Source organism: Battus philenor, unplaced genomic scaffold (genome assembly GCF_028537555.1).
Source record: "Battus philenor isolate CCGP_79_NKW_IND1 unplaced genomic scaffold, ilBatPhil1.0.hap1 SCAF_8, whole genome shotgun sequence".
Taxonomy (NCBI): Eukaryota; Metazoa; Arthropoda; class Insecta; order Lepidoptera; family Papilionidae; genus Battus; species Battus philenor.
The window spans coordinates 98221-169087 of NW_027181748.1; the positions used below are offsets into that span (position 1 = coordinate 98221).

At 45.5% G+C, this 70867-nt stretch overlaps 5 protein-coding genes across 5 annotated transcripts; 3 read left to right on the plus strand and 2 right to left on the minus strand.

Moving 5' to 3' along the window:
* Positions 1-1022: 1022 nt before the first annotated feature.
* Positions 1023-15564, minus strand: LOC137931793 (uncharacterized). Its single transcript, XM_068775303.1, has 6 exons — positions 15561-15564; positions 14421-14700; positions 13121-13291; positions 12565-12813; positions 11356-11456; positions 1023-7898 (listed from the first exon to the last, which is right to left on the minus strand). Exons 1-6 carry the CDS (start codon positions 15562-15564, stop codon positions 1219-1221), a joined length of 7485 nt encoding a protein of 2494 aa, XP_068631404.1. The 3' UTR covers positions 1023-1218.
* Positions 15565-20661: 5097 nt separating this feature from the next.
* Positions 20662-24706, plus strand: Nurf-38 (Inorganic pyrophosphatase Nurf-38). Its single transcript, XM_068774962.1, has 3 exons — positions 20662-20854; positions 23361-24134; positions 24394-24706. Exons 1-3 carry the CDS (start codon positions 20695-20697, stop codon positions 24423-24425), a joined length of 966 nt encoding a protein of 321 aa, XP_068631063.1. The 5' UTR covers positions 20662-20694; the 3' UTR covers positions 24426-24706.
* A 1397-nt stretch (positions 24707-26103) lies between these two features.
* On the plus strand, positions 26104-35701 carry Cow (Proteoglycan Cow). The gene is made up of 12 exons (XM_068775304.1): positions 26104-26112; positions 27018-27136; positions 27924-28149; positions 29893-29959; positions 30026-30128; positions 30221-30442; positions 30811-31208; positions 31446-31574; positions 33002-33100; positions 33202-33300; positions 33636-33956; positions 34372-35701. Exons 1-12 carry the CDS (start codon positions 26104-26106, stop codon positions 34494-34496), a joined length of 1917 nt encoding a protein of 638 aa, XP_068631405.1. The 3' UTR covers positions 34497-35701.
* A 2441-nt stretch (positions 35702-38142) lies between these two features.
* Positions 38143-38483, minus strand: LOC137931722 (cytochrome b-c1 complex subunit 10-like). The gene has a single exon (XM_068775215.1). It carries the CDS (start codon positions 38374-38376, stop codon positions 38203-38205), a length of 174 nt encoding a protein of 57 aa, XP_068631316.1. The 5' UTR covers positions 38377-38483; the 3' UTR covers positions 38143-38202.
* Positions 38484-38841: 358 nt separating this feature from the next.
* On the plus strand, positions 38842-44300 carry LOC137931795 (protein ST7 homolog). Its single transcript, XM_068775306.1, has 3 exons — positions 38842-39107; positions 43021-43279; positions 43363-44300. The coding sequence occupies exons 1-3, from the start codon at positions 38964-38966 to the stop codon at positions 44298-44300; spliced, it is 1341 nt and encodes a 446-aa protein (XP_068631407.1). The 5' UTR covers positions 38842-38963.
* Positions 44301-70867: the final 26567 nt, after the last annotated feature.

Below are 70867 nucleotides of genomic sequence, written 5' to 3' on the forward strand. Positions count from 1 at the left end.
TACGTAGGATCTTTGAAGATGTGTAGTATCTGCCAGGCTTGGGCTCAAGTTTTGTTGGCTAAACGAGTTCTACGGCCGTAACGAATTTTCTAACAAATTGCGTGTAGTTCCCACCATTTATATGTTTGGGAGGTTCCGGTGAAAAATTCAAACTAAAAACATTTTTAATAATTGTGTCCTGCGTTTCTACCCTAACTTCTTCAACGTAATGTGTCAGTTCTTGAATAATCACTGTGATTATTTCAATACATAATATAACATATAACTTTTATTGCCGCATCAGCCCTGACAATATAATCTTGGAATGTTCAAGGTCAATACTTAAACTTTAATGAAATAAGCTGTTTTCAAAATCACGAGAGCTCGGTGTTATCTTATCAAAACAAGCCACAGTTTATTACATCCGACGTAATACGTATACTTGCTCCTGCCCACCAGCAGCTGGCGCTGGCCTCGCGCCCAGCCGCGGCAGTGCCGGTCGAAAACCGTTGCATAAAATTAATTTGTCTCAGTCAGTTACGAACATATTTTTGAAAAAATTGATTTTTTACATTAAAAATACATTTTTTTTCTAATAACGATTAAATCGTGAACGTTTCGTGTATTAGGGCTTAGGACTGGAAATACCGCTTCTTGTTTCTGCTTGCCGTCGCGCAGATCCGAGGGATATTCAGAAAATGTTATAGTTTGTTCACTGGTTTGTAACCAGCGACAGACCCACGTTCCAAATGCTGTACAAGCAAGTTCTGAAGCGAAGCTCGATGCGTAGTTACTTACCGCAGCACTTCGAGATGTGCTCGCGCACAAGAGCGGTAAGCACGGGTCCTCATTGAGCAGGCATTAGATGTATACTTACAATGGTAAACAGATCTCAATGTTAAGTGGGATTGCAGCCAAATATTCGAATACCGCAATGAAAAAAATATATAATGGTAAGACTGGCGACGAAAAGCACCAAGTAAATGCTTTCATTAAATTCAAAATTTTTATTTAAATATTAAAAAATACAAATTAGACTCAACTGTAATTGTCATTGCAACACCCTGAGGCTTGTCCAATTGTCCAGTCGACTGTAACGACAGGACGACGAGGCCGCGACGGCTAAACCAACCAACTCCATTGCGTGCCCGTGCCGAAAGTGACAATGATATACATACATATTTCACATTACCTAAAAAAATGGAAGAAATGACCACAGGTTAAAACGTGAGCCCTTGCCTAAGGCAAAGGAGGGTAAATGGTCTGAATTTGTACTTGAGCTTTGGGGTTAGTTTGTTGTCCGTCATAGTGCTGCAAAAGAACGAAGACGCTGTCCAGCGGACAAGCGCAAATGAGTTTGCCGTTCATCCACTGCCCCACTTGCACCGGGCGCGGCAGGTTCAGTTGCTGCGCGGATAAAGTCAGCGGGACTTTTATGGAGTCGGTTCCTTTCTGACCGGTGCGGTAACTGTTCAACTTATCTAACTTGTCTTGGACGGGTTTGCTAATCAGTGCGTAATGCAGCACCAGAGCTTCATCTTCTTTACAAAAGAAACCGCTCGGCAATTTGCTGGTGGCCGGTTTGTTCTCGACACAGGTGGCGCTCCGCGGCACTGGGAGGCTGTCGAGTCTAGATCTGGTTTCAGTTTTCAAGCCCTGCGCCGATTTGTTGGTCACTTTGCCGACGTACGAATATAGTTTCATATCGTCGTCGTGGTAGAAGGTGAGTTTTTCGTTCCCGTCCGGCGCAGAGAAGTAACTTCTGGCCGGGTCCTTTTTGTCGACATTGAACTGCAATATGATTGGATCTCCGTCGTATTCGTTTCCAGTGGAATACATTTTGTTTCCTTTCTTATTGTTGACTATAATTTTTCTCTTTATTACATCTGATAACATGGCAAATTTGACCTTCGGATCACCCTTGTAAGATATGTGGACTTCTGGGTGACCCGCACTCTTATTTCGGAACCCGAAGCTCCCCTCTGAACTCTCGATATACTGCTTGGCGTCGACGTAACTCTTTCCATAGTAAGTCGCTCCGCCTCTTAAATCAAACACCGAGCCCCTACACGTTTCTATCATCTTAATGTCGTTGAGCCGCGATGCCAGGACGTGAGGGTTCCTACGCAAAATATTCACGGTTTCGCGCTTGAGTTGGTCAGGAGCCTTGCCGCTCAGCTGCGCCATGCAGTTGAAAGCGCACATGTTGTCGCCCGTGCCCGCCACGTTGGGCTCGGCTTTTCCGAGCAACGTAAAATGGCCGACGTCGTCGTCGCCGTGGTACTGAAACTTGGCCGGCTCTCCGCCAGCCTTGCTACGCACCGAAAACATTAGCTCACCGTTATGGTCGTATACCTCAATAGATTTATCAGCGGCTTTACTCAGAGCACCTAAATGGAAAAGCTTTAGTGGGCCTCCTTCTTCGAAATTGTCTATCAACCTATTCACTTCTTCGAAATCCTCTATGCTCAATGACTGAAGTTCATTGATTCCCGAAGCGTTGTCGTACTTTCGATTGTTGTCATCACAAATGCGCTTACCGGCTTTGAACTTTTCCGTTTCGGACTCTAAACACTTATTAACCCTAGAAGACAATCCATCGATAGAGTAACTGACTGCCATTTGCGTTACGGGAGAAACTATGTTACCTTTCATTATTTGTATCATATTTGTAGATACCTTAGCAGCAAAATCATTTGACAAATCACTAGCTGTGCACCGCTTTCTTGTTAGCTGTACTTGTTCGTGCTGCTGTCCCACCTTAGATAAATCGATGTGTTCATCTTTATAAGCCGCTTGGTGCATCCTCTGCGTTTCTTCTTTACTCTGTTCACCTTGCATATTTTCTGTTTGTTTGTTATCGATATTTTCCTGTTCCTTCGAGTGAATTTTGTCGACCGCTTTATTAAATTCGTTGATAAAGTCAGATGTAAAACTAACAAAATCGACGGAACCCTTAAGAATTGTTATAATTTTATGGATTGTTCCCAGTCCCAAATTTCCTGTGAAGCAATTTGCAGTATGCATAGCGAGGATTTTATATCGACTGTTTGTTTTCGGGGCTAGAAGTTTTTGGCCTATGGCTCTGATTTGATTTTCAAATACGTGATTTTTATTCTCTTCGTCTAATTTGAGCAGATATTGTACTTTTGTGTTGTTTCGGAGATTCTTTTCTATCGGCCCTCTCACAATTTCAATAATAGCCTCTTCGATTTTTGGTATCAAACTTTTATCGATGCCGTAATTCACCAACTGAGTTGCTATTTCTTTGCCGACTCCTTTCGCTAATTCAAAACCAAGTTTTTTAGCGGCTATCTTAAACCCTTCTTTGGTTACTTTGTTAAAAGCTTTAAAGCCCGAAGTAGCGAGGTTCTTGACGCCGGAGTATGTGGTCCGTGCAACATCTTTGATTGCTTTTAACCCGGCGCATACGATGCTCACGGTTACACTAATAATTTTCATCAAGGCCCAGGTCGCCCAATCAAAATCTCGATTTATGATTCCGTCCTTCACAGCTGTAATTATGTCACTGATTCCTTCTGATATGAAGGCCATGCCAAAGTTCGCACCGGCCCCGAGCGAGAACACAGTTATGGCTGCACCAATAATTAATTGCCCGAGACCGATACCCAAAAGACTAATCACCGACACCCAATCTATAGGCTTAACTTCAGTAACTTTAAAACCAGGAAGCCATCCGTTTCTTTCGAATTCTTCTAATTCATCTTCATATTTCTTCTTATCTTCTTTAGGTATGAAATCTTCCGCCAAAGGCTCTATTTTAATATCTCTATCATTTTCTAAAGCTCTTCCGATCACACCGATGTTTTCTTTATCCTCTATTAGTTTTTTTCTTGTTTCAGTTAATTTGTTTTTTAACTCAGGTGTAATATCTTTGGTTTTATTTTGGTAATGTTCAATTTCCTTCAATTGGCTATTTATAGCCTTTATATCCGGACCTATCGCCATTTCAATAACATTTTTTTGTATGTTATAAAGATTTAATTTATTTGTTACTTGTTCTGAAAATACTTCACTCTTTGAAGCTGTTTGCAATAAGTGCAAATCGAGTTCCCTTAAATGTATTAATTTTCGAGCATTTTTTAAATCCTCGATTGCCTTATCGATATAATATCGATTCTCTTTTACATTGTGACCATACCGTTGTAAGTAGGCCCACGCACGATTGTAGAAAGCGTTTTCAGCAAAGTCCCGGTCTAAATCAATGGCCTCTGTATATTCGGTAACGGCTTTCTCGAATTCCTTTTTCGACAAATATTTGTTACCGAGCTCTACGTGCATGTACGGATTTTTAATTAATCGTCCTCCACTGTCGTCCTTTAAAATGGATTGCTTGAACAAATTAAATTTGTGGAGTTGGCTCTCCAAGTCGTCGTCAAACGAGTCCTCGTGCAGCTGCAGCCACACGGCGAACTGCTCTTCCACAGATTTCAGTTCAGACATTTTTACAAACGAATTACGCCCGTTAATAATATTTAAAAGGCCACAAAACTCTCTGAATATTTTGTCCTTTATTTTTACCTTTCTCACGATACTTCTGGCTTGTTCTATGGAAGACTTTTCTTTTTGTGAGCGGATTCTCTTTAAATCAGCAATATCATTGGGTATCGTTGGTCCCGAAACGTGTAAAATAAGTTGACTTGTTCCACGATTTCCTTTGCGAGATGTTCTGCCAATATTTTGTTTTTCAACTCTTGAGTTTTTTGGAAGAAATGTTAAGCACACGTGTAAGCCGCCATTGTCCTCGACAGATTTCTTCAACTTGATGTCCGTTCCTCTTCCTGCAATGTTCGTGGTTATGATAACGTCTCCCGGGCTCAGCGTAGAGTTGACCACGTCGGCGTCGTCATCCGTTTTGTACATCTTTATTTTAGACTTTTGATATTGAAAGTGTTCTCTGAACACTTTCGCCAGCTCCTCCGTTTCTCTGATGAAGTTCATTATGATCAGCACAGCACGGCCGTTGCGCAGCTTTTGAATACAATTTCTTGCGATTTCGTAATACCAGCTCTCTAAGTCGTTTACAATGATAGGTTTCAACTTTTTGTGCTGCATAACTTTAAATGCGGGTATCAATGCGAAGTCGACATTGTAAGTTTCGCTTAAAAACGTTCTAGTCTCGTTGCTTCCCAGGGTGCCGGTCAGTCCATAGATAGAAGAATATCTCGTAAACAATGCGACGTTCGATATGAAGTTAGACGTGAAGCTCTCCGGCTCTATTTTAGCTCCGTGTTTGATTTGCAGGAACTGGTGTAAGCCGTTAGACCAATGCGAGTTTTTCTTCAACACGCCGGTGTTCGTCACGTCTACTATGACGACTTTTCCGCCCTCGAGGATATAATCTTCATTCTGTACGTAATCGAAAATTGAGTTTACTGCACTTTCGATCCAGTTACGGATCTGCAATTCGGTAACAACTTTACGCAAATGCTTAGGAATCTTGATTTCGGGATAGCCGTCCTCTACCTCTGCATCTCCCGTGTCGCGGATCAACTTTCGTATGTGACATTCGGCACACCTCACAATGAAGTCTCTCTTGCTTCCTTCGATTTTAAAATCTCTATATCTAATCTCTTGCTTAACACTGCCATCTTCCTCGAATACATCTTCTTCCTCGCGGAAGTATACGTCTCCATTTTTCTCCACTAACGCTGACACCACAGCATTGACTTGAATGTAAATCGCTGCTAATAAGGACTCCAAGTGGTCCATGGCTGGCATGTCACATGACAACTTAAGGATCCAGTTGTTTCCGTCGATGAGCATGTTGTCCACCTCATCGACAATCGCAACGTCAAACCCTCGTAACTTCCGTACACCAGATTTACGAAATTCGTCTTGAAGTACATCTCTTTGGAACGAATTATTAGTCCCGTAAATAACATCATAATTATAATCGGAGTTCGGAGCTACGTTATTGTTCACCGATACGCCGCACAGCTTAAAGAAGTCGGCGAACTCCCGCGACTGGGGAACGGCCAGCAGCGGTGAGCTCGTGTAAATGTCCACTTTGTGCCCCGACAGTGCCTTGAAGGCCGCTGCTAGCGCTATCACTAATGTTTTGCCTTCTCCCGTGTGCACTTGGCACAGTCTTCCTTTTCCAACATTCGATTTCACTATGGTAACAACGGCGAGCATCTGGACGTCTCTGACCTCAAGTCCCGAGGTGACTTTGGCCGCACGTCGGAGCACGGCCAACTTTTCAGCATCATCCACGGCCCTTGTCGCCAGCAGAGAAATCCACGATTTTATTTGCTCCCTACTCAACTCTCTGACAAGACCGCCGTTTGGTAGAATGCGGGAGTTGCCGTTGAATACGTTTTGCACATCGATGAACAACCCACTGACGTGCGTCGTAAGACCCGGGCTGGAGTCTTCGAGTTCGTCAAACAGCCGCTCGGCTGACTTCTCGTACGTGCCCGAAAACGAGTGCTCGACCACCAGCTTGTGCAGCCGTGGCTCGCAGTCAGCCCGGGTGAACTCTGAAAACATCTTGCTGAATTCCGTTTTCGTAAAGTTTACTTTGTATTCGTCGAGTATTTCCAACGCGTGTACCAAGTCGAGAATTTTTTGTGGCTCCTCGACGCTCCATATAACGGTGCGTATTGTTTCCAACGATGTTGCTAAGGCATCTGTGCACGACAGCGCCGCTCGCGCCAGCGCACACGCGAGCGCGTGGAGCAGGTCGCGGCGTTGGGGCAAGCCATCAGGCGCGCCCCGCAGCGCCGCTCGCAGAGCGCCGCCCGTCTCGGCGGGGACAGCGCACGCACCGCCCGCGTCGTCCGAGAACCGGTCGCCCATAATGCTTTTAATTATTTGGAAGAGAACTTTGTATTTCAGTGTGTCGACGTCATCTCCGAAGTTCATATTGACCAAATAATCCACCAGAACTGATCGATCGATGGAGCTGTACTTTAACATCTCCACGAAAATAATCATCTGTTCGAAATCGTCACTCGTCGCCATCTTAAACACCAAGGCCAGGACTATTTGAAGCGGAAGTGTCAAGATGTATTCCAAGATTTCAAAATAACTCTCCGATAACAACTCGACAAAGCCCTTCACCGCCTGCGACAGTACACTATATTTGAACTCGTGCATTTTGCCACAGAGCGCGCCGGCGTCTCGCTGCAGCAAATAAAATATTTCAGGGTGAAAAGGCAGGGCTATCAATACGTCGACCGCGAAGTGCGGGTCTGTGCCCGCTCCCCGGAAAGTTATCAAGCTCTCCAAAACGTCGTCCGCGTCCCACTCCGTCACACCCATCGTGAAGAGAAACTCGTGGAGGCGATCGACGTGCGACGTGAGCGCACCCACGGCAGGCAGGCCACGCGCACCCACCGCACTAAAAAGCGCGCCCAGGAGCAGCCGTCGCCGCCACACGCTTGCCGCGAACCGCGCGCACACTCCCAGCTCCAGCGTCCCGGTGCACGCGCACGCCGTTAGCACTTGCAGCAACGCGAGCTTCTCGTTCAACGGGGCGGTGGACTCTATGAACTCGCTCAACTCCTGCAGCCCCGTGCTTCTTTCAAAGTCCGAGTTTAGCAGGCGTAAAAAGACAATAAGGCTATCATAAAATATGAGACAAAATTCATCGGTGAACTCGAAAGAGATGAGCCGCAAGCACAGGAAAGCGTAACGTTTCCGCTGCAGCAAGTCCTGCGGCGCGCGCAGGTCCGCCGCGTCCAGCGCCAACGCGGCGCGCTGCAGCGCCCGCACGAGCTGCGCGTCGGGCTGCGCGTGTTGCGTGCCGTGCGCCACGAGTTCGGCGTGCAGCAGGGCGAGCGTGTCGCCGCACAGCGCCGCTTCCTCGTATTGCTCCATGACACAGACCTCGCGCCTGCTCGACGCGATCCAAATACTTTTGTGCAGAAGCCCCGGCGCCAAAGAATGCGCGCCTGTAAACGAGCAATTCAATAATTAGCGCCGCGTAGTACATATATATGTCTTCGGTCGGGAGCCGTTGCAAATTTTATTTTGTTTTATTTTTATTTTAAGTTCCCGAACATTTTCAGTGAGCAACCTGTTAACAACACGACTCGCGTTAAAATAATTAGGCAAATTTTAGGCTATAAGTTTATTTTTGGCTGTACTATTAGTATCTAATAGATTAAGGCGTTACTTTGCGGAAGTCCATCCTAAGTAAGAAAAGGACTAATATATAGCTACTTCCGCTATGTAGCAGTAGTCGGTCGGTACTCGGTGTTTGGCACTAATCGGTGTAACATTACTCCTGAAGCTGCCCCGTGGAGGGGTGAAACACGTGTTGAGTGAATTAACGGTGGTAGTTATTAATTCGCACTGTTTGCCGCACGCGCATTTATCAGCGGGCTGGCGGGCGGTGCACTTCATTGCACGACTACTACTACATAGCGGAAGTTGCTATATATTAGTCCTTTTCTTACCTGTACTATTGGTGCCTGAGCTGACATTAAAAAGGTAACATTGAAAAAACCATTTAGTTAATATTTGATTTCGATCTACTTTTCAATTGTTCTTCTTTTTATAAAAATGAGTTAATGGTATTATTAAAAAAAGCAATGCAAGACAAGAAAAGGAAAATTTTTAACTACTAAGTAGTTTCAAGAATTTCTATCAGGGAATTTGATGTCAAAGATACACTTCGCGCTTATAGCTATTGCCGATAAAATGGACGCCATTTTTAAAAAAGTGGACCTAGACCGGCATATAAGTAGTTAACACGTTACTGAAAATTTAAAAATGTCGTCAAAACACTTTTGTATAAAGCTGAATATTTAAGGAAGCTCGATATTTGCATTCCGCGCGCGCTTTGTGATAGAAACCTTGCAACACGCGTACTTTTTTCCACTCAGCAATAATTTAAATAATTCGCTTAGCTAGTATATTAACACTAGTTAAGCAAAATTATCCAAATTTTGTTTCTGGTTCATTAGAACCCGAAAATATATCAAAAGCGAAGTCATCATCCCTGCAACTGTCGCTTCATATGTGAAAAATCACGCGATAACGAAAAATTCAAAATAAAAGATAACCACAACGCGGCTCATACGCCCGGCGCTGCCATCTGCTCCGCGGAGAACAGTTCTCAGTCGCAGCTTATTAAATGAAAATCTAATCTCCTTCAACATACCGGCCAACAGAAACCATCGTTCTTTCACAAAAAAACAGTTTAACAAAGAAATTAAAATAACACTACTAATATCACATTGCATATTACATAACAATACTTATACTCGTGAATGACTTTGGTGATTATAAGAATTCTGATCGTGATTATAAGAATCATAATAATTTTTCCCATGAAAAAACTTTTTTGATAATTACCAAAATAATTCGTATTCTACTAGGAAAACAAGAAGCACAGCTCTCGGATCAAATAGAACTTAACAATAAATCTCACGATAGCGAGATAGAAGTTTCAACTTAAAGTTAGGCTTCAAGATGCTAATCGGTTTAAAACTTAAGACAACCTTACAATAAGTACTAAGAACATCGGCGTTAAATTTAACTTATTACATATTAGATATATTATTATACATTATATATTAGATTTATTTAAAATTTTGATTTTAATAAATGAAGCATTAACTGAGGCTCTCCTCGTTATGTCTCGATATGATCTTTCTGAATCGTTAACATTGTGAGATGACTGTCACTGTCATTAGGTAAAATAACAGAAGGTCGCTTATTAAATTCCACATCAACTTCACGTGTACGTCGAACGACTCCTAAATTCTCATTTTCGTCAATAACTGGACTAAGAATATGAAGTTTAATATTTAATGGTGCATTTCCATGAGACTTAAGCTCTTTTGTCACTTTTTTTAAAATGTAACCTTTGTTTTTCTATCACAATCCTTCAAAATTTGCTCTTTCTCTTTTGGAGCTACAATTTCAGTTAGTGACGGTCTTTTTTCCCTTTTTAATTTCAAATTTAATAATCTCTTGCAGAGCAATAACACTCTCAACAATCTTTCTAGACTTGAAAATTTAAGGTAAATAAAAGTTTTCCGAGTACAGTGATTGTCAAGGTCTTATAGGTCTCGTTTGTTCATTTGTCGCTGTAAGTTCTTTAGGTTTTCTGTTTGAATTCACGTTGTCGCTATCAGTCTGGCCCCTGCCGCCATAACTTGTTTGCAATTAAATATTCTCCTCTCGAATCTCGCGATGCAATCTCCAAGATTATGATGAATACTCACGCGGTCCCACGGTCGCACTGCTCTTTGTCTAATACTTAGCGTATGACACGAGCAGGAATAGGACCGTATTCCAGAAACTCAATTATTCGCAAAGGTCTTACAACGGCTTTGTTATCCAGCTATCCATGCAGACTCTCCTTACGCACTTCCATTTCTTGAGATACTATGAATAGTTATTTTGCAGCAAGAAGAGTAGCATATAACTCCATTCACGGAATAGTAATCTCCTTTTCGCTTTTTCTAAACACTTCCTAGTCTAAATGCAGACTACCCACTAACCTGATGGAAAGCGGTGATACGGTCAAAGACGAAGCACGCAAACTCTGTACCTACATATTCACTCTGACCTTAAAGAAACCTAGGTTATTATGTTATATATTCTCGGGAAATAAGGAAGTCGGCAGATCGTTCCACACTCGGGCTGTGCAGATTAGAAACGTTGATTTTTGTTGTTGATCCGACATCCAGCAAACTTTCACGAATGTTCGTCGTATTCCCAAATGTCCTCCAGATACACTATCATGTAGTTCACTGAGAATGTCCTTGACTAGTTTCCGTGACACCACTAACTGCAAATGTTATTCTTTACCTGACAGCTTCTCCTACCTACGTTATAAGAGATCATCTTCCAACAAAAATTTCTCCTATTGTGCCCAATGACTTTTTATGACAGCACTTAAGGGAGCCACGTCTTGCCATTTTAGTTTGCCTGGTCCTGCGCATCTCTTCATTTTTCCACTTGTAAAAAGTCGGGCCAATCCGCACCATCAGAAGTTCCAGTTCCATTCTGCCCCAAGGTATGCATTCTTCCGGACATGGGCGTCGTGACAGCGTATCTGCAATTTGAATGTGTTTTTCCACTACGGTGTTCGATGGTGAAGCCGTATTTTTGTAACAGTTCAATCCACCTGGCAACATGGCCTCCGGATCTTTAAACTGTAATAACCACTTCAATGCAGCATGGCCAGTACGAAGCTTGAACAGTTGCTCCAGCAAGTGCTTAGTGCACGGTAATTCCCCTCGGACCGTGATAAGGACTTGCTGAAGTGGGCGATCACAACCTCGTGATCTCCTTGTATTTGAGAAAGAACTCCACCAATAGCAGTATTGCTTGCATCTGTATCCACGATGAATTGACCTTCACGTGCAGGATACCCCAATATTGATGACTCACAGAGTTTCTTCTTAAGTTCTTTGAAAGCCTGTTGGTATGACTCATCCCAATTAAAACTTTTCTTCTCTTCTGTCAAGCAGTGCAATAGTTTTATAAATCTTCTGCAGTATGAATACAATAAAAATGCACGAACTTCTATATATCGGCCACTGCTTAACAGCAACAATCTTCTCCGGATCTGTTTGCACACCTTGTTGTAAAATAATGTGTCCAAGATAGTTGAATTCCTTCTTAAATAGATGGCACTTCTTAGGGTTAGACTTGGATCCTGCTGCTTGAATCTTCACGAAGATTTTCTCCGGTTGGCGCAGATGGTGCTGAAAGTCTGTTCCTAGGACATTTACTTCATTTAAATACACCAATCGAGCATCCCCGATAAGACCAGGTAAAATGCAATCCATTAATCTATCAAAAGTGGCAGGAACATTGTATAATCCAAAAGGCATTACGTTAAATTGCCATAACCCTTGTCCTGTAGAGAATGCAGTCTTCTCTTTATCGTTTAAAAGAAGCTCCACCTGCCAATACCCAGATTATAAATCCTGCGTAGAGAACCAGGATATCCCTGCAAGCGTATCTGGGGTGACATCTGTACGAGGTAATGGATAGCTGTCTTTCTTGGTAACTCCGTTGAGCTTTCGGTCGTCGATGCAGAAACGCGTAGATCCATCTTTAACAAGCGTTCAAGGACACAATCGTCTTCATGTCGTTAATCATGTCTTGGGCTTCTTTCTCCTTAGCGATGGGTTCACGCTTTGCCTCCTGTCTTATAGGCTGTATGTTTCCGGAATTTATTCTATGCTGTACAAGGGACGTTCTTCCCATATCCTCATCAGTCTGAGAATATACCGGTGAAGCGCGAGAGCAACTTCACAGCTTGACATTTCTGGTGCTGAAAAATAACGGCACTTCTTGATCATAGGGTTCCGTGTTTATTGTTTAGAGGGTTCTGTAACTCGTCCTTTGTAACATTATGTTTTGTGGCGGAACACGCGGACATCGTGTTAAAGATTTCCCTAGCCAAACTTCAACCAACGTGGATTATAACCCACGAATGGATTGTGTGAACATGAACGTGAAAAATAATTTTGGCATGAACTATCAACAATTGCTCAGTTGCTGAAAGGGACATCAATTCATAATTTTCACTCTGCCGCTCTACCCACAAATTTATTGACAATAAGTGCCTCCACCTGCAATACATCATACCCGGCACAATGAGGTCGCGTGGTTTGGGACCGTGACACGGACTCGAGTTTCCAGACGACGCGACGACTGTAAGACAAGCTGTGTACACCGCACACCGGCACTGTTGCCATTCGTTTACCAACTCTTGTCGCCGGAGACGCGGGCAGCCGGGAAAGCCGAGGTTCGTATCTCTCGGACGCTCTTGTCTCGAATCCTAAGCGAGTACTATCGACGAGCGGCCACCCAAGCCGCCGTCCTCTTACGAAGGCCCTTCAGCAAAGTCACTCCATGGAGCTCTCAAAGTAGTGATCCAAGACCGCGGCGGCCAGCCAATCCGGTAAAATAGCAGCATTTAGTAGCCAGAGCTCAGACTTCGTCGATAGCCCTTGGGCCGCGATACTAACGTTTTGGTAAGTTCACATGCTTGATGCTCTGCGACCTGTTTTGCTCATCTGTCACATCAAGTACAAATTTTAAACATCACCTCGTAAGTCGCGGGCTGCCGAAGGCTTAAATCGCTTCGGCATACGATCCCCTCGAGAGGACCTCGGCGTGAGCTGTCATTCGTCGATGATACCCGTTTGCGTTCCGACACCCGGGCACCCGAGCGGGCTGCACCTCGTCTCGGATGGCTGCAATGGCATATCTAATATCACCACTACCAGTTCGGGAAGCGTTGGCGCTGGGAGAAGGGGCGGAAGAAACTCCGGCATCGCTTCTATCTACTATGATCATAGGTTGGCGTGCCCTATGATTTACGAACGGACATAATTTTCGACGGGCCCAGTTGATTATCGAATGGTGACGATAATGGTGTCTAATGCACGTACGGCTTGTCTTGTTTACGTCGAGTCGTTCGGAATCTCGATCTTAGGATGGGCTGTGTTCGAGAAGCTCTAAAGCTTTTTCTCGTACAAAATAGCGCAATGCCTGAAGAGGAGGGACTTTGACCAATTCTTGTTGCCGATGGCGACATATGAATCCGAGACGCGGTCGTTTATCAAGGTCACCTACGTAGCTCGAAGAGTAGGCCGTCTGATGAGGCAGCGACGGGGACCGTAAGGTTTCCGAGTGGCGACCGAGATCCGGCAGCCGGCAGCGTGAGTTAGCCCCACGCTGGGTTGATCAACCAAATATTTAACGTCGCGAGAAGTCATTGAATGCGGGCAGCGCAAGACTGATCACGGCACAATGTCTAATGTGACGATTACGTTGGAAGACCGACAACTGTTAGTAATTTTGTAAAACCATAGTGTAGGTAACGGATGATTCAACTTTTAGCATCTGCACGAGTTCGCTCGCAAGCGCGACACTCGCGGCGCGCGTGCGCCTCGCGTGGGCGCTGTTGTTTACACAGCGGCGAGATCCCGAATTGAAATGTTTGTTTATGAAGCCGGGTAAAGTATAGTGGCCTTAAACAATGCAGTTTCAATTTGCGGAAAACTGCTTCGCGTGCACGTACATATTCATCAAAATTGAAACAAAGCGTAGAATACTCGTTGATAAGAAAAAATAAATAATTAGTATTGTGATATAAACAAAAACATAAACGTTTCGCCCAAAAGTAAATTAAAATGAAACGACGCGCTCAAGTTGAATGAGATGTAACAATGAGCGCATTACTACCTGTTCGGTACGTACCGGCGGATGCTGCCGTCGTACCAGTAGCTGCATCTTGAGAATAATACTCGATATTATATTTTCTGTGAGTTGGCTTTGCAGGTTTTAAATAGTGCAACGTTTCTGGGAGCTTATTAAAGGTCTTGATGACGGTGCAGAGAAAAATTTTTTGTATTTTAATTTTTTCTCTTTTTACTTAACGTTCTTAAAAGTACAACACTTGAATGATTATCCGCTTAACTCACGGACACATCTACCGGCTCAGCAGGTACTTGCGCCGCTTTAACTTAAAGGCTGATGGTGAAGATGCAGCCCTCCCAGCATCCGCAGTCTTATCGAGGAAACGTTTGGTTTGCGTCGGAGCTTTCGTATGCAGATGGGCCGGTCGGCGACAGGATATTGGGTGGTAGCCCGTAAGCAAATAAGTGCACGCGTGGTTCGTATATACCCAGTGCGCGCACTCGAGGAGGCGGGTTACTTTGGTTTTCTTCGACGAACGGCCGCATGTACCGCATGTTGGGCGTGCGAGTGCTCCTCCTGTTCGGTAACCAAACGGTTTAGTTTAAGCTGTTCAATGGTGCGGTCGGCTGAACAGGCCCCCGCCAGCTGCTTCGACGGCGACCCTGCTACAGTGGACCGCCGTACCGATGACCAGAATACGCAAGCGCTGCGCATCGCTCTGCGCAGGAATCGTTTACAAATTTGGTTTTCACGATGTGCATGTAACGGAGTATTTTGTTTGGATTAAAGAAGGAATGTTTTTGAATATAACTACTGTGGAACACTCCGAACTGCTTTGAAATCTGGTCTGTCTTTAGTATCTTTGTGGTACGGAAAGATTCTGCAATTCTAAGCCAGTCGATCATTTCCCCGCGGCAGCTACTTCTTCAGGCAGTAGCGTTCTCGCGCGGTGCGGAATAAGCGTAAGCCGGTGCGAACACGGTGTACTTATACCGATCATGGGGTTTCCGTTGGGCACGGTGTCTATACATCAAGCATGGTGTTTCCGACGGATATGGTACGTACATCTTAAGCATGGCGTTTCTATCAGATAGAAGTTTTGATGAATTTTCTTACGCGCGGTCCGCCCGTTATTAAAGTCGTGTCTGTGGTTTCCTTTGGAGACAGTTCAAAGAATTGCAGAAGCCGCTGTCTTCGCTTATTTGAACATTTCGAATCGTAATTGAAATTCATGGACTCAAAGCAATCTATTGAATTTCTGCGTATCCTGGAGAAGTAGTCACGTTTTCTTTTTCTGAAGGAGGAAAGTGAGACGTCATTTTGCTAAACGTGCCGTTTCCACAATTCGAGCTTGCGCTCGGAGTCCTATTGTTTATCATACAAATTATAAAGGAACTATCCTTTGGCTTGAAGTTTCACATTAAGATGATGCTTACCCATGTCGACAACAAACCTAAAATTGCAAATCTATCCTTTGTTACCAAAACGAGGATAGGCATATTCCTTCATATGCGAGAACAACTTCATTCACTATTTTCATCATTGTCACTTCTCCCAAGCGGACGTACTTAGGTGTAACTCTTCAAATTCACGGTGACTTGAGGCGCGAGACATTATAAAACTGATAAGTTTAATTTTGATGCTGTGACCTATGGAAAACTCAATCTATTCGCAACAAATTTTCATGTTGAGTTATGCAGTGGTTAACATATATTTTTTCCCGTGATCGTGTCTTTTCATAATTAATTTTATGACGATAATTGATGAGAAAATTTCGATGAAATAGATTCAATTTTAAAAATGGCCGCCAAGCGTAAACACGGTCGAGGAGCCGCGAGCCGCGGGCGGTGACTCTGCATTTTGAATGTAAGGAAGGCGATATAAAAATCTTTTTCATATTTATTCTATCTTTCGGATTGCACCGCATAGTTCGGGCGCCAAGCACAGCTATTGCATTCTAGAATAAAGGATTTTATATAGATATCAAAAATAAATACTGACTGGATATTTTTTATATTCCTTTTAGTAAACTTTATTAAACAACGTTTTATTACGTTTAATATAATTACTTCTAGAACGCCATCCATCAGCATTGTGCAATTCCTTTGTCAGCGACTACAAGTGAGCGTTGACAACTGTTCAACGACACCAGCAGGGTGCGTAATTATTTTATTATTTACGTATCAGTTGAACACGCGATAGAAATTGCAGAAACATTGTCCACGACTCACATTTTACAGCTACTTCAATTTGCTAAATGATAGCTATGAATTTTTCTATGATGTGCTCGAAGCGCACCAGCGGCACACGGATCCGGCGACGGTACGTCGTGGCGCACATTGTGTTCATCAGCAAGGGCTACGGGCGCGCGGAACGCAAATGCAATTCTAGTTTTAAAGTAAGGCTGCTCATGACACATCGGTAACAAGTGGCTTCACAATTGCTAGCAATATAACCGTTGATAACGAGTTCTCGAAATGACGGCAGCGGCCTTATCGAGGCATCGCGCGCTCTAGCTCGGCTATCGAATAGAGCCGGCAGCGTTATCTTGTTGCAATGATCTACTGCGCACACCAGCGCGTCTAGAATATTGAAAATGCAATCTATTTTATCTTGAACTTCAAAACTATTTAACTTTGAAGTGGTTACATTACTAATAAAAAGAGAGAATCAAAAGAAGATATTGGAAACAGTTTAAAATTTTACTTTAAAAACAAAAACTAACAACGCAAACCGGGAAAAAAGAAATTATGACATTTATTGATTTAATGCATTACCATAGAGTTTTTTTTTTATTAATTTAAGCGTATTTAATTCGTGCATTGTGACTTTTGACTGAATGCGAATAAAATAAACGTCACATTAGAACTTTTTCTAGGATCGAGATCGGTGTGTCTGTACAGCATAGCTGATGAAGTGAATATCGAGCACATTACAATTTTGATCTATTTGAAATGACTGGGTCAACAAAAAGACTCGGTATTTCAGGCACCACCAGAGCGCGCGGACAGAAACTTAATGAGCGGCGTACGCAATTGTCATTCGTTATTGCGGCCAAATGAAACCGAGCCGTTTGTGAAGAAAGGGCTGAAACGTGCACGCGCGACGCGGGAATTCGAGAAGAGTCGCGATCGAAGACCGGCCAGGCTCCGCAAACCGCGCCTCTCATCACAAACAACCCTAACTCGCAATAAGGTAATGTTTTGTGTAAGCGTTTCTTACTGTGGGCTTTCACAACCGGATAGAATAAGCGATGCTAACTTTACTGCTAATTATAGAACAGATTAAAGGAAGAAGTTGGGAGAAAACATCAAAAATTAATCAAGAAACTGGGCGCGGTGTTTCATCGTGACAAACTGGACCACACACATCTTCAGCCGCCAAGAAAAAATCAAAAAAGTTTGGCTAGGTGGCGATGTGGGAGATGTACCTCCGCCGAGCTGCGACGTTGCGCCTGCAGATTTGCGCAAGTTTCAATCTCTTGAGCAATATTTAGGCAGGCAAACATCAAGAGATATCCCTATAGCATAATGCCATCGAACGAAATGGGACCCGTATGTTCGAATTATGCTTAAATGTAAATAACTTTGAATAAAGTCTTAATTTTTTATAGAAAATGCGTAAGATTATATTTTATTATTATAGAATATTTAACCCAATCTACTACACTAAAACAAAATTAAATAAGTTTTTATTAAGTTTAATTTAAGATTTTTGTGCAGCCGTTAATGCGCGTACGCACTGAAGCTATGTTCGCGGTAAACTGGAGTAAGTGACTAAGGGTGGGTGCAAGCACCACCTATACTTTGTCAGGTTCACGAGCATGACAGTCCGCGACTCGCAGCATTACGTTTGCAGATGTCAATCGGGGCGTGTTCGTCAACGCTACCGGTGTCTCTTCTTCTTTGTTCCTGAGCGAGGATCGTGACTCACGTTTGCTTCGTGTCGAGCACTGGATTTCACGTTTCTTTAAATATTTCCTGCATGGCTTCTTCTTCACAGCAATAAGTAGCGGCTCAAGGAAGGCTGCATATGCAGCCAACAGCTTTTTAAAACGCAGACGATACGTTAGACAAGATTGGTATTAACTGCTTGAATAGCAAATGCACCCTGACTCATTTATGAAGTCACATCTCGAAGCGAACTCGTCTCAAACAAAGGATCGTTACACGTGGATCAGTTACACGTGAACTGTTTGCATTATGTCTACTTATCGGCATCGCTGTTGCCGGGGACGTATCGGCGTTACATAGTACTGCGGTGCGGTGCGGTGCGGTGCGGTGCGGTGCGGTGCGGTGCGGTGCGGTGCGGTGCGGTGCGGTGCGGTGCGGTGCGGTGCGGTGCGGTGCGGTGCGGTGCGGTGCGGTGCGGTGCGGTGCGGTGCGGTGCGGTGCGGTGCGGTGCGGTGCGGTGCGGTGCGGTGCGGTGCGGTGCGGTGCGGTGCGGTGCGGTGCGGTGCGGTGCGGTGCGGTGCGGTGCGGTGCGGTGCGGTGCGGTGCGGTGCGGTGCGGTGCGGTGCGGTGCGGTGCGGTGCGGTGCGGTGCGGTGCGGTGCGGTGCGGTGCGGTGCGGTGCGGTGCGGTGCGGTGCGGTGCGGTGCGGTGCGGTGCGGTGCGGTGCGGTGCGGTGCGGTGCGGTGCGGTGCGGTGCGGTGCGGTGCGGTGCGGTGCGGTGCGGTGCGGTGCGGTGCGGTGCGGTGCGGTGCGGTGCGGTGCGGTGCGGTGCGGTGCGGTGCGGTGCGGTGCGGTGCGGTGCGGTGCGGTGCGGTGCGGTGCGGTGCGGTGCGGTGCGGTGCGGTGCGGTGCGGTGCGGTGCGGTGCGGTGCGGTGCGGTGCGGTGCGGTGCGGTGCGGTGCGGTGCGGTGCAGTGCGGTGGCGCTAGAGACTTTCGTTCTCGCAGCGTAGCGTGGTTCAGCGCAGAACATGGACTGCTTGCTGAACAAGAGTCAAACTAAACAAGAGAAATTTGGTTGAGTGGCGCTACGCCACCGAGTTGCGTCTGCGACGAATCATAAAATGTACCGCATCGTTAAAAATCAAAACACTTTATTTAATAATAAGCTGGCTCGGTGGAAAATAGGTCGAAATAAAGTTTTAATACATTCAAAACAGTGACTTATTTAACCAGATGCCATCGTATGGACTCTGATAAGCAAAATTCATGGCGATGTCTCGCTGTCCGGTCTCTTTTTCTTCCAATAAGCACTACCCCACATTCCTTTTCATTGCCTTAACTTTAGCGTGTTAAATGCGATGTGTTTTGATTTTCAATAAAGTGTTTTATCCTATGATTTGTCACAAACGCAACTCTTGCTGGATGGCGCCAGCGTAACTTCTGCTCCGGCAAAGTTAATCAACTTATTAATTACTTATGTTTTTCAGGCAGTCAATTGTTTGTGTTACTTCAATTACATAAAAAGGTTCTCGCTTGTTTCTATTACGTGACCACATCCGAAGATTCATTATACTTCACTAAAGATTGCTACCACAACAATTTTTCAAAAAATAACTTTCAAGTTGTATGTTAACCAGAAGTGCCATCTATGCTCACATATAGATACCATTTGGTGTACTAACACAAGTTAAAAACTATTTTACACTATTCATTTATGTTGATAACTTTATTTTATTATTGTGAGTATTTTACTTACTTTCAAAATAATTATTGACTGGGATATCTGATGTCGTTGACTTCTATTTATAACTTTATAGTACTTATAAATCACACTGAAAATTGATATTTTAACAACGAAACCTCTAGGGAATTGAGTAAAAAGTTTGTAAACAAGATTATTCTTTATTGGCCCAACTTCTGCTACGATAGCCTTAATACTTAAGTGCCGTATGTTTATACTTAGAAGTTCAGTGGAATAAACAGTTGAGTATTGAAAAAAAATCTACTAGATTTAAAAAATAATCACAATTTTATATATGCGGTTCTAGTACTAATACTGCATATTGTCAACAGGTGGCGTTAAAACAAACCTGGAACCTATCCGCCATTTTTCATAAGTGGCTTTCAAATATACTCTGTGGTTATAGTTTTGTATTTTTTACTTTAAAAATTGTAATTTTGGAAATGAAACAGTGGTACATGTTTTAGCTGTCCATCGACTTGCGCACAATTCGATCGGAATCTTTTACCAGATAAACCACAAAAAGTATGATTTTCCAGTTATCGTAAAATATCACACAACTGTTTCAATACGGCGCAGTAGAAACAACGAGCTGGTAACAGATTAATAAGAATGAAGTAGATATGCCATTGTGGTCATTTTATAAAAGCTTATTCGACCCGATTACAAACGACACTAAATGGCATTTACACTGCAGCTTGCGCCTTGCGGTACGTCTAAGAAACATAAAGAAAAAAACTTTATTTTAAATACAAATATTCTAGTATACCAGATGTCATCAAGAAATTTTGCTATGATCTTTTACATATTACTGGTAATAATGTTATTTCCTAAACGGAGACTGAATTTTCGGTTTTTATTTAAATGTTCACGATAATTTAGAGTTAAAGCGGTAACAATTTAGGACACGTCAAAGTTTGCGTGAACATTTTCAAAATGTCACTGGCACGCGCCGCTATCAGATCGTGTGTGTCGGCGGCGCGCCGCGTCAGTACGTCGAGTGCGCCCGTTGCTCCCGCTTCCGGACCTGGCTTCAAAATGTTTATCGCCGAAGAGAGAGGATCTCCGTACTCGCCCGACTACAGGGTCTACTTCCGTAAGTTCATATTCGCCACCACGTTAACTAATTCGTATCAAACCGCCGGCTCATTTCCTACTGTAGCTGTCGTATGTTAATCAATATTATTAATGAGTGACCTTGAGCCTTCTGTCTCCACGCAGGAGGCAATCGCCAGTAAATAGATACAGAGTAACCTCGCTTTTGTCCAACTCATTTACATTTACTGCTAAACGTACGTGACAGAGCTTTCAATGTCACAAATGTGGTGTGGCACTCTGCGTTGTCTGGAAGTATCGGCCTCGACATCTGCATGGCCTGCAGTGCTGGGCTCACGGCAAGTAAACCGAATTTATTGACGGTTACTTCTGCACATAAATTCATATAATTGTTATTTCATAACATATTATTGTTTTTGAAGGTAAACTTATTATTCATGAAATTGACGTCGGGCTGTAATTCCCAGACGGGCCAATTGCACAATAGAACTAAGAGTTGACTTGTTTTATTTAAATCTTTTAAGGTTCTTGGGCAGGCATTAGGTGGTTGTATAACAAATGGTTTTATTTTTGTACAATTAAATTCACTGAACACAACATTCACTGAAGTGCTGTGACTCCATTGATTGGATGTCATTGTTTTAAAAATGAAAACAAAAGCGAGGACTAAAATGAGTATCGAAATCATTGTAACGCAATAGCTGTGTGCATGGTATACTTTCATTGAATAGTGTTAACATGCAGATGCACTGCTTTTAATTGTTCTGGCTTTTACAGAATGTAGTACCGTCTGTCTTCCCTGGAAATATATATTATTATGTACTTCTATGTGCTTTGTGATTGGTCAGATGAGCAATCGGCTCTCACAAAATTTCATGTTTGTGGTTCAAGCTGCAGTCCAGGTGATAAGTAAAGACAGACTTTTGTGAATTCTGTCTACCATACTTATATATGATTTAATACTCAGTACTTATTTTAAGTTAACAAATAGGATTAATTTTCTTAGCGACATCTCCATTTGGAACACTGTTTATGTGATAATAATAGTTGTGTACATATTATCTATAGCGATGATGAAGTTCTATGGTTTGGTCTTATTAAGTTACCTAGCCATATTTAGCAGTTTTTCAACCTTTATTGATGGCCCGCCATGGGGATGCAGTCACTGATATTGCATCATAATCTAGAATACTGACCGTTTGTCTAAAGTGATTAAATTTTATTGACATCCAAATAACATCATTGGACTCGGCTTTATCAAAGGTTAATGCTGTTATTATCAGATAAGAATTAATTTCCTTCTTTTATCTTTTTTGGTGCCATTTTAACTGTATGTTACATAAATTGATTTCTTATTGTTACATAACACTTCACACACTTGGGAAGTTTTTTTGTTATTCATATGGTTATGTTATGATAGATAATGTTAAGAAATTTACAGCAGTTACATATGATCAATAGCAGGAGCACACGCTGAAGTACCAATACCTTGTTAAATGTTTGCAATCATCTATTTAACAAGAACCAGTGCAAATATTAATAACAGATGTGCACATTTCCGTGTAGATCCAATGCAACACAAAGATTTTTTCTATTTGAATCTCAAACTTAAAAAAAAAAACAATTATTAAAGCACCTTCAATAAATAAACATAAAAACATAACAAATCCTAGAGTTTTTGTCTTGAAAACTCAGCAACTCATGTCAACTTAATTTTTTTGGTTATTGGCCCTAGGAGAGTTGCACCCGCAACCAAAACTATTAGTATGACAATTAGGTACTTTAAAAAGTGATATACATTGATGCCAAGCGTGCCGAGTTGAAATCCTTCCAGGAGTTCTCGACGATCTGTTGAGCCGTCGAGTAGCTTATCCAAGAACAGTAAGCATTTGTGTAACAACCACCGAACAAATACCCACCGGGGCTGCGCTCTGGGCGTTTGCTTGCAAAATGAATTATTTGCGGACGCACTGTGCAGATAGCGCTATCTGGAGAGGCTGGCTCGGTGTCAATGGCTTTAGTTTGCTTTAACACTTCAAACAGTACTTCTGAATGTTTCCCACGACACTTGCAAATGTACGCAATAGGTACATGTAGTTCATGAAAGTTGTGTGTGTGTGGGTCACGACTGTTATTTTAAAGTAAGTAATTCGTTAGCTGTGGCCGCCGCGACATGCTTGTATGCAAATTAAAAGTTATCTTTATCTCTTGACCTAGTGGTTGCCGCGCGGTGCGCCCGCGCAGACGGGCTGCGGAGGTATGAATTGCGCAATTTGAGAGCGCATTTGTTACACAAACACAACAGATACAATTGTTCAAGGTTGGCTGCCGTTAAGTGCTAGTCGACTCTCGGCGTAGACGTGAAACCTTCTGTTGTTAATGTCACTTGTCCGTTCGTCCTCGCTGTTCCGCTGTTTCCAAACAATAATGAGTAAGTTAACAAGAATCTGACAAATTGCGCAAGGTGCGCTGCACTAGTGTCGGGCGTCGCGTGCGAGTCGCGCCCGGTGCCGGGGCGCCCTGTTGAGCGGCACGTGCTGTTGCAGGAGACGAGAGCGGACCCGTGTCGCCGCTGCACGACATCCCGCTGTGGGCAGACCGCGCGCGTCGCCTCGCGCACATGGTGGTGGAGGTGCCGCGCTGGACCAACGCCAAGATGGAGATCAGCCTCGGCGAGCCGCTCAACCCCATTAAGCAGGACGTGAAGAAGGGCGCGTTGCGCTACGTGAGCAACGTGTTCCCGCACCACGGCTACATCTGGAACTACGGCGCGCTGCCTCAGACTTGGGAGGACCCGCGACACGTTGACGCGGACACGAACGCGCGCGGCGACAATGACCCCATCGACGTGATCGAGATCGGCTCTCGCGTGGCCGCGCGTGGCGACGTGCTCACCGTCAAGATCCTGGGCGCACTGGCGCTCATCGACGAGGGTGAGACTGACTGGAAGCTGATCGCCATCGACGTGCGCGACCCCTGCGCCGAGCGCCTCGCCGATGTGGCCGACGTGGAGACCGTGTTCCCGGGGCTGCTGCGCGCCACCGTGGAGTGGTTCCGCTTGTACAAGGTGCCAGACGGCAAGCCCGTCAACGAGTTCGCGTTCGGCGGCGAGGCCAAGGACGCCGCATTCGCGCACCGCGTCGTCGACGAGGTGCACGAGTTCTGGCGCGCGCTGATAGGCGGGCAGGCGGACGCCGCCGACATCAGCACGAGCAACGTCAGCGTCGCCGACAGCGCGCACCGCATGCCGCGCGAGGAAGCCGCCGCGGTGCTCGCGGCCGCGCCGCCGCTCGCCGCGCCGCTCCTGCCGCCGCACACCGGTATGTACACGCGCGCGCGGACACTGCTGCCGCACGCGCGCACGCACACGCGCACACACACGCACACACACACACGCGCACGCACACACACACACACACACGCACACACACACGCACACACACACGCACACAGGTTTCATGAAGCGAACGGTACCGTAAAATCTACACTACAGGCGTTACCGTCCAATGAATCGATCGGTTTCTCGGCGCCGGGAGCGCGTGGCCTGGCTCGATGCTGACGTGCTCGTTTTTGTTGCAGTGGACAAGTGGCACTTCATCTCCAGCCTGTGAGCCGGCGCGCCCGCGCTCCCGCAGGAGGACCGCGCTGTCGCCGCGACTACAATAAATAAGGAATTTGCAAGGGATGGGCTGGATAGTTTACTTTAAGCGGAGGGTGTTAATGTAGCCGGAAGTGCTGCCGGTGGTTATAGAAACAATATTAAAATAACTGTGTTCGCAAGGTTCCTTCAATTTTGTAAATAGACGCGCGGAATTGTTTGTCTTCGTACTGGATAAGGATAACTTGTAATGGCCGCGGCGCAAGGAATCATTAAACGCGAGCTGCCACCTCACTACCGGAGTTTCCTTTCCCAACAGCATGCACACCACCCACACCACCCACGCCACCCACGCCACCCACGCCACGCACTCGCCGCAGCGCGCTGCGTGCCGAGGCAGGTATTTGCTACGAGGTGATAAGATACGGCGGTAGTTCGTAAGCCCTAAATTAGAATGCTGCGAGCTCGTGGGGCGGCCGGTGTCCCGCGCGCAGTGCTGCGAGTTCGTGGGGCGACCGGTGTTCCGCGCGCAGTGCTGCGAGCTCGTGGGGCGGCCGGTGTCCCGCGCGCAGTGCTGCGAGCTCGTGGGGCGACCGGTGTTCCGCCCGCAGTGCTGCGAGCTCGTGGGGCGGCCGGTGTCCCGCGCGCAGTGCTGCGAGCTCGTGGGGCGACCGGTGTTCCGCGCGCAGTGCTGCGAGCTCGTGGGGCGGCCGGTGTCCCGCGCGCAGTGCTGCGAGTTCGTGGGGCGACCGGTGTTCCGCGCGCAGTGCTGCGAGCTCGTGGGGCGGCCGGTGTCCCGCGCGCAGTGCTGCGAGCTCGTGGGGCGACCGGTGTTCCGCGCGCAGTGCTGCGAGCTCGTGGGGCGGCCGGTGTCCCGCGCGCAGTGCTGCGAGCTCGTGGGGCGACCGGTGTCCCGCGCGCAGTGCTGCGAGCTCGTGGGGCGGCCGGTGTCCCGCGCGCAGTGCTGCGAGCTCGTGGGGCGACCGGTGTCCCGCGCGCAGTGCTGCGAGCTCGTGGGGCGACCGGTGTCCCGCGCGCAGTGCTGCGAGCATTGAAATTATTCAAAATGTCTGGAGTGTCGTGAAGCTGTCCGCTTGTCTCGATATGCTCACAGACTTTATTTTTCAGTTACTACGTTTTTTTCAGTTACTGCACTTAAAAATTAATAAAATTGAATTAGACATATAAGAAAACATTTTAAAGACATAACATTTAATAAAAACTTAGAATTAATAAAAACCACATAGATCGTTTATAAACGTTAGAAAAAGAATATGCTCGAGACGGGATACTTGGGGGACGCCAGTCGGCTCGGAAGCCCTTCTCGGCACCGCGCGGCGGCACTTTGACACTTGTAAGTTGAAATCGACCGCGGGGGTACATTACCCTGCAGAGGCATCGCGGCGCGACACCGCTCAGCCGAGAGGCAGAGGGCGCGCCGCAGCTTAAATAGGCTTATCAATAAAAACAAGAAAAATAGCAGTATATTAACCCAAGGAAATAACCATCGACAGATTAGGGGCTTAGGCCCTAAGCACTGCAACACCTGCGTCACTTATTCTGCTTTCCTTTATCCACATTTAATTGTTTGTTGACGCGCGCTACAGGTGGAACAATTATAATTATAAAAACTACGGTAGGCAGATAAACTCGTTTTCTATTAACTGAAATAATGGATGGCAGCGTTTAGAATGTTCGTGGTAATCTAAAATTATAAATACTTTCTTCATTTTTCTCGTGGGTTTTTTAACTTGTTTTCACATAGTTGATGAGAGCGTGTCATGCCTTACAGTTTGTCAGCCGTAGTGCTGCGGCGTCGTTAACCGATTAGCGTGGGACTCTCTCCGGGGCCGGTAGGTCTGTAGGTAGTGACAAAATCCGAAGTGAGTGCGATGATGATGATGATATACATTCGAGCTTGGCCTATATTTACACCAGTAAAGATCGTCAGCCAATCTCAAGTCGAGACGTATTGCAGCGCGACTTTTGCCGGATGTATATAAAGAATTATATTTCTGTGGAATTCCCCTTTTCGATGCGCCTGCGATAGTATTAACTGCAACGATTGTGATTATTGTAAATTTCTTTGTCTTTGTAAATATTCGTGTCGGGTATTAGCGCCTCGTGTTTTTGTGTTTGTGCATTACAAATAATTTACTTGTAGATTTATAAATTCTTCATCAACATCAGGTTTTGTCTGTCATATCTCTGGAAGTTCATAATTTATCGTTAGTCGCCCCGTAACAGTTGCTCTTTTATTTAATTGCCGAGGCAACAACGAGCACATCTACAAAGCAAACACCACAGCAAATGATAAAACTAGCGCATACGTTATTGACATGTGCACTAACGTTATTATAACTAAAACGGTAGCTGTCACTTAATCCTTCATATTTTATCGGCCGTTTAAGCTGCGGGTAAGTGCAACGGGACTATAGCTCATGTGCCGCGCGACCGTGGCGTTCCGTATGGAACAGTAATGTAGTTTACTACAAAAATAGTCTTATTTCATTTAGGATAGAGAAGCTCTTGTCATGCAAGGTTCCACAATACAAAGAGAATAATAAGGAAAAATACGGGAAATAAATAGTAGGAACTGTAACAGTGGGCAGTTAGTCCGGCACCGCTGCACACGCTACAGGACTGCGCGCGAGGAGGCGCCCCGCCCGCCCGCGCTCACCGGCGCCCGGCGAGCGAGCGCGGGCCGTTCCTGAAGAACAATAAGTCTATCTTTTGAGCATGTGTTCACCTGGAAAACATTGATTCCGTTCTAAAAAATGAGAGATACCTATTAAAAGAAAGTTGGAGGGATTCAATCCGCCGAGAGTGCACTTCGTGACGTAGACGATACCGTTGCATAGACGGTTCCAAACCCAAGAACGCTCCGCCTAAGCGCCTCCAATGATTATGGGGTCCTGACCTTTAGATTCTTTTACACGGCGCTTAATAAATCCTAGAAACTTAGATTCCTTAGTAATTACTAGATCGCAACGAGGTCACGTCCTGAAGCACTTAGCATCAAATATAATACTCTCGAAGTCTGGATAGGTTCTCTGTTGTGACTGAAACTAAACACTCGCACCAAGTGCAAGCATGTTCTGCTGCTCCGGGCCCGGCGCTGACGGTTCGCTTAAGTTTCGCGTGAACTAAGCAAGTCGTTGGGGCCGCGGCTTGTCTAAACTTTCTTCGCAGAGCTTCCGACCTAATGAAACCTGTTTTGAACCACTGGCATCGCCCGTTTGTGTAAAATGTCTATTTTCTAAACACGAGTGCGCTACCGCTCTTAATTTTAGCAGTTGCGCGACAGAACCGCTGGCGTATCTGCAGGCGGTCGATAGCGCCGCGCGCTGTGCGACCGCTTTGCCGCGTTATACCTCTCGAGGGCCGCGGCTTCCGTTCAACTTGGTACGCACAATCGTATACATGCACGGTAAGCGAAAATATTTACTCGAAGTGTTGTACACGTTCGTAACGAGAGCCGAAGGGGGGAGGCTGTTGTCGTTTGTTGTAGACAATCAATTAGACGGGCGCGGCGGCGGCGGGCGGAGAGGGGCGGCGGTGCGCGGGCCGGCGGCGCGGCGGCAGTGACGCGGTGGTCGCGACACGAGTGGGTCGTGTGCGTGCGGAGCGGCAGAAGGATGCGCAACGCGCTGTGGGCGGCGGCGGTGGCCGCGCTGCTGGCGCTGGCGGCGCCCGAGCGGCGCGCCGACACAGACTTCGAGTTCGACGAGGCGCCGGTGAGCCCGCGCCCCCGCCGCTGCCCGCGCGGCGGCCGGGCAGCGATATCCGCGGATAAGATTAACCTATAAAGACATTAACTTACGTCGCCGGGACTTAGTTCTGCGGGTGCACTGGTTGCACAAGACTTGCTGACCCTTAGAGAGTCATTGGGCTTTGAGTCTACACTCGCAAGTCCTATACGTCATTAATTTGGAAATCGCTTATGTTCAAAATGTACTCCTAATTATTCCAATCGCTGCAACAATCTACTGGCATATTTATGACAACAATGTAACTAAAAATAATAAAAACTGGCCGCAGCGCATGTACGGAACGGTTCCGCTGTGGCTTCTCCTGATCACTTAAACAAGGCAGAGGCGCGCGGCAGTAGGCGGCGACGGGCAGGGAGCGCGCCTGTGTGCTTGCCGCATCAAGCCGCAGCTGTTCATGTGTTTGAAACCGGATCGCGGGGCGCGCTCCTAGTCGCGTACGAGTCCACGCTGAAGGTTACAAGCGTCGCACCGCGAGCCTTGCGCCGCGTGCATGCGCCGCGAAAAGACGGCACCTGAAGGCCGGTCAACTGAGGGAGCTTGAGTCTCTCTACGCGTCAGAATGCAACTCTGTCAGACGTTATTCATCACATTAATTCTCCAAAATCGGAGCCTGACGCGTATTCATCGAATCTTGCAATATATTTTTCTCTTTTTGAGTACAGCGAGAATGCCTTTTTATAATTTACACGGGCATTGCTTTCGCATACTCCTACCAAAACTCCCTCCGAAAAACTTGCACATCCCCTGTGACGGCCGCCCACACAGTCTTACTTGAGGAACCAAATCTCCCATGCTCCCAAGCAACGACCGATATTCTTCGCTCAGCGCGAGCAACGGACTTTCTCGAGTCCAAGAGTTCCTAGGCCAAGAGAATCCGACAGCAAGTCCACCGTCACCTCGCTTCGCGTCGTTACGTTTTTTAGAAATGGCGTCGCTATTTAATTTGTACTAATTCGACTTTGCTTTATTTGGGGTCCAAGCCTTAATTTTTTTTTAAATTTCCTTTTTTTTTAAAGATGGCAGCACTTTGGTTTCTAATGGCGCCATGTCATCAAAACTCGGGGATTCCTTTTTTAACTTAAAATCAACGCAATTTTAATGGTTTTATTTTCAGTTTGTTTCGTTAATTTAAGAGTTCAGTTGCAATTACGTAATGTTGTGCTTTTTTAAAAAGAGAATAATAGATTTATATAAATTTTCCGTGTCGATCGTCGTTATTTCTGGTCACAAAAAAGGTAAACACTTTACAATTTATTCATTGGCAGATTTATATATTTTTTAAATGTTTATTTTCTTCAATTTTCTTTTTACATGGTTTGCTACAGACAATCTTAATTCACTTCGCGTTATGTTTTTTTTGGAACGTAACCACGACGCAAAGGGAGGTATTGGTGTACTCGCAAGTGCACATAAGTAATGTGACCTTCTGCGGCGGATCAGGACCTTGGCTCAATCGCCAAACGATGCCAGACGATTCGATAATGGAAGACGTTTTTAAACTCTTCTGAAATGGGATCATTCAGCTTATTGGGAACGGCTGAATCGAGATGTTCCCTCACTTCTCTTTGAGGCTTTGCTGTGACTGTGCACCTACTGAAGTCAATATGATCAAGCCTATTCCCAAAAAAAGGGTGGGGAAGGAAGAAGGAAAGGTGCAAATAGGTTCGTGTGGTAAGTGAAGAAGTGAGTGACAAGTGTTCGTTGCAGGCGGCGGCGGCGGCGGCGGCGGCTGGCGGCGCGCGGCGCACGCGGCGCTACACCTACGATCCACAAAGTAAGTGAGGGGCGCGGCGCGGGCAGTGGCCCCGCCGCCCGCGCCCCTCACGCCCGCCCATTGCAGGTCCGCTGTGCCGCGAGCTGCTCTGCAAGAAGCGCGAGCTGTGCCTGCTGCGCGACGCCTTCACCGCGCAGTGCGCCACCAAGAAAGAGGTGTTGCGCCGCGGGTGAGCCTGCCCTCACTTTTACACGTTCAATTCGTTCGGAGATTACCGTTACCTGAGGGTTGTGTGCACCGACCGTTTGCTTTCGGCATCAGAGACACGATCGTGGCTCCGCGGCGCGAGCACGCGCCCGCCGACGAGGACGTGTTCTACGAGGCCCGCGCGCCCGCCCGCGCGCCCGCCCGCGAGTCCGACGACGCGCCCGCAGACGCGGCCGAAGACTTGACCGACGGCGAGACCGACGCCGAGCCCGACGGCGAGGCCGACGGTGACGACGGCCAGCAATTCGACCGCTCGCTCGACCGACCTTTAGAGCGGTAATACATCTCTCCAATTTCCTTTCAAATTATTACGGCAATATAATGTGTAGTGTGTATATGTATGTGGCAATATGTATATACAACGTTCGGTGTCAATTCTAACAAACTACGCTCGATTGAAGCAATTCTTGAACTAGTCAAGGTTTACTGCTAAACGCACCCCACAACGGTGGACCGTGACGCCTAAATTTGCTGTTAACAGAGATTTCCGTGTCGCGTAGTTGCGTATGGAGAGTTGTGGATCGGAGGAGGTGTAGACAAATCTTGGTTCTCCGAGAACTACCGCGAAGTTTCTGCATTAAATAATTGGTCATTATTAAAGACAACAATAACAAGCACAAGGTCCCGGCGGTGTCGCGGTGCAGGTGCGTGGGCTGCGGCGCCGGCGGCGCGGGCGGCGCGCAGTTCGTGTGCGGCTCCGACAACCGCACGTACTCGTCGCTGTGCCGGTTGGACCTGCACAACTGCGTGCGGCGTGCGGCCGTGCGCCTGGCCTGCCGCGGCTTCTGCCCGTGCCGGCCGCACCGCGCCGCGCCGCGCCGCTCCCGCGACGTGAGTACATCGCATCCAATCGCATGTACTCGACCTGCGTGGACCGCGAGCGACGCTTTCCTGGCTAATGTTCTGGAGTCGTCGGTCCATCTGGAGGGCGCTCCAGAGGCACTTGGCTACGCTCTGCACCGGCACCGTCCTGCTTCGGGACGTATCGCTGCTTCAAGTGTCACCACGTTTCCTGCGAGCGCCGTACAATCAGGACACACCAGTGCGACGTCAAATAATAGCCGCCTACTTTCGGTTACAATTTTGAAACGTACACATATTTGTTAGGCAGCGACACATTTCTGGAACCATTACTGAAGCGTGTACCTTTTAGCGCTTACAAAAGTTTTCCACTCGAGGCGAGGCCGGGCATTGTGCGCCGGAAAAGCTCGCTCGCGGCGCGTTCTTCGTGAGCCGTCAAAAGGTCGCGTTGACGAGCGCCGGCAGCGGGGCGCTCGCTAATGTCCCGGCGCGTGCGTGCGGGGCGCCGCTAACGTGCTGTGTGTGTGTGTGTGTGTGCAGCGCGCTGCGGGGGCTGCGGGAACTGCGGGCGGCGGGCGGCGCGGCTCGGCTCGCGGCGGCTCGCGGGGTGAGCTCCTTTTGCATTATTACAATTTTCACAAATAAAATCGTAACATGGACTACAGCGACCCAGATGGATTTGAACCTCAAAACGTTACTGTGGCAGAAGTTTCCGCGCAGAGTGGCGTTGCCAGCGCGGGCATTCGTGCAGTGCCTCGGGTAGTGCTTGCTATAAGAAGAGAAGCTTACAGATCAATAACAATTTGACGAGATCATTTGAACAGTTTTTGAAGTATTGAAAAGTAACGCCTATCTTGCGTCTATCGGCTGCCATGATGGTGAATGCTTTTATGAAAGAAAAAGGTTGCCAATGACAATTTTCAAAAAATAACATCTCATCATGTAATATTAGAAAGTCTTGTAATTATTTTTCGCGCGTTTGGTTAGATTACGATTTGAAAATTGATAGCAAGTGCTGCGCTGCGCTGCAAGTGATAGTCGCACAGAGCTGCTCAACGTCCAGGCAACAGGACGAGTTCTGTTTCAGCGCGACGCAAACTAAATTGATTTCGCCTGCAGCATGCCGATGGGACGTTGTCCGTCATAACGAGTGCTTCTTTAAAGTATTCTTATTGGCGTAGAGATACCTGATTTGAAGCAATCCTACCAAAAATCAGATATCTCCAGCCGCCCGCGCTCTATATGTGGTGCGCGGGTTGCAATTCCTGAGAACTGGAGAATCTTGATTTCTCAATATCGCAATTCAGCTGGACCTTCTCGATACGATGTTTGCACGCGCTCTGTTGCGGGCTCGGGCTCCACGCGATATTTAACAACAATGAAAAACTTGCACCGGTTTCCGAGAGAGAACAGACTCTTTCTTAAAGTCCAATGTCTCGGATACTTTCTTTTAGTTCGTTGTCAATACGAGAATCAAATTATAATTGTCTGTCAAATGCATCACCCGAGTGTTTAATTTTCGTTACTGTTTAGGAGTTTGTGGCTTTAACAAGTCAAAGCCAAAGTCGACACCTCTCGCCGACTTCCTTCTACGTTCTTCTACTTTAACTTACTTCTAGGTTTGTCAATGACAGTGTGCTTCGAATACAAAGTTACACTAAAGTTGCATTGGACCAGATTGTGCGCACGTCTGAGGCTGCGGACATGTTCATTGCATTTGCGCAGAGCAGAACCGGACAGTTACGGAAGTATTTATACACGCCGGACGCGGCGCGGCCAGCGGGGGACCCGCTGCTGACACGCGTCTGCGCGAAGCGACGGCTGAATGAGATCGTTTTGTTGTACCAAAGCACTTGTTAATTCAGAATATTACAACTAACGTTGTGCACACGGCTCGTCTATCGCGTAAACGTCATTTTTCTTTATAATTTAATAAATTTTTGATTTTTAATAAATGCTTAATAAATACTTACAATAATTTTTAATAAATTGTTTAATTGGAGTAGTATTATGAGCACCGGAACTATCGCGCAGGCACCGAGGACTGCGAGCTGGATAAGATGGCGGACCGGCTGCTCGACTGGTTCTCCGTGCTGATGGAGGAGGCGGGGGGCACGCCGCCGCCGCCGCGAGGTACGCGAGCGTCGCGCACGTGGCCACGGTGGCCCGCACGGGGTCGGACGGCCTCGGGTGCGGGTCCTCGTGGCAGATCCTGCAACCGTTCCTTTCGGCAGGGTTCCCGCGCGACTGCAAGCCGGAGGTGCGCTGGATGTTCGCGCACCTGGACGCGGCGCGCGACGGGCTGCTGTCGCGCGACGACCTCTACGCGCTGCGTGAGCACGACCTGACATATCCTTACGCAGCTTTCTGCAGATACTGTACTTGTAGCGTTGCTTAATTGTTGTCTGGCGCTCGCGGGAAATGAACAGTTTACTTAATGAATATTGTTTTATAAAATAAGACAAGTTTCCCGCGCCGTGCTGCACCGGCGTCGGCTAATGAATCTATGTTGAAATATTTGTATCAATTGGTATATGTAAATATATACATTTCTAGAAGTTTAGGAGCATAAAATATGAACAAATGTTAAAATCTTCGTCAAAACGATACATTACTGCGCTTTTCGTGGCCGCGGCGCGACCTCACATGGCAGGTGCTGGGTTTATAGGGCACGACGAGCGCGAGCGTTGCTTGCGGCCGTTCCTGGCGTCGTGCGCGCGCGGAGCCCGCGGGGCGCGCGCCGGCCGCCCTGCGCGGGGGCTGAGCCGCGCGGCGTGGTGCGGCTGCCTACGGCGCGCCGCGCGGCCCTGCTCGGCGCTGGCGCGGGCGCACCCCGACCGCAGCCCGGGCGCGTACGTGCCGGCGTGCGACGCGCGCGGCTTCTACCTGCCGCGCCAGTGCCACGCGGCGCTCGGCGTGTGCTGGTGCGTGGACGCGCACGGCGTGGAGCGCCCCGCCTCGCGCACCAAGGGACAGCCCGCCTGCCCCGGTTGGTACCACTCCCACTTGCGCTGTCTACGATACGCAGATCGTACACTAGACCGAGGGAAACAAGATCTTATAACTCACTCGCTTTTATCTGTTCACTACGAGGAGAATTGTCTAGAAAGGCTCGATTTTCGGAACGCTGCTTTCATTTGCTGAGGCCGGATCTCATCAAACCGTAGGACATGCCAGCGGGCGCACGGCGCGCTCGTTGGCGGGGCTGCTGAATACCGTCTGCAACGGAACTGGGAGACGAAGCCGCTCGAGCGTCAGTGCCAATCCAATGGATCCTGCACCCTATGTAGCTCAGCTGATTTTTGAGTAGCATCGCGGAGAGTATACAGTGGCAACGCACCGGGCGTCGTGCTCTCGACGTAGACACGCGCCAGCAGCCGCAGCTTTAACACTGTTTGTTGCAGACGAACGCGCGTCGGAGGGCGGCGACGATGAGAGCGGAGGCGCGGCGGGGGGTGCGGGGGCGGCGCCCGGGCCCGCCGACGACGAAGACGTGGCCGGCAGCGGCGACAACGAGCTGCGCTTCTAGAGTGCGCTCGCGCAGGTGCGCCCGCGAACGCTTCACTTTGTAACCATTTGCACAGACGCACGCCCTCTCCGTCGACGTGCTCTGAGCTTGGTTCGCGGCGGAGGCGGCACATGCTACGCATCTCGATGTGTCCAGCGAGGTCCTGTTGACTCCTCGCAAAGGTCGGCGAACGTTAAAGCGCCTCGTGTCGCACCGCGGCCCGGACGGGCAGCAAATGCTTTCCCCGTACGTTTTCGTTGTGTCTGTTCAGCATGTCTTTAAATTTCTGTCGACTCACATTTTAACGTATAATTTTTTTTTCTTAGTTCCATTACGTGAAGGTCAACACTTCGCGCCGTACATGGAAACAGAAAAGGCACGCGCGACGGCCGCGCTCGTCGCTCGGTGTTCAGCTTTTCAACTAACATTATTATTGAATATTGAAGCATTACAATAGCAATACTCGATGTTCGAAGCACCGCGGTAAAATTCTCCCCGTGGGGCCGGCAGCGGTTTTGAGCGGTCACGTGTTTGTGTTGCTCACTTGTTGGGAGAGCTGTCCGCCGCCGAGTGCGGAGGCGTCAAGCGAGTGACGTTTTAAATGCTTTGTTCTGTCGTTTTATAGACGCGTGGCCGGTGGAGCCGCCTCCCTCTGCGCGAATCCTTTCAGGATTGTACTTACCTTTAGTCCTCTAGAGCAGTTGTCGATGTACTCCTTTGACCTGAATAGGAGACGCCGTTCCGTCACTTGCCAGTAGTTCACGTGAACGACGGGCCTAACTTGGGCCTAATAAATTCTGTAACGCGTCCCGGCCGCCCTCGCTCCGCCAGCAGATATTTACGTATAAATAAAAGGAAGCGGAGGGCGACGCGGGGCGGCGTTTCTTGTTTTGACCGCTAGTGCTTAGGTTAGTCGTACCAGATGTGCGTAGAAATTTTAAATATATGTCGATTTAATATTTAATGTAAACGGATCCGTAAACGTAAGCGGGGAACAAGATGAGGAATGCTGAAGAAGAAGAGAAAGCGGGCGCCCGCGCACAACACCAACCACTTAGTTCGGTTAATGATTAGTATGTATGTAGTACATATGTTGAATGGCTGTTGAATAAAAATGTTGTCATTTATAAATGTTTCAATGTCATTCCGAGCAACCGCGGCGCGCACGCAGATGCACACCCTCCACTTGTTTGTTACCGTAGCGCTAACAATAAACTATATCGATACAAACGCAGTTTTAGTTCCTCGGCACCACCTGCTGCCCCACTCTGCCACGACTAACAATTAAAGTTCAACCTGCTCAATAGGTGCGCGACTTGATGCCTTATAGACATTCTGCCAACAGTCCGTCTTGAAAGGTGCAGAGGTAACAAGTAGGCAGGTGTTTAAATGGCGAGATAGAAATAAATCACTGCCATTATACGCTTTATACACAGTGAATACTACGATGTGTGCTTGGCCGCGTACGGCGCCTCGCATTTCTAATGTACCTGTGTGTGTACCTTGCACTACAATAGCGCACAGGAAAGGTTGGCGAACAGGTTTCCTACTGCAGATCAATTTATAAACTTTCTATAGTTGCCAGTGTATTAGTCACATACCAGCAAGCCTATTATTATCTGAAACACTTTCCAAATCCGATCCGTATCGGCCACAATAATCTTTTTTATGGGACAACTAATATATGATAGAATTTTTTTGCTAAAAAATTGTGCACTTGACAACTATACAACCGGCACCAGTGTCCGCTAAATAGTATTTTAATAAGATGATCTATGAAAAAATGTAAGATATTATAAAAAAAATCTAATATTAAAGAGCAGGCAATACTATCAGTTCAGAAGTTGCAGCTCTGCGCACGGCGGGAGAGGTTATCGATATTGTCTGCATAACATGGCTCATAGGAGAGCGTTGGCCGCTATACCAAGGCTGAATCAGTCAGTAAATCAAAAACCATTCGTGATGCGGGACCATCCACGCCACGAATGCGTTTTGATCTGCCGGGCCTGCATTCTATATTGTTCCTGACTGTTACAAAGCTACACGGTATCCAAAGGTAAACATTGTTATGTAGCTATGCAAAAACAATTTAGCCAAAAGTTAAGGATACCCAGGCCAGGAGCTGTGGTATTTACAATTGACTGAGCGTAGGAACCAGCTGGTTCTAATCATCATATCAGCCGATAGACACTCACTGCCCCCAGGTCGCCACAAGTAGATCGTTATACTTTACACTTTAGGCAAACAGGGCTCGCGTAACTTACAGTTAATAGTAGTCTTATCAATATTTTAAATCGGATATCCGGATTGGATATCGGATGGCTATAGTTGCAAAAACTTTGAAGGTTTTTAGTTGCTTCCCACCAGCACAAATCAAGTGATGCGCGCCAAAATAATCTACATACACACATTTATTAATTTTTTCTGTTAGAATGTAACAAACCAATAATTTCTGGAAGTGCAAAATCTACAGAAACAGATGGTAAATATTATAATAAATGATTTTAAAATGTAGTAATTCGAATTTTGAAAACTTTAAAGCTCTTCAGCTGATAAACAATTACCCTATATATCATGTATGGTTGGTTTTTTAATTACCCAAATGTTGGCAAGACTGGGCCATCTAACCAAAAGATTGTCAGTAATGTTGGTGATATGAGCAGCAAAATGAAGACATAAATTAAAGATATTTCCAAAATCTTGTATAAAAGAGAAAGATACTTTAGGAGAACTGTTGTGTTTATAGGTATACTGAATATTTTTTCTGCCAAGGGTTACAATTGTATAATTGAAGAAAATTGTACTTTATTTCTTAAAACAAATAACCAATAGATAGATTAAATCACAGTCGACATACAACAAAAAGAATGTGTTTTCAAAGTATTGTATTGAATTTAATGCAAAAAGTGGACCAAGATTAGAGTCCTGATACCTCAAAAGTGATAAATTAATAATATCTGGCATCACTGCTTAGCCATATTAAGCAAAGATTAGTTTCAAAACACATACAGTTATTAAGTTCAACCTTCATATCTAAGTACCACCAGCTTTCTCTTAAACATTGCAAGCAAGCTGGACACAATTTAAAAAATAAAATAAAACCATATTTGTGAGCCTCTATTATACAAGTATTAATATAGTGTAACATTAGCTTAACATTTCTTTCCTGATAAAGTTACTGAACATATTGTGTCAAGTACTTCATGTTACTTATAATAATGTATGTTAGCTGATGGTTACCTGATAAATTAACTCGATGGATCTTTTTTACAGATCTTGAAATTTATTCCTAAACAATTGTTGCTACTGGTTCAATTATCTCACAACTGCTTCAACTGTAGTGAAACTTTTACTTTGGCTCTGGGTATTAGGCAAAAAAGCTTGCCTGTTGGAATTTCATAAAATTGTGAAACATTTAACTTCTATTTTCAGTCCAATGACTTTCTTATTTGTAACTGGTTTCAGGGGTATAAATACTCTAGAAATTGTATTCAAATGTCTCCAGCAGGAAAAAATAAATAAAAGACCCATGCATATTCTCAAGTTACGTACTGATTATACATGCAACTCCTTGTTTGCTGTCCTCTAATTCATTATTTGAAATATTTTAACAGAATTTAAATACATACATAATTAACATTAAGGTTAGTTTAATAAAAATACTCACAAAGATCTACAGCTTATAATTACAACATAATTTACAATGTTACATAAAAGACGTCCGCGGTTATTCCGACGTCTCTTCCTTGAACTTGCCGCCGTAGAAAGGGATGTAAGTCACAAACACCTTCCAGTCCGTGAAATAAAGCAGGCCCGTAAAAGCAGTTCCTCCAAAAGCCATTGCCGATGGTATGAATGACGCTGCCATTTCAGCTTGCTTTCTTCCCAAACGTCCGAGCATTTTGAATTTTTTACAATTCCTTTATAATAACTCGAACCGAGCTGTTACGTAAAGTGCTTCACGAGAGACCTTTGGAAATAATTCACTTCTATATTTGACAATTGACAGTCAAAGTGCAGTGTTGCTGTGACCGCGATGGCAGTAAATACGATCTTTGAGCCAGCGTACAAATACATTTATTTATTAATATTATTCATATTTTTGAATTTTAATTTTAATTTAATAATGACGAGACTTTATAACGCAACAGAATTTAATTTAACCACATTTGGCATTCTTGGTAACCAATTTTTCTCTAAAGCCCGAATTAAACATTAATTCGGGATTGATAATTTAAAAGAATTCATATATCCCATTACGCTCAAAAATATATTTACTTAAGATGTACTTGCTTTCTAAGGCCCATAAACCATAGTACATAGCAGTGTGAGTTTTTTAATTCTCTGGCGATTTTTTTCATAATGTGGTTGTTGTCAACTTTGTTTACAATTTTCGCATGTAATTCGGAGGAAAATGCTTAGCGTCTATCTTCGTACGACTTATATCTGAGCTTAATATCAGCATTTATTGAGGGGTAAAGCTACAAGATGTGGGATTCTGCGACGTTCCTGGGCGCGCTGACGCCTAAATTTTATGTCGCGCTGACCGGCACGTCTTCTCTCATTTCGGGGCTGATCCTGATCTTCGAGTGGTGGTACTTTCGCAAATACGGAGCTTCTTTCATCGAGCAGGTAACGCGAGTTTATTGATATGTCCACTAGATTCCTTGTGAGAAAAGCATTCATTCAAATTAATTTTATAACATCTTATTGAGGTTTAACATAAGATTTTTATAATATATAATTGAGTTTTCTTAAAATATTTATAGAGAAAACTTAACTTGACTAAGTAAGTTGAGGTACAAACATAAACCTTTAATATAATAACCTTTTTTACATAGTGTTTTTTTGCAAAATTATTTATTGTATTTGTGTTTAACAAGCTTGAAGTCTGAATGTTTTAACACACAGCAATGAAATGAAGCACAAATTTGCTTAGTAATTCTCTGTAAAATTTCTAACTTAGGTCCCCAAAAAAATTTTAATATTAAGGGTAAAAAACTTAACATGTACATATGTGTATACCAAAATATTAATTTTTAATCCACACTTTCCTTCATATTTTTTAAAACACTCATTAAATACCTAAGTGACCTGGTATAATAATTAATTGATTTTGGTGGTGAATTGAAGTAAAATGTTTATTTATTTACTCAATTATACTGCTGTCTGTTTGATAAAGAGTATAATATCAAGTCAGCATTAAATAATTTGTAATGCTAGCAGGTGTATGTCAATTGAAGGGCTTTCATTTCCATATGAGGTTGTAAATTGACGGGTTTACCTTTTTATATAATGCAAGCAGAGTGTGTTTGCCGAATGTCAGTTTTAAAGGGTGCCATGTTAGCCCGGTAATAGTCATTATGACTAGATACAGAACCCCTAAATTGAAACACCTTCTTTAAAATTTACACTTGAAGTTTACTCAGGTACAAGATCACAGAGAATTAAATTTTTGTGACGATGTTTGTTCCTGCATACTTGTGTATACTTAATATAAGGGTCAGCATGAAAATAAAAATATTACATGAAAAAATTATTAAATAAAAACAAAGCCCCTGTCCCACAATAGATAGTGGTAGGAGGGGTCCCCATAGAAGGGGAAATTTTAGAAAAACAAAATAAGGGTCAGAGATGATTAGGCAATAAAAAGAATGGCTGTTGTGTAGGTGTGATATTTGTCAAATGTTAGTTGTGGGTTTGGTAATGGTGCTTGCTTCGGCAGTTCATGAACTAAAATTAAAACAATGAGAAAGATAAAGAGAGGCATTGGTAATTTTCTCCTACATATGAATTTTTCAATCCTTATGGGTTTCTCTTAGAGAATAATTTGGAAAAAAATTTATGACAATACATAGAAGACATATAAAGTGACTGATGACAGGTGTAAAGCTTTTACACTTATAAGCAACAACCTGTATACCATATATGATAATCTTGTTTTTATGCACACGAACATAACTAAATGTAAGAAATGAATAGATTTACTAAGTGCATTAAAATCTATTTTTGTTCCTACTCTGCTGCGTGTTTGGTGTTACAGTCGTGGAGAACAAGCGGGAAGAATCTTCACTACAACACGTCTTTTGGAATAGTTTAATATTGATATGCACACGCGTGTGTACACAAATACCTCACTCGGTCGCCTCGCGGTCACGTACCAAAAAGCACGAACGCAAAGTGAACCAAGATTTTCTATAGCAAACTATGTAAACACCGAAAACAGGTTAAAAGGTAATGATAATACTACATTTTAAAAAGAAAATTTAATAAAGTAAACATTAAAAAATTTATATAAATTTATTTTTCTGTTTTAAAAATATCCACAACGCACTACGAAATTGCAAACTCTAAAATTAGCAAACAAAACGTGAAAATAAAACTTTTAAAAATGCCTTGATTTTTAGTTAGAAAGGGAATCTCCAAGGTTTGAAGGCATGGCGCAATTAGAAACAAAAGTGCTGCCATCTTTTAGAAATAAAGAAAATTAAAGACTTGAACCGGAAACAACGCAACCTAAATAATAAAAAAAAAAACTCGTAAATCAAACGACGCGCAGCGAAAATTGTACAAATTAAACAGTGACGCTACTTCGAAAAAACAAAACTAAACGACGCGAAGCGAGGTGTTGGTGCACACACTTTCTGTGAGATTTAGCCGAAATGAAAACATAATGTTCAAGGGACTTCGTTGTCAAGAATTCTTAACATTAAAACATTTGTTTATAGAATTAAATCCTCTTTTGTAAATTAAATTTTAATACGTGTTTTGATTTTAATAAATCGTACAAAGTGTTTTGCAGAATTTGAGTAAAACATCTGATCGCGTTTTGTATAAATGAATTAGAGATTTTTTGCTGTCGAAATTTTGGTATAGATCAGTGTTTCCGTGTTGCCTACACGGGATATTAAGCGGCGCGACGCACGGGGGATCCCACGCCAGAGCGCTCTATTTTTGCGTCGGGCGAAAGAGACAGTGCTATACGATACTTCTCGTCTCGTGATTCGCTGTGGGTTTATTGCTTGAACATTGTTTTTATACTTTTTGAATCGGTGTCAGCATGCGCTAAGTTTGATCATCTTTTAGACTTCATGTTGTCATCACATCAGCGACCTGTCGGCCTTAGGAAGAATCCGACAAGACTTGGAACGTCCCACATTTATCAAAGTTTCGGGATCCTTGCAGATTTAAGTTAAGAGATTTTGGCATTCTTTCAGTGACATTCACGAGTGATCGCTGCAAATGATCACATGTGAATGTAAAAAACGACAAACTCTTAATAGTGAAATGCACTTTTTCAGGGAAAAAAACGTGATTAAAGGAAATAATTTGCGATTCAAATAAAAATTCATAATTAATATTATAAGACAGATTTTTTGTTTATAAAAACATAATTATTAAATATATTTTAAATAATAATTGGTTTCTTTTCACTTTCCGTAAATAATATACTACAAACACAATTGTTTTCATTACAATGGCTCAATCTCAATGTTGTCACTTAATGCAAGAAGGAAAAAAACTAATCACTAACGCACTAATCGGTGTAACATTACTCCTGAGGATGCCCTGTGGAGGGGTGAAACACGAGTCGAGTGATTTACGGTGGTAGTTGTGTAATTCGCATTGTTTGCCGCACGCACATTTATCAGTGGGCTGGCGGGCGGTGCACTTTATTGCACGACTACTGCTACATAGCGGAAGTAGCTATATATTAGTCCTTTTCTTAGTTAGGATGGACTTCCGCAAAGTAACGCCTGAATCTATTAGATGTCATTTATGTGTCATGTGTGCCCACGCTGCGAGGCAAAGGCAGCGCGTGCGCACAGCGCTGCTTAGCTGTTGCAATGTCGCTACAGAGGTGTCACCGGGGGCCTCAGATGGTGAACGAGGAATCATATTTTTATTTGCTTATCATTAAGAAATTTTCCAGACGAACAATAAAATGACTAAACAAACATTAGAAACTGCTGGTTTCTAACTGCTAGCTTCTATTGTCATACGAGTATTATTTATGTACCAATGTCACACGTGTCGTTGAAAAAGTTAGCCTGGGCGCCATTTATAATAAGAAGGAATTTTCAATGAATTGTTTTGTTAAAGTCGTAGCAAAACTATGTTATACTTGTTACTTTAGACTTTTACCTCGGAAGTTTTGGAGCTTAACCCTCTGTAATAAATACGTGCCCTTCTGGCGGATGGTTCACCGTCGTCTACAGATGTCACGGGCTGGAGGCTGGAGGAAGCGGGCTGCGGGCGGCGCTCGGCCCACACTCTGTCCTAAATAGCCGAGCTCGTTACAGTTTTGTAAATTAATATCGGAGCGGAGAATACAACTGTATATAAGTTTAATTCAGCTAAGAACACGGGGAAGGATTGTCTGATGAAGCACGTCGTCGTGGAGACCCCATCGTACGTTATGAAGTACAACAAAAAGACAATGTATTTTACAAACACAATTTGAAATGGGACTTTTAGTTGGTCCGTTTTATTCGTGTTGGAAGTATAAACAGCCGTTAGTAAAGTAACCTATGCAACGTTGCAGGTGTCGCTGGCGCACCTGGGCCCCTGGCTGGGTGGCAGCGCGCCGCCCGCCGGCGACGGGGACAGCGGCGCGGGCGCGGTGGCGGCGGGCGCGGCGCCCGCGGCAAGCGGCACCGGCGGCGGCGAGTGCAAGGTGTGGCGCAACCCGATGTCGCTGCTGCGCGGCGCCGAGTACGCGCGCCTGTGGACGGCGGCGCGTCGCGCGCCTCTCACCTACTACGACATGAACCTGTCGGCGCAGGAGCACCAAGCTTGGTTCGGTGAGTAGCGCGGCTGCGGGCCCTCGGTGCGCCCACCCGGCCGCGTACTCGAGGGGCTGCTTGCACAGGCGGCGGCGACGCAGACGCCGAGGAGTGCGCGGATGCGGAAGACGCGGCCGACGCGCACATGGCGCGCGCTTGGCGTTCGCGCTCTCCAGGCGCGCGCGTGGCCGCCGCTCGCGCCGCGCTGGCCGAGCGCGCGGACTGCGCCGCCGCGCTGCTGCTGCTGGCCGAGGAGGACGCGCCCACCGTGCACGAGGCGGAGCGCGTGCTGCGACGCGCGTGGCGCGCCGGCGAGGCGACGTGGCGTGCGCGGCCCGGAGGGGCAGGCGGGGCGGGAGGGGCGCGGGCGCGCCGCACGGCAGCCGTGCTGGCGCACGTGAAGCGGCGCGCGGCCATGTGCGCGCGGCGACTGGGCCGGCTGCGCGACGCGACGCGCATGTTCCGCGAGCTGGCGCGCGACGCGCCGCCCGCTCTGGCACCGCTCGCCACGCACGAGAATCTCATCGAGGTGCTGTTGGAGCAGCGCGCCTACGCCGACGTGCAGGCGGTGGTGGCGCGCTACGAGGAGTGTGGCGCGTCGCGCTCGGCCACCACGGTATATACAAGCGCGCTGCTGAGGGCGCGCGCCGCCTCCGCAGCTGCGCCCGCTGCGCGTGCCTCCGCCGAGCTGTCCGCGCTGGAGGCCATGCGGCGCGCCATCGAGTTCAACCCGCACGTGCCCGCCTACCTGCTGGAGCTGCGCGCGCTGGCGTTGCCGCCCGAGCACGTGGTGCGCCGCGGCGACAGCGAGGCGCTGGCTTATGCCTTTTGGCACTTGCGTCACTGGCGACACGTGGACGGTGCGCTGCGGCTGCTGGCGCTCGCCGCACAGGTGCTCCACCTCTCGACACAGGCACCGCCGCGCCCACGCACCCGTCCTGCACCCGTCCTGCACCCGTCCTGCACCCGTCCTGCACCCGTCATGCACCCGTCCGCACTCTCCAATGCCTTCTCTTACACATTCTGGTCGCATTTCTGAACTCGTCGATCAATTGAATCAACGTTTTCGTCGTCCGCGTATGGGCCCCTTCCATACTTTCGTCGCGTGCATAATGTGACCAACAAGAAAAAAGTTGTTGAACAAGTCCGTTTATGTATTTATTTTATTCTACCTCTGGATCTGAACATACTAAAATATTGACACAATAAATTTAGCTCCCTGTGACGACGTTCTGCAACGCAAAGTCCTACGTCTTGGATCTCTCAAGCATTTCACGTTAATGCGACCCCGACTCGTTGAGCAGCGCTTATTGAAATGAAATTGTTTCTTATGAAATACTCTGAATCGTCCAGCTGTCTCCGTCGGCGAGGGTCCCGTGTCTCGGCAGAGAGCGTTAGCTGAACACTCGTCGCCAGGCGTTTGAGGCCCTTGCGAAGAGCGGCAGTGAAGGTTAGCAAGCCGCCCAGTGTGCTCTAGCGCGGAGCCTATTGGACGTAACGTTTTAGTATAAAAATGGAACCTGATCTATTCACGGTGACTATTAACTCGCTTGCCTGTGTCATTTCTGAAGCGTTGCTCTGCGAGTGCGCGCTCCGTTGAAGTAAAGATATGCTAGGCAGACAGCGCCATGTGGAAGGTGCGGCGTAAAGTCTTTTCCAATCGATTTTAAGTTGTTTCTATGATTTTGCTGTCAGACGTACCGTCGCGTGTAAGATATTACTTGGCGTTCTGGCTGCATCTCTGGTTCAACCTTGTCCACTTTCTGTCAGCGCGTCGTATAAATGAACCATTTGTCGGCGGCATGATGTGTGCTAACGGTTTCAACGTTCTTCTAAAGTTCATAATACACGGTAATGTTCTGAAACCCCGAAATACAAAGCAGTCTGGTGGCCGAAGCGATTTTTTCGTTGTCGTTGGACCGCCTTCGTCAGTAAAAATATAGGATTTTCAAGTGTTTACATGTTTGAAGTCCACTGGAGCGGTCACTGTTCATTTAGATTGCCGAGACCGTGCCTCGAGTTTTGTTTAGCTATAACAAGTATAACAATTGTGTAAGTCGGCCGCGTGTCGCAGGCGGCGGAGCGCAGCGGGCGGGGGCGTGCGGGCTGGGCGCGCGGCGGGGGCGGCGCGGGCGCAGGGGCGCGCGGCGGGCGGTGCGCGGCGTGCGGCGCGTGCGGCGACCGCGAGCTGCTGGGCGCGCGCGGATGGCGGGGCACGTGGCCGCGCGCGCCGGCGCTGCTGGTGTGCGCGGGCGTGCTGGCGGCGGCGGCGGCACTGGTGGCGCTGGTGGCGCAGCGCTGCCCGCGCGCCGCCGCCGCCGCCGCGCTGCTGCACCCCGCCGCGCTGCGCCGCCTGCTCACCGCGCTTTAACGCGCCCTGACGCCCCGCGCGCCGCCGCACCGGCGCCGCTCGCCAGCGCCGCCAGGAGCTGCTCGAGCAGCAGCAACGACGCAACGTCGGCTCACCGTTTCTTCTCGTACTATGATAAGCATAAACGCCAGAATATTTTATAAAAGCGTTTACAACCCATTTAATGACACCAATATCAATATTCTAAACTATTTCAATCTATAATATGGCAAAAAAAATATTATGACGGTAGGTAGTGGACACTCGACAATCCGGTTTATATGCATAAGATCATCAATAACTTTAAGAGAAATAGTGATGTACATAAGGTTGTCGTCAGAATTAGAGAAACGCTTTTTGTACCTTTCTCTTCTCGTGTCGTATTACATAGTCTCATGTAATCTATTAACATTAACAAATTTAAGTTCGTGATAATCTTGTTGTAGCGTGAAATATTCATAGAGTAATAGTTCAACTTGCAAACCAATTGCTCTACTACTGTGTTAACAATATTGTAAGTGACCACAAAACAGACTCTTGGATGCGTTTGCAGTGGGCTCTCGCCACAGTTCCGCACGTTTATTTCATCGCATGTGATTAAAAATATAAATAAACAAATAGAAGGTAGTGAATGTAGCGTTAAGTGTAACATTTGTATCGAGGTACAAACTTATGGAGTATTAAATAAATTATTTATTTGAATTTGTTTCTGTAACGCGCCGACGACTCCCACCTTAATATTAATTAAAGGCTACCAAATGACTTCCTAAGAGCCAGCTCAGGCGCGCTGCAGTCTGTTACCAACGCGAGAACTTGCAAGCAGCAGCCAGTAAATGAGAAGTATGTGCGGTTCTTTTTAGGGCCGGAAGGTCTAAAGACAACGCCAAGTGCTAAGTGTGAAGTGATCACCTCAGCGCGCGCTGACACCGATACATAGAGACTATGAAAACAATGCTCAAGCAATAAACAAGGCAATCGCGAGCCGAGTATTACTGCACATACTTAAATAGCTAAAATACACTGACATTTACTAAGTCTGTCAATGAATATGTATAATATATATAAATATGTGACAGAAAAAAACCTGCTCGCCTGCGTAGCGTTCGTACGAATAAAGCAATATAAGCAGTGCATATAGGATTTGGGAGAAGTCCGAAAGCATAAGATTTTGTCTCGGGTGATGAAGATAGCCCTTGGAACAATATCGCGTGTTTTAAAAGATGACTTACGACTCGCGTCCTCTAAGCGATACACTGGTCATTTCTTAACTGATAATTTACAAAACAATACGGCGGTCAAATCAAAACAACACCGTTTTAAATTTTTTAAGGTAAGCAGCAGTAATGACTCCTTTTTAGATTCCACGAATCGATGCTGGTGCTACCTTAAGTACGGTAGTGCGTAATAATACGGGGGCCAACGACCGCGAGTGCGCACAGAGCCCGCCGCCGCGGACTCGGTGTGCGCGTGAGCAACTTGTCGCGTTGGCGTGGTGGCGTGGTGGCGTGGTGGGTATACTGCGTTATGGTTTCTTCGGCCTCATCGATTGCCGCGGCTGGTCGGCTTTGCAATATAAATTTCTATTCTCTTACTGTGGCGAGTCTCCACGAACTCGCTCGCCGCCCTGGTCTTGCGGTGATGTGTCATTACATGTGTTGCGTGCGCTGGCCCTTTGTAATCACCACACAGCAATGGTCGAGTGACAATTTTTAAAATGTAGAGCGGATGGAACAACAACATTATGGAAGAGCAAAACGCTGAGTTTTTAGTCCCAAACAGTAAACAGCAAATAGCTCCCCGAATTTGAGTGTGTTAGGAGGCGCTGCAGTTATTTAAATATATACAGCTGCAGTATATATATATATATATATATGACAGATGTGTACAAAAGGCAAGGTAAACTATTACAAGTAAAAAAAACGCGATGCGGTACGACTCCGCTTAGTCGCAGAGGGTGAGAGTCAGGAACGCATCGCGTTCTTTATCTCCACCGCAGAATCCGAAACAAAGTGACCTTTGGTGATCCGGCTCTCATCTGCTGGTAAGTCTGAAGTGTGGTCATTGTGGCCTTTTCAACTTGACGGCTGATGATCAGACTACGGATACTCGGTGGATAATGTAGTCGCGGCTCCAGAGGAATTTACCTGTGATGTGGGAAGCGAGTGCAGCTGCTTCAGCGCGGAAGTTGAGAAACCGTAAACCGCAGTTCTCATAGCATGAAACGAGTAATTCTAGCTTACACTCTGCGACCCGTGTGGACGAAGACACAGAGTTGTTCAGCAAACCTCGTTACATCCCTGGTTTTAACAAGACGACGACGCGGAAGCAACAAGGAATTTATTGCAAAACGTCATCTCCCGCCCGCAATATTCCGTGAAGTCAGCTGTCGCTCGGCCGCCGCTGGATTGTTGTTTGTGCCATAAAGATTCAATTGTCGGTGTCTAGGGAGAGCGCGGCGCGCCGGTTCAATCGGTTGCGGCCTCGATAATAAAAATTGATGACGCGATCAATGAAAAGAGAAAATGACACGCGCGTGCTCTGCGTCTTACTACTAAACCATTAGAGCACGCAGGCTCCTCGGCACAGTTTTTTGTTCTTAGCTCTGTCCGTCCGCGTGCACACGAACACCGCGTGGTTTAAAGTTCTTTCCAAAAGTTAAGACGTTGGTGTCTCATAAATTTAAATATGTTATATTTATACATACGCTCTTCCTTGGTTCGGAGTGTTGATCCAATCGAGAAGAAACTGACAAGAAACCCGATTGATTTTTATTAAAGTCAATTTTATATTGTATTCCTCTTGCAAATCATTGGTTTGTCTCAAGAAACTGTGTAGACATTATAGTAGTAGGATACATGAGCAACGCATGAGAACAGTCTTATAACCTTTGAATTTTTTTGCGGATAAATGTAAAATTGTTTCTACGATTATATTATAAGAATGTATAAGTTAACTTAATGTCAACAACTTAGTGTCACAAGACGACTGTTGTGAAACGAGACTTCGCGTGAACTCATCAAACGTGGTTTAAGGGTCAGTTATAATGAGCTTCAAAGATATACAAGCTCCATCAATAAATTTAAAGAACATACATCCTCAAGTATTATTTTGAACGCCACGGAGCGAGCGCGCGTGGCGCCGCGCCGGCAGTCGGCAGCGCGGGCCGGGCGGAGCGGTCGCGTCGCGCGTCGCCGCCGCAGCTCGACCGAAACTTTGGTCGCTCGTGCGAGCCCGCGCCGCGGCGGCCGGTGCACGGCCTCCTGCACTTTGCGATGGGACGGTTGGGCGCAGTGCGTGTAGGCGTCCGGCAGAAATAAATTATTTTTTCATTTTCCCCTGATCTCCTGTCTGTGTGTCGCTGTGCTATATGTTGGTGATTAAGACGTCCGCGCCGAGCCGCTGATTTTTATCTGTAGCGATTGTAAACAAACAACTCTTTGAGCTGCTGTCAATAAACCTTAGAGAGTGCTAGAGTGTCTGAAATACAATGACGTTTTTTTATTTCTCATCAACATCAGAAGAAATCTTTGTTAAACTACATTTTTCACATATGACGTTTACCAAAATATAATCCAATTGTAACTCCATGCAAGTGGTTGCACGCGCGGGTCCCGCCGGTCGTGTCTCGGCCATTGCACTCATTACCGAGTGCGTGCTCAGTGACCACGTCGCCTTCGTCTGCTAGTGGACTAGAGCGCACACGGCACCAACAACTGCCGCGCGGAATATGTATTTTTATAATTTGGCCGAAGCACGACAGCTCGCAAACAATTTATAACGGAGACATATTGCACATCGGCTTATAAGATACCGGGATCAGCGTTGACAACGAGCGTAGAGGGCGAGTGCGGGGCATGCGTGCTCGGCGGGGCGATGTGCGCGCGGCTGGTCCTGAACGGGCTGACGGCGGAGCTGGGCGCCGCGCGCGCCGCTCCGCCCGCCTCGCCGGAGCCCTACCACGAGCTGGAGCTGTACCGGCAACTGCTGGCGCTGCCGCGGCGCGCGCGCACCCCCGACCCCGTGCCGCCTGCGCGCGGTCAGTACGGCGCCGCCTCCTGCCGAGCAGCGAGCCCAGACCCTGCCCAGCAGCTAACGGACGCCGCGTGTCCACAGATGAGCCGCAGAGACGATGCCGCACGCCGGCGCCGCGTGCGCCGCGCCGGCCGCGCCCCGCCGCGCGTCCCACCGCGCGCACCACCCCGCGCCCCGCCGCGCGCCCCGCCGCGCGCCCCGCCGCGCGCCCCGCCAAGGTAATTAAATCACGACATATCCTTTTTTGGAATGTGTAAAAGAGAAACAGTTACAATTGTTGAGAACTCTTTAAATATTACCGAATCACAAAACTCAAAATATAATTGATCCCTAAATCCACCCTAAATCTTGTAAATTCAGCGCAGGTTACTTCAGACGATAACAGTAACACAATTCTTTAACGTAAAATAACCCGTCCGTGTCTTCGATATCGAATACATATAATAATGTTTATGTTGTCCACTTAAAAAAATACTTGTCTACTTATATAAAAGTTTTTCAGTTAAGACAGTGATTGATAGGTTGTAAACGCTCTTTTACAAGACTTCAAATTGTCTAGTTTCCGAAGGGCTTTCACTCGGTATAGTAGAATTATTCAAAGCAATCGCGCGCTAACATATACTTCGCTCCGTTTGCCGAAATCTACACGATGACATACAACATGTAGGTTTCGGGCCGGCCAGCGTGCATGCGCTCGCGCCGGACTCTGCTCGCCACTTCGCCGCCGCTGCGCACGCGCACCGCTTCCATTCGGCACGATCACCACGCGTAGGCAGCGGTTTTAAGGGAAGTTTGTACATTGATGTTTAGCGTTGCCAGTGTGAACCGTTCCCCGTGCAACCGAGGAGAGTGCGCGCCTGTCCCTGGGCGCTATCGGGCCTGTTATTGGGTGCCGGATGTCTCGCTGCAATTACTAAGCGACCCGTGGGACGATGCATTAAGTGTTAAAAACGTGGCCAACGACCGCGTAGTGCTCTAACAACCGTAACATTTCTCCTGATGTCAAAGATCACCTATTGAATTTGCGCCGGTACTGTATTGTGCACTCGTATCTGGGGAAATATCGTAATTATCCTTCTTAAAGTGAAACAGCCTCCTTGAAAAAATTGATATAAGGTTGTTTATGGCGGCAGTAACGGTGCCTGTCCAACTCCACGTTCTTCTTTAGTCCCTGGTCCGAGCAGTCGCGTTCCCTGCGCCAACTGTCGTCATCGTAGCCCCAAAGGTCGGCCGGGCTCGCGACGGCGCAGCCTGCCGATGTTATTAAGCCTACGTGATGTTTATTTGCGTCCGTCGTTCTGTACTTTGAGAGGTGGGCGAGTCTGAATATAGTTTTGTCCTCGCGGAGCAAAGAACACGGAGCGCAGCGTATGAGCGCCCCCGCAAGGGCGCGGTGTCGAACGAGCAGAAGGAAGTTCTACGTTTTACAATTCCTTCCAAATTAATGCCGTATATAGGAAGGCTTTTCCCGTATTCATGTTGAAGAGACTGGTTCATTTAAGGGTAAGGAGATAAAATAGGTTAGTACGGACAAAATAACTTTTCTTTAGTCAATCATTAAAAATGCTCGCACACGGCGCGAGGGCGGCGCGCAGCTTTCTAGTTATTTTTTCATTTATTCGTATTATTATCTCGTGATCATTTACAGTGACCACTTGAGGACCTCTTGGGAAGAATGCCAGAAGAGTCCAATTTGTGAGAAACTAAAATCAGACAGGAATTCCTAACATTGGCGCCTTGGCGTCTTTGTTTAATTCATATTTAATTTATTACAAAATCTTTTATTGGCATTAATTACAACTGTATTATATCACGGTACCCAGATGTTCACAAAAGGTACAATACTTATCTTTATATGTAGAGTTAACCTTGTGCGGATCGCTAATTTTGTTGAAATTTATCGATATTCTTATGCACATAGTCCAGATTGTCAGATATACCCGGACTATGTACTGGCTTAATACATTTTTTTCTAAGATAACGAAGATTACGAACTTGCTGCGCAGGAGTGGATCGCAATGCCGCGCCGCCGAGCCGCGCCGCCGTGCCGCGCCCTCGTTCTACGTGGCTTAGGGATTTCCAGCGCGCTGCACTCGGCTGCCGGGTGCCGGGGCGGTGTTTGCCACAAACAAAAGAATATTTTTAATTCGTTAAGCTGTAAAGCAATTTGCGGAAATAGAAACGTTTTTGCGTTGACCGCGGCGGCGCGACGCTGCGACCCAAATTCAATTTAAAGCCGCCCGTGAAATTAAAAACAAAAAAAAACATCCGCGCAGAGCACTCCGTGGACGCATTCCTGTTGATGTTAAAACTTTTGTTATTGCACCACAACCCGGCAACCTTTGTAATTGAACCTCCCCCGCGGACTCGCGTCAAATGTTCTTTCGTAACATTTTGACGGCGTTAAGTGACGACACGAGCACCGTGAGCGAGCACGGTCAGGTGACGCGCCCAGGCTTTTCTTATACAAACACTCTTATAGGTTGGATATGTTATCCCGAGCTTTTGGAACGTACAACACATCTCCGTCTTGAGCAGATTGTGACCGTATTTATGTAACCGTATTTTCGTTCTTTCGGCTACATGCACAATAATTCAATAATTTTTTTTTGGTTATTAATGGGTGTCATACCTTAGCATACCCTGGCATGCAGAGGCAAGTGTAGCTTATGACGGACCTGCATCGAATGAAAGTGAGAGGAAATTTTCACGAATTCGCAACCCGGCAGCGACGGTCCGCTGGATGGAGCGCCGCGAGCCGGTCGTGCAGCCGCTCGCTCCTCTTAGCTGCACCGTCGGCGCACGTGTCACGCGACGCGACAACGCGGAATTGAATTTGAGGGAGATTACAGGTTACAGATACCACAAGTAGTCTTCCTGGCAAACCTGGCAAGATTTAGGGCTAAATAAGTATGTGCTTACGTGTTTAGTTTAAAAGGTCCAATACCGATCCGTGGATCGCAAAAATAATACTTGAAACCGGTGGGCATTAGACCCGGTACGTCTCAATCTTTTATCAGGGCAGGAAGGCGATGGCTGCGCGTTCATTTGAAAGAAAAATAAATTCAAAACATGAAGCCCCCGCTTCCCTTGTCACGCGGTGAATTATAATTATTGTTGGTGCGTAGTTAGGCGTGACACGTCGAGCGGAGCGCACGACAGTCGATATGTTGTACTTAACTTTCATTGAATGTTAACAACGGTGAGACTTATTCAGTGTCGGCGTGGCGGTTGTTACATTCAATTAATTTTTGTTAATATTAAAACTGATAAATTGTACAACAAATATTTAAAAAATAATGGCTTCCGTGTTCTAAGACTGATGAACTATCGGTTTACCGTTGATATCTAGAAAATAAATCCACCCACCTGCGCGTTTTTTGTTTAAAAACCAACAGATAATATTTTTTTACTTATGTGAGTGAAATATAAGAAGCGCTGGACAAGTACACTCGTGCTTCAAGCAGAGGCTGTTTGTACAGACTTATCGGAAGCGTTTGATTAAGTAAACCACAATTTCTATTTCTTTTTCTTCTTGAGTATATTTGCATTTGATATAAATATGAAGTGGTGCAGCTTGTACTTAAAGGACTGACGATAGGTTGTAGTTGTAGATAAACGATACGTCAGATGCTGTTCAATTGTTCAATTGGCTCACAAGCAAAGGTTAAAACTGAGATGCTGTCCTATGTAAAAAGAAAAAATCTTCAATTTCATTTCACTCCAGGACCTACTACTACCTACCTAGTCTTTTTGCACAAGATCTTAGACAGCGGTTGTTTGTTGACGATCATTTATTTGGCGACGATATCTTAATTTGTATTAAGCACGACGAGTCTGTTCAAGAAAGACATTATTTTGGCCCGTATTTTATTGTTGACCTGTAACAATCTGTTTTGTTATCTTTGGAAAACTTTTATTAAAAAAAAAATAAAAACTAATACACGTATACTAAAGTCGTGTGCCTGATCAAAGGTTCACAATCCAACAGATTTTAATATGAACGCCGCGGGAAGATCATGACCAGAGTACTTTTTGAACTTTCCCTAGAGTTGAATAAAAGTGTCAGCTCACTTTTACAAATCATTATTTTAATTATTGTTCGCTACGCCGGCGGGAGTGCTACGGCGCTTATCGTAGTTTGATTCGTAGCACGTAGCAGTGGAAGGCGAGCCGCTGCGACACTTCCGCTCGCTAATGACATGTTTATTGCGAGAAACATTCGCGTCGCGAACAAGTGATCGCAGCTGCCGACTGCGTCCCGGGCAAGCCCTAGACTAGCGCTTCAGAATAACTTGTTCTGATCAAAAGAGCGCAGGTCGTGTGGCGGCGCTCGTTCGGGTGAACGCCCGGCTTGGCCCCAGAGCACTCTCCGGCGTGAAGCGAGTGAGCTGGGTGACGGCTAATTACAACGCCGCCGCTCATGAATATTTAACGGCGACGACGTCGCAAACAGCAAGAGACGCACCCGGCGACGCGCGGCCGCGACGTCCTCGCAACGAACTTCCCGCTGCCTCTGTTCACTTCGTTCGACTTGATGTTGGACCGAATTAACTTGTTTGTGCCGGTGCTCGTGTACTAACCCTTCAATAACAATAATCTGATACAATTTCGTTGCTAAGCAAATCACTTGTTTGTGTAGCGGGGGTGAGAGAGGCAGTATTATGCGCGGTGATTAGTTATAGGCGTACGCGTTACGTATTTGCAGTCATTCAATGTAAATGTATGGTACACCCCATCCAAAAGTCAATGATTACTAAAATAATAAATAACATAATGTTCGTTTAGTAAAAAAAAGCGTTTATCGAATTTTGTCTTACTTCATGTTTAAATGAACAATTGTTTATTATCTGTGCTGCAGATTTGATTTCTGCCAGAAGTTGTTGGTCTGTCGCATTCTAATAGGATAATTAAATTAATGTTACATCGGAGCGATCACTTTATACAAGGTAATAAGAAATAGGTGCACAGGCTCTAAAGCTTTTACGTACATAACCAATCATCCTGTATATACTCGTAGTTGCTTAACTGAGCTGTGGAGCACAATCCAGGGTGTCGGCTGTTAGTCGTGCGATCTAATTTACGTAATGAAGAGCGTTAGTACATATATATTTGACGGTTTGTTAACGCCCTCCAGAGCAGGGGACTCTGGTTCTATACCTTGCGGAAGGGTCTGTGTGTATGTCAAGCGGAAAGTTAATTATTGGAACTTTTTGTAAAGGCATTAATTTGAGAAATGTAAGCTGAACGGAGGCGGCGCGTCCGCGGCTCCGTGCGGGGAGTAATGAGAGGGGGGGGGGGGCGATGGCAGCGCGGTCAGATGAATCCGCAAATTGCATTAGCGGCGGCGGCGGCGGCGAGTCCATTTTTAAAATTAACTCTGCGGTGACTGTATCTCCGTTTGGAGGTCATTTGACTTCAGAGCTATCGCGCGTAGCGGTGCTGTACCTCGGCATCATTTTATTTTATATAAATTTCTCCAAAAAATTCACAAGAAATAATTAAAATAAGTTACAAAATTAGGTTTAACTTGAATTTAAAAACACAGCTTGCACTGCGTAAAAATAGACAGATAGCAAAAATGCCACGAAATCGGTGACAAACATATTTCTTTATCAACAATAGGCAAAGCATTCAACCTGTCTCGTCTGACGTTAAGTGATAATGAGATCCGCGATGCTGACTGCTCGCCTGGATGACACCTGTTCACTCTTGTCTTGAAGATAATGAGCGCGGAGACTCTCAACAGCGCGATGCAAACTTTTGTTGCGTCTACTGTGGCGCCATCTGTCATTTAACCGTTTCATTGCCGCCGCCGCCGCGATGCGATCGACGGACACGTGGGTAAGAGCTCGTTGCTAGGCAACGCGTGTTTGAGTGGCGCGCGATATGCACGCCACATCACTCCCAAGTTACAGTTAGCTGGAAACAGCGACACCGGTGGGTCGTTCCATTCCTTAGCTGTTCGAACTATAAATGTATTTAAACGCTTAGTGCAGTTGAAGGTATTTCAACCGTGTACGGATGTCGTGTATCCGTGCGTCTTGATGTCCGACGGATCAGGGCAGATGGGGGGATCAGTTCATGTAACACCGTCGCACAGCTCTTTCCATACTTTCATATCCTCCGCTTTCATTGGGGCTGTATTATTGAAGAATTCAGTTTATGTCAGATGTGTTTAATTTAAGTAATAATTGCTGTGAAGTATTATAATTTAAACCATTAAAAGTAAACAAAGATATTCTTATGACCTAAAACAAAATAAAAAACCACTTGACCGTCGCTCGGCGCTTGCGTGAAGATACTTTGTCTGACGCGCGGTCTGTACACGTTGAATGCTCGAACATATTGTTGAGTAGCAGCCGCCTCGCGACTACGTACTGTCAAAATTCATTTGCCCGTGTGACCACTCCATTCATTGATTTAATGTTTTAGTAATACACAATGATTACTTATAAGGAAAGCAACCGTAGCGTACATTTGTCAGATGTTTGACAAGTAAAGGTACGTTACTCGAATCTGTGACCCATATTACAAGATGAAATATAAAATAATCTAAAACAAAAACATGTACAATCGTCGCCGCCGCGGCCGTCGTCGATACGTCGTCGACATCGTCACCCTGCCAGTCTGAGTCATAACCGTGGAGTTTTAACACGTGGAAACTCTTGAAATTTAATTTTATATAATTAACTATATGTTTTGTACGGGAAAAAAGTGTAGGCTTTATAATTTTGTTTGAAATTTTTCATCTGTTTCCCTTAAGAACCTAACTAATGATTTGACTAAATATAAAACAACGGTCGAGTTTTGCGTCGTTGGTATGTTCGCGCTGTGTTGTAACCTGGCACGTGTCTGAGACGCGACGCGAGCGCAGCGCTGCACAAAACAATTGCCGTCTTACAAAGTCTGTTCACGTCGTCTAGTCACAGCCCGCTTGATATATTTCAATACTAAAACATTATCGTGAAATAATTGATATTATTTCGTTACGTCGGTGATGGGGTCAATAGTTCGTGCGGTTGCAGGCGAGCATTTAAAGTTAGCGGCGATGCGTTTTGTTTGCGCATCAATTCTGTTTACGATCAAACTTTTCATTCTCAATAACAAGCGGCCGAAATAAATGCAATTCGTGTCCAAATTTTATACGTCTAGTTCTCCATGCCGTCCGGAAGTTGGCAAAAACAAAGGAGAACCGACTCGATATATCCGATTATTGGCAACTGTTACGTCACTCCCATTATATTTATTTATTTTACACTGTGCACCAAAAACAATAAAAATATAACTGAAAGGAAAAAGAAAACAAACGAATCCGTCGCACGTCCGTCGCGACGCGTGCGCCCCGCGAGCGCGAGCCAGCGGGCAGCCGAGTCTGCGGAGGCCCGAGGGTCCGTGTGCCTGTATTTAAATGTATCAGTAACGATATCGCGGCGGGCGGTGCGAGCGGGTGCTTGAGGCAATTTTCTTTTTAATTTCCCTGCGGGAAGACGTCGCCCGCCCCCGCGACACTCAGTTTCTTCAATTATTCCATCCAAACTCGATTTTGCCCTATTTGAACTAAATAATCTGCACTTCTGCGCCGATAAGTTTTGTTATTACTAAATTAATATCAGCTTTCAGAGTTTCCGGCCGCCTCTTCTCGGCAGATCAATTCCGAGCCGGCGATAGCTTACTACTGAAAATTATTAAGGATTTAAAAGTGCACGCCTGCTTAAATGAAGATTGTATGTTAAATTTTTAACATTAATTTTCGGATTATAATGTATTATCATTATTACAACCGCAGGACGTCAATTGTCGGCTCGTCCCTTGGATTTCCAATAAGGCAGGTTGGCACCGGCCCGCATCCGGAGTGTTTAGACGGCTTCAATCACTAAATGTGTGCAGAGCATCCAGTTCTGTACAGTAGGCACATATTTTATAAACACTTGATTTTTAATAAATTATTATTACAATTGCCGAATATAAACAGTGTTGTCGGTGGATATAAATAATGCCGGCGTGAAGAGTGGGGTTGTCGGATCTCTGAACACGTTCCGCTGTGATTCGAAGAACACAAGAAGATACGACGCGGAGTCACACCTGAAGCGTGTGTTATCACAAAGTCATGTTAAGTGTAACCCAGCTGCTCCAGGACGCTGCTAATGTTTCGATCGCTGACAAGCACACGGCCAACCGCTCTGTTCACGGCCCCCGTTTTTCGGGATCTCTCGTCCTCCCCTGCGCGTAGAATTTGGTTTACAGAGGTTTAATTATTTTTTCCTTACCTCCATTCTTACTATTCTTCTATTCTTAACCTTTCTTGTCACAAATCCAAACATTCTTGACATTTTTTACATTTCTTTCAGATATTTAATTTTTTTTCTCACCAACATTCCTAAGGGATCACAGCTTTTTATTCTTGAAAATCACAATACATTATATCACAGCTCCAATAACTATTAACTCGTGTACATATTTCCCTGTTTATTTGTAAACACCTTGTATATTTATTTATGAAAATTTACAATTTTAAACAATATTATCAAAGTAAGTTTTCCTCATTGATTGTGGTCGGCCAGCTGCTTGGATCCGATGGACACTCAGTGCCGGCGGACTCGCCTTTTGGCAACTCCGACCACTGACTGCTTGGATCGGTATCGTCATAGTATTCGCCAGATTCTTGTCAAAAGGGCACTTGGTGACCATGGCGCTGCAGCTCAAGAGATTGGGATGCGAAATGTTAACGGTGTCGACAAAGGTCACATTGCGCACTCTTAAAAAACTACACCAAAGTTTTTTTCAGTTTTGTATTGAACGTTCATGAAACGAATACATAATTACATGTATCGGCGAAATGGGCATTTGTTACGCAAACCCAAGCCGGAGCAATCTCCGTGTCGTAGTTATCACAAGTGAGTTTAATTTTCAGTCGGACGCGCAAATTATCGACAGAATATGACTCCGCAGGCGGCCCGCGGCGACGCGCACCCGTTCGTTCGGCCGCGCAAAAAACTTTGGAAATAAATTTGGAGAAATAACTTATTATTAATTCGTACTCACAGAACAACTTGCAAAAATGAAGTGCATTCAATTAGTAGAGCATATTTACATACTACTTACTACTTTACTTCTACATCGATATTTAATCTGGCCGTACAGAACCCGCAAGGATAGTAAACAATAATTAATTTCAATATGAGGTAATCCCAACTTTGAAAAGATTAATTTTATTATATAATTATTAAGTAATTTGTTACAATCCAACCACCGACTTTTGGATGGGCTGCATCGAACATCAATTGAAAGCAAATGGGCTTTCACCTGTTTAAAATTATTGCCGCTCTATCTAATAATAAGGTTATAAAGCGCGATACACGACATGAGACCGCGGAATAATTCATCCGCGCGTATGGCTGAGCTGTGATATGTAATAATTATACATTACATGTTACTTCAAAAATGTTAAAAGAAACGCCATCGCAACAGCAGCCAGATGTTTATCTGGCAAAGAATCGACTGTCCCGCAACGAGGAGTCACGTCATCATCACAGTCGGTGTCGAACAGAAGGGTGCATGCGCGTCCCGTGTACGTCGGCCGACGGCGCGTTTTGGCGAAGTTGGCGCGGTGCCCTTTGTGACATCATACCCGCGGGTGTATAATAAGCCCTCGAATTTCGCAAATGTGAGCATTCCGCCCGGAACAAATGCTTGCACTACAATAGTATCATTAAAGTAAACATCTTTACTCCTAAACGAGCATACAAATCCTGGTTTTATCTTTAAAACGCGTCTTTTAATCAAAATAAAATAACCTAATTTCATTAAACAAGTGTCTGAGCGCCTCAATGCTAATGTGTATTATTTTGTGTACTAACGAACAATACACGTGTACAACAAATAATGTAATCAATCGTATTGTATTGGGCACTGCACGGCTTCTTGGTTTTGTTTGTCAATGTCAGCTTTTGGATCTTATTAAAAGGATCCTTGTACCTGTTTTTGACATCTTGTTTTATAGATTTTTAAGTACTTATTATTTCAACGGTTTTGTGCGCACCTACGGTATTGTTTAAGCGTTCGTAGTTGACCAACACGTTTGATCACAAAACTCGACCGAGTCTCCTCTCACGACAGACTTCCGTCGGTGCTATATTATGGAATCTGTGTTTGAGAATATTTTCCATAAAATGAAATATAATTTGAGAATGTTTTGATATTATATCAATGAAAGTGATTTGTGGAAGGTTCCATTGCGATCGAGTTCACGCCGTAAGTTAACACAAAAAGGTTTTGCGATCGGAAATTAATTCGCCTTCTTCTGAAATATGAGTTTGTTCCATTACAATATTAAATAGCTCAAATTGAATTTTAATCAAAGGATGGCGCAGCTCCAGAAATCGAGGATGTGTTGGGGTCGCGGGTCACGGGTCACGGGTCACGGGTCGCGGGTCGCGGGTACTTGCATGAGCTTCATGAATACGGCCGCGGAGCACAGTGTGAGGCCGTGGCTCGTACCTTTATGTACACTTTCATGAATTACGTGTACATATCCGAGTATAGTCATCATCTAAATTGAAATGCTATTTAATCATACACCAGTAAAGCCCACGCGGTAGATTTTGACGCGCATCTTCAAAAGGAATGTGCGACCACAGCTGAAATATTTCAGAGCCTTTAAAAGTAAAAATAATTGGCCCTCATTCCCACTGCACGAGCGAGCCCGGGCGGCGGGCGGCGAGCGTCGCGTGGCAGGCTATTCCGAGCCGGTCGAACGCAGCGGTGTCCGGCCGCCTTGCAAATTGCATCCGACACTCCAAAGACACTTAAAGTGCTACGGAATCGTAGCTCGTGTAGCACCAACAGAAGCGTCTCAAACTGAAATATAGAAACGTTCCAGACGCCGCAAGCTATTTATGTAGGTACCGTTGCCGAGCTCGGCCTCATTCCGGTTTGCGCTGTAGGTTTGGCTCTGGCGACCCGCCGGGTATAGACTCATCCGGATGTCAATTTATTTGGCGGGCTTGAATAAAATATATCTGTGTATTTTAAAACTCGTTGCCACTATGATTTACACCGTAAAATAGCATATTTATAGTTTACACTGTATAATCTATTTGACAAGTTAGACGTTTACCTAAAAAGGATAATAGTACAAAAATACTTACATTCCTTAGTCTTGTATTCAATGGATTGTATTTAATAATGGGGTTCAATTAGTAGCAATCTACGCAGCAGAGACCAGGCGGCTAGATGTCTGGGTGGCTGGGCGTCCGGGGCGGTGCAGGGCGGGCGGGGGCGCGCCAGATTGCATTTCCCGTCCACCGCGTCGCGCGACGGAATCACATCCGGTCAATTAGTGCCGCGCGCTCAGCCCAGTCTCACGGACTTAATGAAATCGAAGGCGATACCTACTCCGGCGTTGACTGCGCCATTCACTCGCATCATGTACAATACTCCGCGCACTAGGAGATGGGTAGGGCGCAACAAAATAATACGTACGTTTTGCTGTGTCGCTCCTGCCATTATTATTTACTTTACCCAAATGTACAAAATGATTCTTATTTGAATGTCGGCTTCAAATTGTCAGCACAGAGCCTACGACGCGACGCCTCGTGTGACGCGGCAGGAATTTGTCGCGCCCTCGCATACACGTAACAACAGCATAGTTTGATTATGTAGCTTCAAAGTGTAATAGTGTGCTACGCCGTAGTTCAGCGCTACGGCAACTTGTTACAATTTTTTGATAAAAGTATATGTAACGTAGGTTCATTTTGTAAATATAAACTGCGCTTTGTTCAGCACGCAACTAGCTAGTTCTAGTCTTAGCTTCTGAGACACGTTGGTCGTGGCGAACGAGTCTCAGAAGCTAGGACACTCGTCACTCTTAGGGGCGGCGAATTGATCGTTAGACGTGGTCTCGATGATCAAGTGTCAGATCAGTGTCGCGACTCCTGCGCTCATTTTTGAGGCTTGCGTAACAATTGTCAGTCCAGTACGTTGCGGAGCTGCGGCGCCAAAGTAAAGCACGGTAACGTTGTTATCGCTCCACGGTCTGTTGCAATACAGATAGGATTTATAGATTTACAACCTCGAAATGCAGCGTACGTGCTCAGCGAGTTAAGGCCCGAATTGCCCATTACTCTTTAATTGCTCCCCCTGCTGGGACAAGAGCCGCTTTTTAGGGAGTAGGTAGACTCCAACACTACGGATTCTTTTGTATCCGTTTGTGTTATCTTAGCCAACTATCAAATGAGTCAAGTTGCATTATAATATTATTAAGAAAACATCGACCTAGACATAATATTTATTTTAATTTAGTAGCTGCCCCAGTAGACTTTGTACTGCCTCAATCGATAAATAAAAGACCTAAAATTTCGTATAAAATAATTTTAAAATCAACAAATTGAATCCGTTTTTAAAATAAAGCATATTTTGAATGAAGCATGAATTATAATTTTCGACACATCATATTGCTTAATTACAAAATAGAGTATTCCTGAAATACTGGCTATTTATAAGGTTTAAAGTTGATAATGACAGACACACACTGCTATGATACAGTTTGTTAGTCAATTTAAAGCTTTCTCATAAACGATATTGTTTGTTTTGTGGTGCGTAAATAAGCAAAGAAGACGGCTTTCCAACGCGCGAACACGCGACGTATAATGGTCCATGTACGAAACAGGGAAACTCCAAGTTGGTTTCGCAAACTTCTAACGACTGTCCTTGCGATTTGTTTTCAGTCATCGCAAAGGCCAGACGCACTGGAAATTGTGAGCGCTTAAAATCGAAAGGCGAATGCGTTGGAATCATCGGTATCCGCGGGATCGAGATATCCCCTCCTTTGTGTTTTCCTTTTTTGATTGTTGCCTCGATGACGTTATTCATCAGCTTTTTCACAGCCGGTCTTGTTCTATTGCACAGTCGAGGTTGATTAATATAACGTAGCACGATGACAACTGACCCAACTTTTGACAGCAAATTGTGAGGTGGTCATACAGACAATTCCAGTGAATTTAAAAACTCTGTGAGATAGTTGACTACGTCAACCTGGTTCATAACGGTGTCGACTGATTTGAAGGAAACCAACTGGAACAAAATTCTGAATGGTTGCATTGAGATTCTCGACATGTTTATTTTTCGCCGCCAATATTGCTCGTTTATCCAGCCAATTATGGTTATTGAACTTTTGCGCTATATTTGGGAAAACACGCTGAATAAACTCCTCTTTTGAGTCTCTGATGTGACAGAAATCTGTGGGTAAGGTGATGAAACCGGTCGAAGTGTCCACTGCAACTTTATTATTTCCATGTCTAACAATTGCTTCGCAAACACATTCGCAGTTTCATTTTGTTATAAAAATACTCGCATGTTAGTTGTTAATTGGCGTATCTTTACATACTGTCATAAATTCGATGATTTTATGCATGCATTTAGTTCATCAGCAACAGTTGATCGGGGAATAACTGGAAAAGTCTAACGAAAATCACCTGACCACAGAATCATGGCCAAACCAAAAATATTTTGTTTGTCACGAAGATCTTTCAACGTTCTGGCCAGTGCCTCCGGTGACCTCTTATGGGCCACCTGTAGGATCTTGGGCCATTGCGCTATTTTTGGCGATGTTGCAAATTGGTGTTTCGGTAATTTGCATTTTTAATGGTAATTTTAAGGCAGAATGTGAAATTCGCCCTCCTTCTAGCAGAGTCGCAGCTGTTCCAGATGAAGCCAACGCTAGAGCAATATCATTTCGCGATCTGATCCTCGCCAAAAGCGATGAAATTTAGAACGTTTTTCCGGTTCCTCCGGGAGCATCAAGGAAATAAATTCCACCAGATCCACAGCTTCTATCAAAGTGTTGTACGCATTTTTTGTTGTTGATTTAATCGTGGAACATTTGTACTTTATATGTTTCGGCCAATGTTTCAATGTCGTACTGTTGTTCTCTTTGCAACTCGTGGTTTAATGCATCGTGTATACGATGATTTGGTACTGTCATTCCTAAACACGACGATACTTTATTTGCCATCAATAAACAAAAATCTTCTGTAATGATTAATGTCTCATTGTAAATTTCTGCAGTCATTTGTAGTATAGAATTTAAAGTTTGACGGCGCACACGATGCAAAACACCCTCAGACATATCATCTCTACACTTAATCCACAAATCTTTTGGACTCGAGGGGAAACATGTCGATATGATAATCGCAAACAATGTGGGTTCGATGCGGCGATGAAGATATTACGGAATCCGTGAGCGCATCAGCCCGGCCTCACGGCAAGTCGCACATATTAACTGTTCGTTTAAACGATGTCGGACCACGAACATTCACCAACAACAACCGTAAATAACAACATTCATCATTATTGGGTTGTACTGTGTAGATGTGACCCGGAGCGTCTGAAGAAAATACATTTGGATCTCCTTCAACTGGTGTTCCGTGTTTTCGATGCTGAAACGATTTCGATGATACATTCCAGGTGAAAAAGCGTGGCATGTCAGCATACAGCAAAGTGCGAGCAAAATCATCAGTTTGACAGACTGTGAAGAAACTTGTTAATGTTGTCGACGGTGGTCGTGCCGCCCTGTCTGCCGCGTTCGATTCATTCAAATAAACTCGTTGACCATTTTCTTAATGGACTACTGTAGGGTGTCTTCTTTCATGGATTTTGAAATAAAGATACGCCAAATTGCTTCGTTGCTACTTACATAGCGACCAATCTGGCACTGTGATATTTCATCATTTACATTGGTCACAGCGAAGACAGCCATATCATTGTTAACATATTTACATATGTACTTTATCGACTTCACAGAGTTACAATATTCTATATTGATATGAGTCTCAAAAGCTTTGGACAATATTGTCGAGTGTGGCACAATCCAACGATTGTCTACATAAACATTTTGTCCTCCTACCTTCACAACTACCGATCGCCGACTACCCGCAACTGATCGCCGACGATACAATGGAATCCATCATTTCCCGCTATGGTTTCAGCGAGCAGGTCTCTTGGGTATCGCTTGGAACACTTGCCGTCGACCATACAAATTGTAGTTGAAAGTCCACAAGGTTCATGTATCATATGTTTGGTAACTACTGCGTGCAATTTTGGGTCAACTGTTTCATCTGGAATTTCAGCTGAAATTATGGAAGCAATTTCATCTGGCCTTATTTTGTCCATGTGCGCATGTGACAATCCACGCTTTTGTCATTCTACAGAATACATCCAACAACGGACTCGGACCACCGTTAAATCACTCAACACGTGCTTCACCCCTCCACGAGGTATCCTCAGGAGGGCGTCGTGGTAGATGGTAGTTTTGAATTCGCATTGTTTGCCGCACGCGCATTTATCAGCGGGCTGGCGGGCGGTGCACTTTATTGCACTACTACTGCTACATAGCAGAAGTAGCTATATATTAGTCCTTTTCTCAGTTAGGATGGATTTTCGCAAAGTAATGCCTGAATCCATTAGAGATCCTGAGTCTGTATGAATAGAAATTCATAGCACTAACTTTTTTGTAAGTTTCAGCACCTGCTATCAAAAATGATAAATGTTTAATTTGTTACTTAGATGAATTGAATAAAAAATATGATTTAATCTTGTTCAATTTATTTACCGGTTACTTGATTTACCATTTTGATATTAAAATGGTGTCAATCTTTCCCCTGCCAAAAGATCAAAGGATATTGCAATGCATCATAACTCCTGTGTGTTTCGGATACACGTTTTAAATCACTATTCCGACGATGAAGCACATTATCTCTTGATCGTAATTTTTCTCCCACAATGACAACAGCCACTTCGTCAATGGTAGGTGAATTAAACCTCCTTGTGTGTTCACCGGCAGGTGTTTTGTCAGCTCGAATGATAATATTATGGCTATCAGATGGCATCCGATCCAATGCTATTTTAAACATGTTGACTAAATTGTTATTCTGATGAAGAAACATTTGTAATTCATGGACAATGGTTCTCTTCACTGTTGGATTGTGAGCACAACGATTATCAACTTCCGCATCTGAATTGCCCATCAAATAAATTTGTAAAAATTGACAATCTGCATCAGGCACTGGTAACAGTGTCCCCAGTAAGTGATAAATTTGTCCTTGTATCTGTAATTTTAAAAAATTTGTCCATTAATTATCTCCGATATATATATTTTACTACATATTAAATATTATTAAATAAAATTCTAGTAGAATACCTTGAAAGTGAGCACGAAATTGTCCTGTATAATACGTGTAGCGGCAAATGATGTCATATGGAAACAGCTGTTATATTTCTGAATGTTCTTGGAATCATATTCAATCCCAGAAACTAAAGATCATAAAGGATCTGGTGGTGGGACCAATAGTGGTCATTTTACTTTGCCTCCAGCACAACATAATCCAGTAATCCAGCAACTCTGACATAGCAATACGACTATGTGCTTGATCTGTCTCTCCCCAGTCATCAGTGCGGTTAGCACGTGAGGTAGCTCTTCGCACATTTGATTGATGCGACGACCTACCTCAGGTCGTCTTCTCCTCGGCATTATAAATTATAAATTATCAAAGTGAGAAAATTTCTCGCTCACTTTGCAGTAAAGTGTCACGAAAGAAAGTTCTCGCGCACTCATAGATATCGTAACACAATATCGTAATACTTTTTCCGTGTTCTAAAGTGCGACAGGATGGATTGACATATTAGTTGGTTGTCAAATATTATGGTTGCGTTCCGAAATTTAATTTGTGACTAAACTTAAAAACTAAAAACAAAACAAATAGAAAACTTCAATACTTATTTATCAAAACAATTGATTCTTTGGAGTTAGGAACACATCTACATTTCTTAGACAGCAGTGAGTGATTATAATTTAATAAAAACATAATATTATTTAATAGGAACCATATTGAATATCAATAAAATTCAAATTGACTCTAAATTTTATTTAGAAAACGTTTATATGGGAAAAAGATAAGGGCTGTTTTCCCGGCAATTATTAGAATTTTTCTCAGCTTTTAAATCTTCCCTAGACCTACACATTTCAAGACCAATATAAGATAAATTCATTCAGCCGTTCTCGAGTTTTAGGGAGACTAACGAACAACAATTGACTTATATATATAAAAGATAATGAAACATCGGCGGTTGTAGTTGACCGCGCTGCCCGGCACCGCTGCGGGCCCAAGCTCGGTGCAACTTTATGGTAATCAGTTGCGGCGCGGGCCCCGCTCGTGCCGCGCTCGTGCCGTCGAGCCGCACTACAGACGGCCGCATGCAATAACTGCGCTGGGAAATAGTTCGTACACTTGTGCGGTGTTGTTTGAGAAGTACTTCCCGCGCACAGTACTGTAAGTACCGTAGCACTTTATTTGAATGATACTGCGTCGGATTCACTCGGCGCACGCGCAACTGTTCGCTTTGTGTTCGCGCCACCGCGCCGGATTCAGCACGGGCCGGGCCTAATCACTTGACAGTTCTCCATGAAATAGATATTGAGTGTTGTGCCTGGGTCGTGCGCCCACAAATTTGTGAGTGCGATGTGCGGACGACGGTGGGCGGGGTCCGTCGGTACTAAAGGGGTAAACATGCTTACCGCTCGTTATAAGACGGTCGCTTGCCCGGCTCGTTGTATTGCACGTTTCTTTACCACTATTTTTATTCGCATTTATACCCACGTCGTATTCGTACCTCTGGCGCGCTGTTGCCGCGTGGGATTTATTAAGTAGCGTAACATAACTAGGACCAGGTAGAAATTGTAAAGACGTTAGTGTTACATTTGGTTTGATACTCGCAGTCCAAGAGCGACTATGTGTCTGGTCTATTTTTAATTACGTATAGCTTGCGAATCCTGGTTCAACACGCATACATTTAATAGCATTAAAATCATCTGAAATATCGGCTATAGTCCGATGCAATTCCTCTAGCCTGTTATATACGCACGTTCGTCGACGTGGAAATCGATGGTTTATTCGCCGCAGAGTTTGCTGACATCGATGACGAGGTAACTTCACGGGCCTCCGCCGTACACGCCTTCTCTTGTGTTTCAGATTTCTATATACAAAGTGTGCAAAGATAATCATTTTTTTTGTAAGTAATCATGGTGGGTATGTTTGTAGCTTAGCGCGGAATAATCTCACTTCAACGGAACTTGGTCGTTATCTCGTCCGGTGGTTTTGCTCGCAAAGTTCTGTCAGCCCACGTTTAAAGAAACGTGCCGTGGAAAACAGGTCCCACTGTTTCAAAATATTAACCAGTGTATGAAGCGTACAAAGTAATTAAAATATTATTTTTTTATGACATGCTATATGCAGATTGTGCGCGCTTCAAAAATTTAATAAGTAATGTTTAATCGTTGGTTCCTTTGCAATAGAAATGAACAAATTTACTTTTATAAATTTAACTATACGAAAAATGTGTTTGGAATGTGAGTAGAGAGTATAGTGAACAGGTTTAATTTGGATGGGCGTGTACCATCTTCATCTTCATCTACACTTTTCATCGGATGATATGGAAGTCAAACGCCTATTCCATTACACCTGTAAAAAAAAAGAATGTGTACTCGGCGACCCGGCCCCCGCGGTGGCCGCGCGTGGCACGTGTGCAAGTCGCTTGTGATCCGACGCGCTGCGCCGGTGCTCTGTATGCGCGATGTTGTTCGCAGCCAGTTTACGTTATTAAGTTAGACAACGAGCGGCAAACTGCTCCCCCCCCCGCGTCACCCCGCAGCGCCCCCGCAACGCCCCCGCAGCCAATTGACACGCGCGCGACACAAAAATGCAATATACAAGTTATTTGTTATTCGAACGCGTACAGATTGCCGCTCGGCACCGCCTGTCTGCCTAATACTTACACGGCGAGGGCTTTGAATGTCTCGCTTCCTCGTAGTCCTGGCGACGCGGGCAGCGGCACGTGGCAGGCAGGAGGAACTCGGCTCACGATGTTAGCACTGGCCTAACTTCATCAAAAATAGTTAATTTGTCGTGCGAATTAAAATAATGCTATGCATTGCGTTACATTGCGCCGGCGACACCTGTTGCGTGGTGCAAGCGGCGGCCTCCAGTCGAAATGAATTCGCACCGCGTATTTTACTGTTACTGCCGTATTCGTGGCGCCGGTTATCATAGCAGCGTGGTGAAGGCAAGCCGCGCTGCACGCAACAGCGACGTAGACAATTATTGGTTCCGTTTTGTTCAGAATTCGTTCGATCCTCTATTTTTGAAGCTTCCACTCTCACAACCTCGGGGCACCAATCGGCGATGGCGATGATGTTTCCCTGAGCGCCTAATGATGTTGACACAACAAACAGCAATTAACGCCGCCCCTGATCGTGTAGGCGGCCTGCAGTAGAGCTGCCGACAGTAGATTGAAGATTTAATTGTGAATGCTAACCAAGCAATTATTTAAAAAAATAGAACAATTATGATTGTCAACGATCATACCTAAAAGTCGGTCGCGGCAGTCAGATAAAATATTCCGTGTGCCGTCGCACCTGCCACGCCACGCCACGCCACGCCACGCCACGCCACGCCACGCCACGCCACGCCACGCCACGCCACGCCACGCCACGCCACGCCACGCCACGCCACGCCACGCCACGCCACGCCACGCCACGCCACGCCACGCCACGCCACGCCACGCCACGCCACGCCACGCCACGCCACGCCACGCCACGCCACGCCACGCCACGCCACGCCACGCCACGCCACGCCACGCCACGCCACGCCACGCCACGCCACGCCACGCCACGCCACGCCACGCCACTTTGCATGCGGAGTGCACGTGGGCTATGATTTGGGGACAACTATAAATGTGAACCAGAAAGGCTTGAGAGGCAGTGCGTGCAGCGCAGGGGCTGCAACCAGCGCGCCGCCGCCGGGCGCGTCAAAAGAGACAATTACGTTTACCTTAATCAATGAAACGATTAAAGAGGACGCGCTTCAAGTTTTTTGTTCCGCACTCGGAGTAGTTTTTTCCATCACCTTTCATCGGTTATTAGGACGAGTTTACAACGCGCCGCAGCTGGAGGCCGCCGAGCGCTGCGAGCTGTAATGAAGGCAGTCCGCATTCGGGCGCCGCCGCGCGGACTGTATTACTGACAAGCGAATTTCCACGAACCCAATTTTCGCTTTCGCTTTCTAAACAAAATTTGTTCTGAAAGCTTTTTAGATTTGATCAGTAAAACGAAAGTTTCGCAGAAACGAAGTTATTGGCGTTCGTTAAGCGAATGGATTTCACAATTCATGTCACCGAATCTATGCAGTGACGATGGTGGCGACAAGAGCTCACCGAACCGTCGCGGAGGCGCTCTGTCAACTGCCACTCTGTTGCTGGAGACGTGTAGTGATGATGTAAAATAATGTTTGGAAAATGCGAGGACATTATTATGATCACTTCTTTCGTCTACGCCATTGACCACATCGCAAGAAATGCACGCGGAGCTCCTGGAACCAAGGAACCTCTTGGTTTCTTTCGATAAAGAAAGCTATGTTTTAGTATTCGGAGAAATACTTTAAGGTGTCGTGCTTCGAGGGCAAGACAGTCAAGTGAGTCATGTTGGCGCTGATTGTCGTAATGTTAGTCAGTCTTCCGAAAAAATTTCTGTGACGTGCATGCGTTTCTTTTATTTTAAATAAAATCAGATTTGGTTTCTAGTTTAGGAACGCATTCTTCTCCGCTGCCTCTACAGCTCGGAGGGGGAGCGTCGCGCTCGAGTGCGATCTCCCGCACGATAGTGAATATAATTCCCGCTCCATTTACGAGCGCTGCGATGAAAGCGGAATTTGCGTTGAGTGCTGCGCGTAGCAATCATTGCGGCGCCGGCTCCAGATTGGCCGCGTCGTGAATTCATTGCGACGTTTTATTGAGCGCTCGGCGGCGGCCGACGTGTGCGAGTGCCACGCAGCTAGGCGGGTAAGCGTCTTCGACTCTTTGCAGAAACTGTCGACACGTTTTGAGTCGTCCCGGCACAGAATGTTTGTTTCTTCACCGCCGTGTGACCTGAGGTATCGCGGTATTCAAATTCAAATTCTTAATATCTTTATTAAAAAAGAAATTTACTCGCTCTTTTAGATCGTTAATTATATTTACATTGTAAGTGGTGAGCCACCACCTGCTCGGGAACTTAATCTGCGGAGAAGTGCGGGAACATAACAGTTGCTCTTTTTAAATGAGATTTAACAATGTTCGACGTATTCATTATAATACCTTTCGAACCGCCGGCGTCCGCGCGGACGCGTTGTGCATCA

What these genes read in the sequence shown, in the direction of transcription:
- Nurf-38 (XM_068774962.1), top strand. Translation starts at nt 20,695, where the DNA reads ATGTCACTGGCACGCGCCGCTATCAGATCGTGTGTGTCGGCGGCGCGC. An exon ending in CGACTACAGGGTCTACTTCC is followed by an intron (nt 20,855 to 23,360) that starts GTAAGTTCATAT and finishes GTGCTGTTGCAG; the next exon opens with GAGACGAGAGCGGACCCGTG. An exon ending in GCTCCTGCCGCCGCACACCG is followed by an intron (nt 24,135 to 24,393) that starts GTATGTACACGC and finishes TTTTTGTTGCAG; the next exon opens with TGGACAAGTGGCACTTCATC.
- Cow (XM_068775304.1), top strand. An exon ending in AAAGAGGTGTTGCGCCGCGG is followed by an intron (nt 30,129 to 30,220) that starts GTGAGCCTGCCC and finishes TTTCGGCATCAG; the next exon opens with AGACACGATCGTGGCTCCGC. An exon ending in GGGACAGCCCGCCTGCCCCG is followed by an intron (nt 33,957 to 34,371) that starts GTTGGTACCACT and finishes TGTTTGTTGCAG; the next exon opens with ACGAACGCGCGTCGGAGGGC.
- LOC137931722 (XM_068775215.1), bottom strand. Translation starts at nt 38,376, where the DNA reads ATGCTCGGACGTTTGGGAAGAAAGCAAGCTGAAATGGCAGCGTCATTC.
- LOC137931793 (XM_068775303.1), bottom strand. An exon ending in CGCAAGTACCTGCTGAGCCG is followed by an intron (nt 13,292 to 14,420) that starts GTAGATGTGTCC and finishes CGTAAATCATAG; the next exon opens with GGCACGCCAACCTATGATCA. An exon ending in GGGTGTCGGAACGCAAACGG is followed by an intron (nt 12,814 to 13,120) that starts GTATCATCGACG and finishes ACTTTGCTGAAG; the next exon opens with GGCCTTCGTAAGAGGACGGC.
- LOC137931795 (XM_068775306.1), top strand. Translation starts at nt 38,964, where the DNA reads ATGTGGGATTCTGCGACGTTCCTGGGCGCGCTGACGCCTAAATTTTAT. An exon ending in GAGCTTCTTTCATCGAGCAG is followed by an intron (nt 39,108 to 43,020) that starts GTAACGCGAGTT and finishes GCAACGTTGCAG; the next exon opens with GTGTCGCTGGCGCACCTGGG. An exon ending in GGAGCACCAAGCTTGGTTCG is followed by an intron (nt 43,280 to 43,362) that starts GTGAGTAGCGCG and finishes GCGGCGACGCAG; the next exon opens with ACGCCGAGGAGTGCGCGGAT.